Source organism: Rhodamnia argentea, chromosome 3 (genome assembly GCF_020921035.1).
Source record: "Rhodamnia argentea isolate NSW1041297 chromosome 3, ASM2092103v1, whole genome shotgun sequence".
Taxonomy (NCBI): domain Eukaryota; kingdom Viridiplantae; phylum Streptophyta; class Magnoliopsida; order Myrtales; family Myrtaceae; genus Rhodamnia; species Rhodamnia argentea.
In genome coordinates, this window is record NC_063152.1 from 9,679,391 (window position 1) to 9,749,452 (window position 70,062).

The window sequence follows — 70,062 nt, forward strand, 5'->3', positions numbered from 1 at the left end:
CTTTCTGCTTACATAACCAAGTACGTAAATGCCACGCTATGATTAAAAACACTAACTAGAGTTTTCTGCTTACACAACCAAGTACGTAAACGTTCCAGTACAATTAATTACACTAAAGTTTATGTCTTCCCGGAGAAAGCAACGGTAAAAGTCTTGGTATTATAAAATAATAATTAATAGACATATTTTATAAATGATGTGATAAGTAAAGTCAACCGTTTAACAAATTCGTGAAACATGTTTTTATCGAAGTTCAATCAGATTATATATATATATATATATATATATATATATATATATATATATATATATTCAAATTTCGATATGATCCGATGGGATTGAGTTAATGAGACGGATTCTGGTTAAAGAAAAGATAACGATGAGACCGAGAGGGATGATTTTGTCACATGAATTTTAAGTGGAGATCGTGAAAGATGCCACTTTTGCACGCATTATGCGATGATTCATATCTCAAGTGAATTCATATTGTTCACGTGGGTGATTGTTCATCAGATATAGATCCCACGACTTGGCAGGTCCACCCACACCTGACAACGTATTGTGGTCTCCCCTCTATATTTGTCTTATTTGTTTGTCGCATTTTTATCTAAATTTCTTAAGTCTCAAATTACATTCATTTTAATGATAAAATCCCTACTACACGGCTTCTGTAAACAAGTGATGGATGGAACTTAAACGAACGTAATTTAAAAGGTAAAAGACCTACCTAGGCGATCGAAAAGTTGTAGCACTAAACTAAGTGTCTTACAAAAAAGAATCTGAGATTATTAGCGTAGTTTCTTGATGATGACTGATTAGTTGTCTTCAGTATGTTAATCGTATGGAAGCTATGTTTTCTAATTTTGTGGGATTATCTGGCCAGTCTAAGTTCGGCTCAACGCATAATAAAATTTTTCTAGAAATGCAGCCAATTTCTACGTCTTTAATGCACGGGGAGAAATCAAGATATGGATTTTAATTCGGGGGGGAAATAGAATTCCTCAAAAAAATGAGTAGAATTGTATTGCCTAACTAAATTATTATTAAGATTTTATATCCATATTTATATAGTCACAAGTAGTTTCACAATCCTAGATCCACCACAAGATTGGGATATTTGCAAAAAAAAATTAAATTTTTTAAGAGTTTTTAATGATGCAACTTATGGTTTGTTTGGTGTTTATTATCCTATTACACATTTGTTTTTAATAAAGTGTGTTAATATTGCTATTTCTTTTTAAGAATATGAAAAAAAATGATCAATTAGCTCCAACTATTATAGCAATGTGAGGAAAATGGCTGCTTTATTATACCAAAGTTCTTCTTATTTATTTGGTTGTTTTTGTTTTTGATCCACGTATGAAATTAGATGGTTTAGATGATTATTTGAATAGTTATTATGAATGTCTACATTTGAATGAAACAGTAAATGTTAGAATTATACAAGCAGCGATTAAAGGCGCAATAGTAGAATTGTATAGTAATTTTGTAGTACATATGGTTTAAGTAATAATGGATATTCCCAACCTAGTGATGTACAAAGAGGGGAGTATAATAAAATTAGTAGATGGTATAAAATGCTGATAAGTAAGCAAAAAAGACAAAAGAGTTCTACAAGTAATATTTCTGAAATAAAGACATATTTAACCATTTCTTTTGAGTTTGGTGAATCCGAAGGCACATATTTTTCAATTTTAGTGTGGTGAAAGAGGTGTTCAACTCAATTCCCAACTCTCGCTCTCATTGCAAGACAGATTTTAGCAACTCCTCGTTCAACAATTGCAGCTGAACAAGCATTTAGTGTTGGAAGATTAATTTTGGATAACCGATATTTAAGACTACATCCAGATTCGATGGAGGCTCAAGCTTTTCACGATGATTGGACAAGGCTCAATTTTGATAACAAGAAATGGATTGCAACGCAGAAGCCGAATTCTTCAATGACGATGATGATGGAAGTACCACCACCACGACTACCGGAATGGGTAGCGACAATTGATGATGAGGTAAGTTGGGGTTATCAAAGGTAAAAAAAATACATAGGCTTTAATTTTTCTATCCCTAAAAAGATTTGTAGGCGCTTAATGATAATTCATTAAGTTCAAGCCCTTCCCCCTCCCTTTTTTCCCCTCGTATTTGATTACAATGTACAATTTGATAATAATTTATATTTGATAATTTTTTTATTTTTTATTTCATAATTTATTATTTAAAAATTAAATATAAAAATCGAAATCGAAATCGAAACCGAAACCAGCCCTTGAATTGGCTCGGAACCACCGGTTTTGAAGCTGGAACCGGATCGCACCTTAAGGGGCCAATTCCCGTTCAAGGGCGGCCACAAATCGGAACCGCCGGTTCCAAATCGAGCCACCTCTACATAAAATTGAATTAACACAATTGCAATAAATTTAGCACTTTATTAATAATTTTCCCTTAGTACAACTCTTCAATATATTTTATATTCTCGTGTCACGATCACATGGTATCACCTTTAGCTAAAAAACTGTTTTTGGATAGGAGTTGCACAGTTGTTTATCATTGTATGCTTATGCTCAAATGTGTTAAAGTGGGTAAATATAAAAGGGAGATTAGTCCATTGAAAGTCTTAAAACTTGTAACGAAAGTGCAGTTAAATTCTAAAACTTGTCATGAAATTGTAATTAAGCCACAAAATTTTCAAAAAGTGCAAACAAGTTCTTAAACTTGTCAAATTGGTCCAATCAAGTCCTTCTGTTGCTTGTATTTTTTTAAAATTTTGGGACTTGATCGCACTTTCTTGATAAGTTGTCTACTTAATTATACTTTTCGAAAGTTTTAAGACTCAATTACACTTTTTGACCATTTTTAGGACTTGATTGTACTAACCTGAAAATTTTCGGACTCGACTACACTTTCGCGATAAACTTTAGGACTTCAACTATATTTATTCCTATAAAAACTGAATGAATTCCTATTGGGCTAATTTCATACAAGACTCCAAGTCTCCCAAAGTGCCAACATATAATTTCATCGGGCCAGCCAACTAGTTTGGATCAAGGCCCATGTATTCGATCACCTTCATTCATTGGAAGATCCATAAGTTGTTAGCCCACGGAAATACCAAGCATGTCTTACATTTCGTCAACCATTCTTGTGTTTCTATGTACTAAAAAAAAATGTCTGAAATACTAAACAAAATCACCATCACTAAAAACTAATTACATACGAAAATCATTAAACTCAATTTTGTTCTATCGAGTAAAAAAGTAATGGATCTAGTCGTATAGGAGACGGAAATAACCGTCACCCAATCCAAGTCACGGTACGCTCGATGTGTTCGATTTTGTAATTTCTCTTACAGGACTTATAGTTACTCCCTAAACAAAAACAAAAGAATTGCTTCCTGGAATTCCAAATTTGCTCACAGAACACCTGTCACATAATTATCCACCAGTGAGTTTTTATTTTTATTTTTATTTTTATTTTTATTTTTATTTTTATTTTTATTTTCGGGTAATTTAAGCTATGAAATCACCTTATTCTTCCACCCAATGAGACCGGCTTATCAAAATCCATCAATGCAAATTGATTCATCTGGCGGCCCTACGCGTTTTGGTGGGAGGAGGGGAAAGATGAATGAACCGCGTATGCGCTCACTAGTCTTCGAGGCGTTAAATGACATCCAGATGCGTACCAGGGGCCGTACACTGACCTCTTTAAGAAGAGATCGTCACGAGATGGGTCGACCCGTCACCATGGGTCCGCCGGAGTGCCACGCTTCGGGCACGAGCTTGACCCGGAGTTTGATTTCCGGACGGAAGGCTCGAATGGCTATCCCCATCAAAAATCAGTCTCCTACCTTTTCTTGATTCAAAAGAAATTCTCGTTCGTTTCGAAATGGGATATACATCTCGAAACTTTATAGCGTGCAGCCACCGTGATGTGGTCATGAGACTAGGCGATGGTTGCAATGACAAGGTACGGTCAGTCGCTGGCTCGCGCTCTCTCTCTCTCTCCCTCTCTAAAGAAAATAAAAGGACCATTTTGAAAAGAAAAACATGAGGGTGCTTTTGAATTTCGAACAAGAACATATGGACCATCAAGGTCATCATTCCTCAAATCAAGTGAAGATCATTTTCGAAAGTAACAACCAATACTAGGTCGCACCATTTACCGGGCTAAGAACTCATCTAGTTTGGTGAAAATATAGCTAATGCTTTATCGGCTAAACTTCGGCGGAGATAGGTTGAGTGATTAAATAACTTGATTGGACCCGGTAGATTCTATATTCAAATTAATGCACATGGATCAGATAATTTGCGTACTTCTACAAAGGATAATCGAAACACAAGGGTTCAACCACTATACATTATGATAACAATAATAATAATAATGATAATAATAATAATAGTAGTGGTAATATTCGACCAAAAAAATAGTGGTAATAATAATAATAATCCCGATTAATGTCCTCATCTATTTCCGGGGTCTAAAACTTTTGACCACACGTACATAGAAAACGCCACGGTCAACGCAAAAGACTCCTTGAACATTTTGAATCATACCACACACGCGTTACTTTTTTCAGACAATCATTCACAATTTATGGACAAAAGTTGCCGCATTATCCACCTAACATTATGCAAAAAATTTCACCATTAACCGTTAATACAACCTTAAAAGTAAAACAAAAAGCCAAGCATTCCTACACTAATCTCGTCATGCAATTTGATGGGCCCCATTAAATCCACTCAAGAAATAGATCCCCATCGACGCTCCCATCATACCCCCCCAAATACCCCCACCACCCATAGCTATATCCCTCTGTGCTCCACTATATATCTTTTCCCTTCATCTTCAACCACCAAAAAAAAAAAAACCCTAAATTTTCTTCAATAGTCTTAGATAGTGCATCAAGAACCAAAGTCTCCTCACAAATTCAAAATAATAATAATAATAATAAATTGATAAAGATAATAAAGAAAAGCCGTGTGTTAATATGCTAGCACACCATTTATTGATAGTGACCATATTTTGCTAAACCTTCAAAGGCCAGAGTAGTAGCACCACAGATGAAACTGATCTCAGCCACGCTGCTTACATAACAAAACAGCATCCAAAATGATCGCGTACGTAACATATATTGTAGCATATATAGAGAGAGTCATACTAGGTAACCTCTCTCTTACACATTTCTTACCTCGCTCATTTTTAACAATAAGCGATACATTTGTTCTTGCAGTCCACCGTGCAGCCGCCGCCGCCGCCTCCGGAGCCATATCCCTTCCCAGAGTGGCTGTAGGAGGTGAAGCACTTGGCCGGGCACGTCAGCTTCTTCTTGTAGCACGGCCCCTTGTCCTTGCACACCACGGTGGGCCTGATCACGCCTCCCTTGGAGTACCCCCCGCCGGGCCCTCCGTAGCCAGCCCCGTACCCGCCGCCGACCCCGGTGCCCCACCCCTTCCCGAGCCCGGGAATGTCACCGAACCCGCTTCCAGGCCCGAAGAACCCGCCGGTCCCGTCGTCACTCCCGTCCCCCTTCCCCCTGGAGGACTTGCGATCCGATCCGGACGAGCCGGGCCGGGCCGAGGCGAGGGAGATGGTTGAGATGAGTAGCAAGGAGATGGCTAGGAGGGGGAGAGCGGCGGCGGCGGCGGTGGTGGTGGTGGTTTTGTTCTTCATGGTTGTGAGAGTTTTTTAGGAGTGTGGGATTGGTGTGGAATTCGATGAGAGGAAGTAGTGATTCGCTTTGAGGGACTCTTTAAGTGGGGGCAAATGGTGGAGGATGGAGGAGAAAAAGGAGAAGAGCATTAATGGTGGCTGAGTGTTAGAAGACAGTTGAGGGGACCGGCATTGACGAAAGGGTAGGTTGAGCACACTTATTAACTTCATTTACTTACGTTACATGCACAAGCGGTATACACCGTGCAAATTAATTATACAGTTAATTGATTTTAGATATTTGTCTTATTTAACTTTATTATATATGGGTGTGCTGTTTTCCAGGAGATATTTATTTTATGAACTTAGAGACTCCGTCTATTTTACGAAAAATAAATGATCTGGAAACGTTTTCCTAAAAATGATCGGTTGTATTATAAAAATGAATAAACGAAAGATATTTTTATCGTTCATGAAAATGTTTAGGTTCTAGTTTACGACGACGGTGGTAAAATGATGTGATTCACGATGTAATATAATGGTGGTCATGATCATTTGTATGTGTACGATCCTTGTTAAAATGTATGTAAACTTATATGTGTACATTTCTCACTCCTAGAACATAGTCGACAAATCTATAATGACGTTAAAAATAATAGCAGGTTATGATCATGAAATAAGTCCTAAACCTTTTTTTTTTTAAGTAAAGTTTATTTAAATTATATATCTTGTGTATAGGATTTAATCGGTCATAAATCTTTCGTTTGTAGCAAAAAAGTCTTAAATTCGTTTCGAAAAGAGTGCAATCAAGTCCGTTCACCGAAAATTGTCTATCTAATCTACATCGTAGGCCCTGAAGGGGCGCCGCAAATGATGAATGGAAGAAATGTCGATTGGAAGGACACGTAAGCTTCTATTTTAAAATGTATTTTAAACAAAAAAAAAAAGGTCAGACTTGATTGAATCCCTGTACACACTTAGGCCCTTTTGGTGCAACTTTCCTCTTCTTTTTTTCAACACATGACTCTTTACCAAAAAGGAGGAACCTTAATTGAATGGCTTAACTTATATATTTATCCGTAGGAAGAGGTTCCTCATTTTTTAGAAGTCGGAACCTATCCCGCATGTATTATCCATGTCACATGTGTCGGGATCGTTTCCGGGGTCATTGCGGCTTTCACCTATATTCTTAATAGAATTATTATAGTGAATTATCGTCTTTAATGACTATCATTCACTGCTACAATTCACTAATCATAACTTATATTTAGACGTAAGAATAAATCTAAAATAGTAACAAAATAAAAGTCTCGGTTTAGACTAGTGGTTTCGGATGACATATTTATCATCGGACGTTATGGAATAGCGTAGGATTGCACGAAAAGATATCCTAAGAAAAATACAAAAAAATGTGTTATAGGTTACATTACGGGTTCCGGATTTTGCAAATTTTAGAAATTAAAACCTACCCCGCATATTTTGTAATCCGAAATCGGATAGATTTTTCTCCTATCCGATTTCGGGTTCTACCCCGAAACCATGTTAGCCCCTAATCATAGTAGCATCGTGTCAAATTTTGTTCTACTGTGAGCACGATTCTTAACATACTCCGGAAATCCAAACACAACACAATTATTTAATGGATTACATGACAAATTACATTTAACATGTTTAAGACATAATCTCCTACATACACGTGCAACTGTTTGACTAGACGTATCCCGACTAGGCATAGCTCGATAGTTGCATTAAGTATTTTGCCGCCCCTACTTGCGTTTCTTCTTAGGGCGCGTTCGTTTCACTACAAAATTTCACGTAAAGAAAATTGTTTTTTCATGAAGATCATTTTCAAGGATCATGATTAGTTTTCATCTGTTTTGTAGTTCTAAGAAAGTAATTTCATTCTTGTTGGAAGACTGAACTTGTTATTTTCAATTCATAGAAAAAAATTCTATAAATCGATTAATTTTCCGTCATCTAAAAATCTCGAAAAGTTGGAAAATATTTTTTCGAAAACGATTTTCCTGTTCTACCCTTAATAACTCTTCTCCATTCAAGACATATCACCTGAAATCGAAGTGCATTTGACACCTACCTCAGAAGTATCTTGCTTCCTTGTCACGTACATGGGACCTTCAATTGATCATGACAAAATAGTTACGCATATTTGGAGAGTCCTTGTTAACGCGCAAGGACATCCGTTATACATACCGATAAGAAATTGTGCAATTTTCAAATTGATGATCACACGTAGTAAAACAAAACACAAAAAAAGGAAATATGTACTCCATTTATTTAGCAAAAATGAATGATTTTAAAATTATTTTTCCTAAAACTAATCTCTTGTATTGCTTAAACTAATTAGTTAATGAAAAATATTTGAAACTATCGTCAATGATTTATGTCCAAATATCATCGTGGACGATGATAACATTTTTCGTTTATCCATTTCCGTAAGAGACATAAGAGATCATTTATCAAAATTTTCGTGGATGACGAAATTTTTTTTCGTTCATTCAATTTTGTAAGAGATAAAAGAGATCGTTTATCTTCTAAATCATTCGTTTTCCGCAAAATAGATAGAGCATAAAAATCCATAAGTTTTTTTTTTCTTGATTCCATTGATTAATATAAGGGCACAGCAGGCAGGATATTCTTTAGCAGTTTTTATTGTTCAGTGAAAAAATCATTATCAATCTAAAATTATGGTTTACTTAAGTTAATCATAGGTAATGCGCTCATACCCTAGAGCTTAGACAAGCAAAAATATAAACTATTATGAATTCAACTATTATATTAGGTTACGCCTGGGTCACGAAAAATGAATGACTTGACAAATATGTTCTTAAAAAAAATTATTTTATTTCTCTTGAAATAATTAATTAATGAAAGATGTTTTCATCATCATTAACAACTTATATCTAAGTATTTTTCGTTTATTTATTTTTGTTAGCAATATCGATGATTATTTAAAAAAGAATTTAAATTACTTATTTTTTCGCGAAACAAATGTAACTTCAAAGGTCAACCGTCTGCATCCAATAATCGAAGTGGGTCTCTTCAATTCACATTCGGGAGCAATAAAGGCTTTCATTTGACTTAGGAGATGGTCGTTGAGAGCTGGGGTTGGACGGCCCAGTTGATTAATGAAAGCCCTATCCAACGTGTCTGAAACATTAATTGCATCAAATTAATTTTTGCACGTTTCCATCACCAACAGGCAACAGGTGTTTATCAAGTTATGCTCGTTGATTTGAGTTTTTCCTTTGTTCAAACTTCAAACAGGACAAATTGGACAAATTATTGACTGCTTCGAAAGTACACTCTCGTCCGCTCATCTTGGGTTATAGATTCATATGGAGCTTGCTTCATTTGTGACATGGAGAAAGTTCAAGCTAAGGTGCGCGTGCGAGGGTGTTCGGCGAAAAAAAATCTCGACATTAAGGACGAGATGTAATGCGGAGCGGTTAATATGTCTTAATTTGCTCATACTTTATTGGTGACGGCTCCCTTTTAACGATCTCACCGGTTGCTCCCAACAATTTATTTCATAAGCATCAAATGATTTCCCAACCTTCTTCATATTTTATGTGTCATAACCGAAACCGATGTGAACAATTGCTCTTAATATCATATATTATGAAAATTACATAAATCATTGACATGAATGCCGAATATTTTGTGTGTCGTAACCGAAACTGATGTGAACAATTTTTATGTATTTTTTTTTTATTCCGAGTTTTACTTATTTTTTCCTTTTTCTTTTTTTTTTCACTGATATGGACAAGCGAGAGGGCCCCCCGGCCCTGGCTTGTGGCCAACAAGGGGAATTGGAAAAATGAAATACAAAAAAGTCATTAAAAATCTAAAACCAAATTAGCACAACTTTGACCAAAAAAAAATTAACACAATTGAAGATTTGATCGAATTAACTTCCGTACAATAAAATTAATTTTCTGACCGTAAATTATCTTTTCCATATTTGTAAACCAAACACACGAAATTCACAAAACCATTTCCCGGAAACATTTTACATCGAAACAAACACACTAGTAAGTGGTTTATAAGTTCCGATAAAAAAAGAAATGGTTTATAAGTTGCAATTTTGAATGGTTGGTTTGTGCAGCGCCGGTTTAAACCAGTACACCAGTAAAGCCTACTTGTGGGGAACTCTCTCGCACTGTAATAACAACTTCAATCTCAATGTATGGTTTGCAAAACAACAAAGCTCTACCTTACTCTGATTACAGCATGTAATTTCAGTAATGATTTCTCGAGTCAAGCGAAAATGCACAATCTTGCTTTCTACAAAGCATCACGAACCACAAAGGGCAATCCACAGAAACAAGTATGAACACGAGTGAAACCAGCCGACTCATCGTGCTTTCGGGGTTCTGCCTTACAATGCCGCTCTCATAGCACCTCTCGCAGCATCGCGCTTCATCTCATTGGCTTTACCGCTTCCCCGGAAGTACATATATACTTGCTGCAACCGAAGGGTCAATGAAAAATTTGAGCGACTTTGATGAAAGCTTTAAATGAAGTCCAGCACGTGGCAACAGATGCATTTAATAGGTTTTATGGCACAGAGAAAGGAGAAAGAAAGGACCTGAATAACCCAGATGCTAAGCACCGTCTCCAAACAGAACAGGCCGAAGCCGATGAAATAGAAGATCTGCAAAAGGATGGAAGTGCATTAGTCCGGTATAACTTCATTGGCAGCTTAATATCGTTAATCTAAGCGAAAAGGTAGGCAGACATTCATAGTGCTCCGAGACAAATTCGTATATGAAATAAATGGGAGACCTTACCGCAACTATGGCAGCTTGGTTTGTAAGATCAATTGCTGCCAATATGCCCCTGTTAGAAAATGCAAGGTCAGCAATTCGCCAGAAAGCATATAGTTGTGCACTCACTAGTTTTACCCCATAAGCCTAGTATGATGAACGCTTATTAAAGTATAAGCAAATTAGTAATTTAGCCAAAAATCTTCCCAAAAAAGGGAAATAAAGCTAAGAAACAGGTTAAAAAAGTGACTCTATTCCCAGACCGAGCCAACGTTCGAAAAATATTTTGCTGTGGCCTAAGACCTTAACAGCATCCACAGTTTACCAAGTGAAAACTAAAATCATCACAATGAAGTTGGGAAATGAATCATAGATCATAGTGGCTGGCTTACGCGAGAGATTTTCCTTTGAATATTATTGGGGGAGCAACAGCAGCAAGGACGCAAAATCCTATATGGAACTGCAGGTGCAAGGACAAAAAAATTTGATCAGAGCAAGAAATATTGTAAAATAACAAACTGCGTTGCGAGTCTGGCTAACTTACCAAGTAAAACAGGAAAAACCAGCCAAACTTTATAGCACTATCAGTCCTGCAAAGAATTATGCAAATAACATGTCACATAAAGAAACATGAATTAGTCAAACGAACTTCACATGACTATTCCCATCAATGACTGAACCAACTGGTTCAAGGATAAGCAATTGGCCAACTTGACAATTGAACACGGGAGTGATTATCAGCACAAAATAGTCAAACCTCACATTCTATTATCTGAGATCATTGCAAAGAAAGGGAGAAATAACAGAATTTACTATATTTGGGCGAAAATGGGGCATAAAATAAACCTATCTAGGAGCAGCGGAATGAAATACCTAAATGCACGGTAAAGTGGGCGATACCACAGAAAGTAACCACCTGGAACTCCCGAGATGAAGTAGATGATTGCAAGGAACCAGATTTTAACACCTAAGAAAAGAGCCAAGAACTCGGATAAGGGGAAATCTCACAAATTGACTGCCCCAACATGTGCATGAAGCAGAATAAACTATCGTCACTGCAAACTAACCTTGCCCCTTAATCCAAGCTGTTGTCACGGCTATTATGTTCCAAAACAGACATAGCACTATTCCTGCATAGTATAAATTTGAATTATTTTGGTGCACGTACTGAAGCATACTTGTGTTTAACTAAACTATCAGAAAAGATAACTACAAGAATCACTCAAGTGGTTTTCAAACACATGTAACAACTTAATATCTTAAAGAAGCAAGAGACAATCAGGCAATGCAGAAATGGTCTCATTAACCCTATAAGTTTGGGTTACTAGTTAAGGAACAGACACCTGAGCAAGGATCATAACACCAAACAAGTATAATTCCCATGAAAAAAACCAAATGCAAAAACTACCATAATGATCCATATGATTACTTTGATATTTCAAAGGCTCGAGATTTACCTGGAAGTCAAATTTCAAACTCTAGAAAAAGAACAAAGTAAAAAGTAGAATGTTAAACCTATGGCTTGGAGATATTTACTGTTAAATTTACAAGTCATTGTGAATAACAAAACAAAAGTCAAATCACCAAAAGAAACTAAAGCCAAAAACTTCAACCATAATGAAAAGCTTCAGCTACGCCAAACAGCCAGTTAAAATGGTACAGATGGCAGCTCATAAAACAACGTGCAAAACTTGATTAATTAGGGTTTTGACAATGACATCCCACATCCACAAGGATACTGGATTCACTGTTAGCCTGTTCTTATGTCAAAAGTTGCTGAGAAAAAACTAGTGTGCACAGTGCACACACAACACTCGGCCGTCCCCTGCCTTCTCTTTCAGATCCCACATCCACAAGGATACTGGATTCTGTGTTAACCTCTTCTTGTGTCAAAATTTGCTAACTAGTAAAACCACCCTTCCACCCCCCACCCCTCCTTTTCTTTCTCCTTTCACATCCGCTGAGCCCACAAAGAAGTTGTTCACTAGGTAACCTTAGCTTTGGCAGTGCTTCATGCACACTCTTTTTAATCCTAACATGCACCACAAGATGGAAGGGAAATAGACTCACTATGGCAAATAACAAACTTTCGTTGACTCCAGCTGGTAATCGAACAGATGATAGACAAGATCCAATCATAAAACTCGGCAACAAAAAGGCAACGATATCTTATATATGATCATTTTCCAAAAACTTAGTATTTCACAGTCCAAAAGTGCAGGACAAGCCTACTAGCAGTCAAATGTTATAGAAAATATCTTGTCATCTCAAGAGGAGAATTTAATCAACTTTCACATGCCTAGATATGTTGTGAATGCAACATATTGTAGCCTCTGAAGATGAATCGGAATTTCATTTGCAATGTCGTGGTGGATGATGGGGAGAAACGGGGGCCAATTCTTCTCCTCAAGAACAATACCAGCTGCAAAGAGAATGCAATTCACATAACCATGTCAGATGAAGAAAATAGCTCAAATGACATTATTCATTGCTTAGAGCAAATGAGGTGAGCAACATCTTGAATATCATACAGAATATGCCAACGGTTTTATCTGAACGTGATAAGATACCCCTTGATAACCCACAGGCCATCAGATGGAGAAACAACTAACAATTTTCCAAAGGAAATAGTAACACACGTGTGAGTTACAGTGAGAACTAAATATACAAATTCCCCAAAGAAATAGAACCAGTGCTCCATAACTCAATTACCTCGAGCTGCAGCTTCTTCTCTCCGTCGAACTTCCTGCAAGCACCAGAAGCAAAAGAAACACCACATCAAGAGGGTCACTACACCAGTGAGTACAACGCCTGTTATGTATGAACTAAGAGTCTAAGATTTCCAAACCCATGGTACACACTCTTCTTCTGAAGCAGAAAATTCATGAGACAACTATCACTAGTCACCGTTTTATTGCAAGTTAGCAGTGGATCCTCTCATTTTTCTCTCATTGTTTTATCTTACAAGTTGATCCTATATCTTCTGTAGATGGCAATCCAAAGAAAGAAGTGTTCATGCTGGAAACTAGAAGTGCAATAACCTGTTCCCTTCTCTTCAGTTCAGCCTCCTTAGCTTGAAGCTCCTTCTCCTTCCTTTTCAAATCCTATATTGAGGATTAATGACCGATAAGATGCCCAGAAAATAACTTCGAAATAAAGAAAGAACAAATAAAAACGCACATTTAAATTATATGACCAACCTGATAACCTGATCCTGCTGTGTCAAGAGGAATATCAATTGTTGCACCACGATCATAAAAGTCGGCAGGTTCTGGGGGAAGTGGCGAAAGCCTTGAGTTCGAAGCTGGTGGTACACCCCCAGTACTCTGGCAAAAGACCCATAATGTGAGGAACAGATAAAAGAAAAGGACAAGCATGCAGCTAGAGCAAGATATTGCACCCCAGCACCGTGATACAAACCCAGAGAGAGTAAATAAAATCCAGTAGTCGCTTCTGGGTAAAGATGTGCGCGATGCATGACAGAACAAATGCCAGAACAATCATCAGAAAATGGATGAGATAATCCCAGCAAGCGGAATCCCAAACTCCATGAACAATGACCAGATTTTATATTCAAAAATCAAATACATAAAGGAACTAGCTGAAGCTATTATCACCCACCGAACGTCAAGTATCCACTTGGAAAAGATCATCTTGTAAAATTGAACGAAAAAATCCTGAACTACCCAATTGAGCTACAAATCGCAGAGAGCATAATACAGTAAAGATCATTTCTTTTTTCGACCAAAAAAAAAAAATACCTTAAAGACAAAAAAGTTAGCATTTACCGTGTAAAACGCACCCCCACCATAGTTTGAGGAAGCTTTGGTCCTGACAGCTGGGTCCTGATAGTCAAAGTCAATTAAGAACAATCTGATGCAACAAGTAGCACAAACAAAAGAAAAATTGAAAGAATTCTTATGCAGATCTAATCAATCAACTAATCACAACAAAAATTCAAGTATGAATCCTTCCAACTATCCAGAGCAACTCCATATCCCCTTAATTCAACTCGAAAAAGTTAGGTCCGCCAGCAAACTGAGATCAGAAACCTCAATTCTCACTCATCCGTGCCCATATCAGTCCTCAACTACCAAATTGCATAACAAACGATGCTCCAAAATCCGAAACGGCAACTGGGACGCACTCGAATCGCAGGAAGATCCGCGGAGGAGGAACTTACAGAGAAAGGGTTGACTTCTTCTTCGTCGAAGGGGTTCTTATCGTACCGACCGGCCATCGTACCAAGATGCTTCGTCTCAGCTCTGCAACCACAGCGACAGAGAGAGACAGAAAAAGATAAGTATGAAGAACCGCCGATGGAATCGAAGGACGAAACAGGGGAAGGAGAGAGAAAATTGCTTACCGGAGAAGGAATTCAAATGCTCCGAACTGTGAAAAGCTCGAGCCTTTCCTCGAAAGTTAAACGCTTCTAGAGAGAGAGAGGGGGCTGTTGAATTTCTAGAGATAGAGGACTCGTCTTCGGTCAGCTCGCAGACAATCTACATACGCTTTGAAAATGTTAGAGAGAGAGAGAGAGAGAGAGAGAGAGAGAAGGCATTTTTCCTTCCTACATGATAGCTTTGTGTCGTTTGTGTGTGAAAGACAAATGTGTCCTAACTTTTTTTTCCTATTTTTTTTAGAAAATTCCTAGTTATGTAATAAGAAGTTGATAAATTAAAATTTGTCACATTAGTTTACTAATCAACGTCATGCATCCACTATAGTGTATAGCTGGTATTGATCCAAACATAATTACAAAAAAATTACAAAATTTTTGACGTACAATTCATGCTCACTCAAGAAATTAGAAAAATTATACAAGTGAAATTTTAGAAAGTTAACGAGCATAATGTAGATCAGCACGCCTATGAAGTGTGTACTTCTGGTGTCATTATATTCAAATCAATACTATCTAATGTTTGCTCTAGAATCGGGAAAATTATATGATCACATTGTCAAAAAGCGAACAAGCAAAATGTACGTCTTAAATTAGAATATAATTATTATTTCAATACAACCACTATAAATGACACGTATTTATGAGAGATCTAGCCCTAATTTGGCACATCCTTAGTCTTTTTTTTATTACACAATTTGATTTTAGCAAAACTCTAATTGACTTGTTGACACGTTAATGAGCCCCAAGCATTGCATGGACCAATCAACTATGCCCAATTCATCGTTTAATGAGGAAACAACATTAGTTCAGGTGATTATCTTAGTAGGACCTGCATATTTCTCGTGTAATTTACAAGTGAGTGCATATATCCCAAAATTTCAATTGGCATATCAAGAAACAATTTTCTGAAAATACGGTCATACCAAGGAAGGGAGATTTCTCTCCTACATGGGCCCGTTTTATATACAAGAGCAATAGACTCCACAGATGCGTTCTTCATTTCAAAAGTGTCGGTACCTGCACTCCCCGCACCCCTAATTGCCAATCATATCTTTTTTTTTTCTTCCTTGATGACGGGAAATACCCTCTATTTGTTTTATATCCGAGGGATCCGAGGTCCGACAAGGCCTCATATGAAGCATTTTAAGGACTTATTTAGGTCCCAAGAGATTGGAAATGTGTCTGCCATTAGAATGTTACTTCGTTGGAGCTTGCTTAAAAAAAGAAAAAAGAGAGAGAGACCTCATGAACTGTCCATCAATCTCACCTAACACATAAGAGAGGGAGAGCTAATCCATAGGTAATTAATTATCCTATATATGTTTATGTAATTAATTTTCTCCTTAGTACCTACTTTTTCAGAGTGGTCAATTTTTTTTTTTTTTTGGGCTTTGTGATGTATGTTCTCTTGGAGTTGTTTCCTATGGGCCCCACTTCTAGACGCAATTGTAGAAATTAATTATCATTTTTATAAAAAATGAAAATAAAAAAAAAATTGTCATGATAATGAAAAAATAAAATTTTGCTTGTGGGGAAGGAACGGAACGGAACGACGCCCTTCGCTTTTGACCTGTCTTTCGGAAAGTTCAACAGGGTCGCAAATCATTTTTTAAAATCTGATTTTTGGGGGAGGATGTTTGTTGACCACCGGAACTTTCGATGTCCTCTTAGGTTTTCACTATTGGGGCACGCGGCTCTTTGCTCTTTTTTCACTACAGGTATCTCAACTTTTAGGTCGATAAAATCCAGGGGAGTTACCAAAAGAAAAAGAAAAAGTTCTAAATTTGTCTCATACTGATCTTTTTATTTGGCAATGATTTGCCAACATAGCCTTTTTCGGCCAAAATTAACCGGAAATCGGCGACGTGGACCCAATTGTCCTAAATGGCATAACCGACGCCGATAATTGAGATTTTTGCATTTTTAAAATATTTTTTTATTTTTTCTTCTTCTTTTTTCCATTGTGACTGAAATTAATTTGGGATAAAAATGATGTTGATGTTTTTCATTGTGATTGAAACTCACCTAAGCCCTCATTAGCCCCGAGAGTGCAAGTCCCTACCAAATGCGGGCGAGAGCCGCCTCCCAAGCGGCTGGCAAGACCGTGATGGCCTATCCCTCACGAGGTGGCCGCGAGATTGCCAACCACATTGAAAAAGAAAAAGAAAGGTAAAAATCATATATATATATATATATATATATATATATGCAGGTATAAATTTTAAAAAAAATTGAAAAAATTGTCCATATCAGCACTAATCTTTGCCTCGTAGGACTTTTGATGTCCACATTAGCGATTTTCAGCCCAAATTAGCCGAAAAGATTTTTGATGTCCACATTAGCGATTTTCAGCCCAAATTAGCCAAAAAAATTTTCAAACCAAATTAGCCAAAAAAAATTTCAAAAGATTTATGACTAAATTGGCATTCACAAAATAAAATAAAAAATTTATTATTCATACAATAAGTTTATGACTTTGGTGGTAATTTTCTCCATCTCTACATATGCACGGATCATTACGCCTACTCTATTTAAATGAGGTTCTAACCAAGAACGGTAGCCACGATCCTGAATCTGTTTTGAATGAGTGGACACTTTGATTCGAACGCGGAATCCACCACATCTAGATCGAGTGTTTATCCACTTAGCCAACTTCATATCTATTACCCTAGCCAGACTCCACGACGGATATAAACATCAATTAAAGGCAAGCCATCCATGCCAAAATCAGAGGATTGATAAAGAATCGCTTCCAGCTCGATTTTAGGGAAATAGGATCGAGTCGATAACGCAAATGCCTAGACGCTCTTGTCGGCTTAGCCAATCCCGTGTCGGCTCGCCCGTAAGCTCATGTGGTTTTAGCTCACTACATGTTTCTTTCTCGGATTGTAGTAGTTTGTCCTAGTAGCATCGTTGACATTGTTGGGATACCATAGGAAAACCCCGACCAACTGTAAATTTTTTTCCGAATATTTTTGTGAAAAGCTATTGTTATTTACAACAAAAATCAAGGAGGTCAAACAATGCGAGGTCACCGTATATGACAACAGACAGCTAAGTTTGCGCTCCGTACTTTTGTCCGGATAGAAATCGAAAGGCAGCAGTAGACCCATTTCAAATCAATAGAACCCATCTCTCTCCAAGAGACTTCTTCTCCATTCCTCGTTTTTTTTTTTTTTTTAAATTTCAAAATTTGAACAAGCTGAGACAATTAGCTTGTTCAAATTGGAAAGACGTTAGTCAAGCTCAAAGGCAATAAGAATTGTGTATGATATATAGTCCACCATACGTCTTTGAATTTGACGTTTTATTTTAATATCATCGCCAATAATCTCTAAATTCTTGCTCGGTATTCAACTCCATTCCCCAAACTTTGTTCTGGTTGAACTTTTTGAATTGGGTTCGACATCATACTTTCATTTACTAGACTAACAAAAATTGTTGATGTGACAAATAAAACATCATTAATCATTAAGTGTCCGAATTTGCGTTTGGCGTGACCAATCAGATGGCCTAGATGCTTCCACGTTGTCCATGGAAGGGGCATATATCACAAAACGAGTCGTATTCTTTTTACCCTTTTTTTCTCCCCGTCTTTCTTCTTCTCCTCCCTAGGCCCGTCGCCATGTAGCCGAGCTCCACCACCTGCCGCCACTTGTCTAGAACACCACCGAGTTTGAGCTGAAAGAAAGAGAGATGACAGGAGAGTATAGGCCTGAGATCGAGCACAAGTCGTGATGGCGGCAATCCACAAGTTGGCATGGCGGTGATGCCGGCAATCCACAAGTTGGCATGGCGCTTCACCGACTAAATGATTACATCAAGCAAAATTTAAAAAAAAAAAATCAGTGAAAAACCTGATAAAAACCGGAATATTACCCATTCTCATAAGGAATGTCCAAGAACAGCTTGTGCAGAACCATTCAATCCCAACCCCAACAAGCATAACAATATTATCCACGCCCACCCACTCGATGAGCAGAACTAATTCGCCCCTTCAGCTTCTTTGGAAGTACCCTTTCTCACTCACAAAACTGGAGTTTTTTCAGACTCGGCCATTCATAATTTAATCACCGACGGTGAGGTGTGCTCCGATGCTCGGGGCACTCTCGACTTTACCAAACTGTGAGTAGCTTAACTCGGGAATAATATCACTGTAACCCGTCAGAGAACAATTGAGGCCTAAACAATGTTAAAGTGGGGAAGTTCTGCATAGCCATTTGATATTTGATCATGCAGAACTAGAGAGTGCTCTCTAATCACAACTCCAGTTGCTTCAATGATCATATGGTATACCCAAGAATATTGGGACGTTCTTACACCAGGGGGACTATGCTGGGCTTGAGAGAGATGTGACGGGCAAAATTTTCACATGGCCAAGGGCCAAAACCGAGCAAGTTGACAAATAATGAATTTAATTGCCAACATCAAATGGCATGCTACATGAACTAAAGTTACAAGTATGTATGAGAGCAGAATTGCGTGAGGATAGCTTGCGCCAAGACGAACCTAACATCCTCAAGCTGCTCCCCGGAGCCATTGGGTTTGAGCATTCATTGGCGATGCCGCCTATGCTTTCTCCGCTTTTCATCTCTTATAAACGTGTCTTTAGGAAATGGGTCAATCCAATCCTTGTCCATCTCTATGGCTTTATTCCACCGCTCTTTAAAGACTTGAAGCTCCCATGTCGATTGTCTCCGAATCTGCTCAGAGACACGGGCAAAGTCCAAATAAGAGTCCAGTGTATTTCTTTCTCCCCTCCCAACTAGAGGCACTTAAAGCATTGCAAGGCTTCTTTTCTTTTTCTTTTTCTTTTTTTTCAATACACCCAAATGGGAATAGCCCTGAAGAAGCAAAGGAACGGGTCTCACCTCTGCTCGCATGTCAACTGATGAAGGGCTGTGTCTCTGCAAGACAAGCAACCAGTAAACTCATCAGACTCGTCACAGAGTGATGAAAATAGCTACTGTCGTGATGTCTATAGCAAAATGAAGTTGTAGATACATGAATATTTACCTTTGTTAACTCTTCTGAATTTGAACCCTGAGCATTGTAAAACGAAGCACATACTTAGCACAAGAAAACAACAATTGAAAGATTATAGAGTAAGTGAACTCAACCGGAAAAAGGCAAGAAGGAAGAAAACCAACCTTTTTCCCAGGAGAACCACCTCCACCTAAAGTTTGTATACCCTTGTGAAATATATACTCGCTATCAATGACTCCTACCTTCTTCGTACGGTCTCCCTGTTCCATAAATTATGACAGTGCCGAAACTTATACACGATATTGCAGATCCACCGAAATGGAGCCAATAAAGTCACTCCACTTCCCTATAATTGAACTTAAATACAACAGATCACACACCAGCAATATTGACATCACGACGAAAGGGAAATATGGGAGGACATATTAGAGCCTGTATACCTTCACAACCCAATCCAACAGGGTTATAGTAGCTGATTCTGCTACAATACAGGTTGCTCCAAACATATTGTCGAGATTAAATCAAGAGGCAAAAAAATTTTATGCCCAAGGTTCAAAAGAAGAATTCGAAAGAAACTGCATGAAAGAAATTTAATTTCTAATAACAAGAAATTCTTTCTGACAATGATATGTTTGTAAGCCCCCAACCGATCCGACTCTACCCTTTAATCATGTCACTACATCTTGACTCGGTGGCTGATAAGAACTTAATTTTCGAAAGGAAACATTTTTACGTTGCACATTGACATTCTCAACCGTCGTGACCCCAGGGCAAAAGTGGGAAAAATGCACGAAAATGATGGAAACCTCCAGAAGCAGCCAAATTTTTTATCATGAAATTTCAGCAAAGATAATATGCCTGATAAATAAGAAATTAGTGCTTTAGTTCACTATTTATATTCAAATTCAGGAAGAGTACCCTAATCAGCTCTTCCACCAATATCTCAAGACCCCCAACTAAGTTATCAACTTTTGCATTAATGATTGAAGAAACAAAAAATAGAGTATCACCTGTGCACAATACCCGAGTTTAATATCCATTCCCCATCCGTGGATTAGATCATTCTGGAAGAGAGTAATCAAAGAGTCATTAATGTTCTAGTAGCATGTGAAAGAAACAGTCCAACAAAGACCTTAAAGTTTTAGCTTTCTAGACCAATGAAGACTCTTAGGAGTTCAAAGGATAATGTTACTGTATTACCTATGCATCAAATTGTTCAAGATCAAAGGCACAGATATGATCATTTTCTGACACATTCATAACAAAAGAAAAGCTAAAGAAACAGAACTAAGCTAGTTTGTGGAAGAGTGATTCACTGTTACTGGAAAAAAGGCATCAATAAAAAGGGAAGGAACGGTAAAGCATTTTCATTGCAGTAACCTAATGGATCTTGAATGAGAACAGTTAAGAGAACATTGAATTTATGGTATAATGCCAGTCTAATTAAACAGAAACGCCAAGGATCCAGTTCACTTTCTCTTTATCGATTATCAAGGAATGGAGGGGCCAATCGACCACCTAGAGATTGAAGGCTTACATACCTAGCTTGTGATGACAACCAAAGGTGCATAAAAGAAACTCAAATATTACCGTAAATGAACAGACTGCATTAGCAATGACATTTTGGGACCAAAAAATGCTTATTGTACATGAAAAGCTGCTTGCAGATTTGGAAAAAGGATCTGAGCGTAGGACTTTGTTGAATGCCTTGTTCAAGGATGAATATTTGCGGATGAAAAATTAAGCTCCATAATCAAGTGAAAGCTCTACTTCTTCTACTGTTATGTCGGTGGGAAATTTCAAAAGGAGAAACTACGATTGAAACATTCACATGCATAAATAAGTAAATATGACTTGTGCTAATGAAGAAGGCGAGAAACATAATAATACCTGCAAAAGATGCCAAGTACAGAACCAAGCAGATCTTGAAAAAACTGGAGCCATTCCCTCTACAAATCTACAGTGAGCCAAAGAATGTGTATTACTGTCAAATTCCCAACAAATAATATCTTAAGACATTGACAATGTGAGCCAAACAAGTGTTCTGACCATCTCTTATTCACGTATAACCAACAAATTATGACATTGACAAAGTGACATTGTTCTACAAAGGCTCCTACAAGAACCCTTGTTCCACCAACACTTGTTTTACTACTGTGCAACAGAATTAGGCCTATGACATTATCCATAAAATCTTGAAGTGAAAGGAAAAGAACAAGGTAAAATAGAATTAACTATCATCCCATGTGACACTTACCCAGTGCAGGGCGGCCCCCAACTGGTATTTGTGCACTTTGTGCTGCCTCTCACATCATATACCCTCCTGCATCATGCATTTGACATTAGTACCTCTAAAACTTCATGCCATAGTAGAATAAGGACCTTACATAATTACATCCCATTCACCTATGAACCTTCTTTGTTCTTGAACGAATTGTTATCCTGTGATGTATATCTGTCGAGTTTGGGTGCAGAGCAGGCTGAGATATTTCCAAGCCTTCTGATTTCACTATTTTCAGGTATCTGGGAGCAGCCCAAAAAAAAGAAAACAATAAAAAATCACAGAACATTGGGAGTATGAGCTAACAAAACAGAGGGAAAAAGCCATATTGGAACTAGAGAACCTTGAGAAACAGACGAGAAAGGGGAGAGAAAATTGCATTGTCTTTTCGTGGAACCCACAGAAAACAAGAAAGGTTTCGGGGTTCTAACAAACTAAACATTCCAAAAGACTATACAACAACAATGGCACTCTTACAAAGTAAAATAAAGTGCCAAGAAGTTTGCGTGGGAAAAAAAAAAACGAGAATGGCATGTTGAGAGCAAACAGATAGGAAATAGCATATGGATAAAAATTGCAGGGAGGTGATGTTAAATTATGCTCTATTACCTCCGTGGATGGAAGTTTTCCACACCTAAATCTTCATCCCAAAGAAATATATAATCATATACCGAGACAACGCTGGGATGTAGAAAACGCTTTGCAAACCACCTGCAATGGAAAGTTCGATTGGAATGTGAGTTTGAGACATGAAGTTTTGCCTGAGCACTGGCAGAGCATATGTTGCTTAAGAATCACACAAGAAAACTTCTAGAGCCACTCATACGTGCAAAGAAAAGACGAGACAATGGACAACATCATCATCTCAAACAACATGCAGCTAGCCAAGAACAATAAAGGAATCACAGCTCAGACAAATTAAAGGCAGTTGTTCTCTCTTGAATCTTTCAAAACTATTTCCAGAAAAAAGACTTATGCCAAATGAGTTATAAACTTATAGCCCAATGGCAAGATAAGCTAGCTATAAGACTCTGCAGCTAAATTAACCAAGTTCACTTAGTTTCTGAACCTATGGACATTGCTTAAATTACACACTACACCAGCTTTCCCTTCACAAAGTGCACCAGTTCCTGAGTTTTCAAACTCAACTCACAGAGCATATTCCTAATAAGCAATCACAAACCCAAAGCGCTGAAGGTCACACCCACCATTTCGTTTGGTTTCGAGCAACTACATGAATGGCATTGCTACTCCAGTCAAGATCTCCCCAATCATCAACTTTGCCATCATAATGGAATAGCATTACTGTGAAATTGTCTGGAAGAAACTGAACTCAAGAAAATTAGGTAGTGAATCTCACTTCAACCATAGCCAATCTTAAATAATAAGCTTAGAAGTATTACCTTTTGGACAATATCATTGACATTATGCTTTTGCTTGATCCCAACAGGCATTGCCAGTAAGTTACGATAGCTGGGAATATCAACCTCATTGCCCGAGACATCAACCTAAAATTTTTTGAAGGCCCCAATTCATGTTCAGGGACATGCAATGCAATTGATGGTAAACCCGAATGCACCCCTAGTATCTCAGTATCTCTACACATGTCATATCAGCTTTAATGGAAGCATTCTATTCACCAAGTCTGACCTTTGACCTTGAACTACTTGTGGACCACAATGGTCTCAACTCCAAATCTGATCTTGCTTGTATGATGCCGCGTGGAAGACTGCCTAGTCTCCGGGAAAGACCCTGAGATTCCTGAAGGAAACAAAAAGGGACAACAAAAGAGCCTCATCAAAAGCATCATAAAAAGTCGTCATCCAGCCCTTAAAAGCATCATGAACTTCAGCAGCAGCACTAATTCAATTCCAAAGGTACAAAAGGGAATAATGTCGGGTAGAACTTGTACCTTTAGCGTGTCAAAAGGGTGTAAATTGATTTCCATCTGATAAAACAAAGGACGCAAAATAAAAGGATTACCTCACTAAAAGATGCATTGAATAAATCATAACTTCAACTTCACAGGTAAAAGTTGGAAGGTCTAGGGATGATACAGCAACAAGGGGCAAATTTCACTGAATTTTTTCTAGACATTACATGCTAGTATTTTCTATTACTTTATGTTATCCCTCAAACCATATCGGTGCTGTAGCCTAACTATTAGGCAGACTTAAAGATCCCTAAAAGCCAAAGGAATACAGATTGAAGTCCCTTGTTGCCCTGCTAATTTTCATAGCTTCTATTTTATAACAATCAAATACTTAAATAGTGAACTCACCTCTGTCTGACGGTACTGATACTTTGTCGTTCTATATACAATAAACAACATCCCTAGACAGATGATTCCCATAAACGGTAGCTGTTTCATCTTGAACGCGCATTTTCCCTACAGCAAACCACGTTAAGAACTTTGAGAATGACAATCAAACTTAAAAACGTGGAAAACCATTCAAAGTGTGAACAGGGAATAAAGATCAAACTCGCCCCATCAAAGGATGCACTCTTTTTCCTCAAGAGAAGTCTCCATGATTTGAATGGCTTCATAGACAGCAGATGCTTCTACTTTCTCTCATAACAAATAGTCCACTAAGGCAAAACAGACAGAGTCCAATCAGAAATCATTCCAAACAAGTTATCACCAAACTAGTGTTCTCGAAGGGACTAATTAACAAATTTGTCACATTTTCCCTCTGAAAAATAATCAGTTGAGAAATACTGATAGGAAAGCTAGAAATTTGCCAAAGTTTACAAGTGACAGTAAAAGAAATAAATCATGACCCAACAAAGATTTCTCCAACCCACTAATACAACTTCCAACGAATTTGGGTATAGCATGATATATTTGTCTGTGAAAGCACAAAAAGCCCAGTGCAACTCACATGCTTGAACGGTTACAGGTAAAGAAGATGTCTCAATGCCAAAAAGGAGAAAAAAAAAAAAAAAGAAAGTTGCTCTGACAACTGGAGAGCAAAAAAAATGCCAGACATGACTGAAATAATATATGGGCCAATCGAACATATGCCTCAGATTTGCAAATCCAAAACGCCACACGGCATCACAGGACATGCCAATCTGGTACCGAAATTAAGAATCTTCCCAATATCTAATTACGAACCACCCCCACTAAAAAAGCAAAATTTTTAAAGACGACCAAGCGAACATTGCGACTAATTGACTCGATTCCTTGCTACACGAGGAATAAAAACAGGAACGCGCAGCAAGTTCCTTGCACTTCGATTGAAGATCTGATCATTGCGCACAAACACTAATGGAGACAACACTCACAGAACCCAGAACAAATCACAAAAACTTAAGGACGGCCAAACACAGTACACAAAAAAAAAAAAACTTCACAACGCTCCGCATGCAAGTACCGCGCCAAATTCTTTTCATTTTCTCCTTCTTCCAAGAGCCCGAAGAACGTCGGATCTCAAAGAAATCTCTAAATCAACCGAGACTTCCGAAACGCGAAAAACAGACGAACCTAAAACAAACTCTCGGGACCCGAAAGCATCCGCCCCCGAAATCCCGTGTCGTTTCCTACTCTCTCTTTTTATTGTTTTTGTTTTTTCTCTCTCAAGTTCATTTGATGAAGCTCGACCCATCGGGAGAGCTCAGGAAATCAAATCACCAACCTGTCGGAGGCCCGGGAAACGCACGCGCCGATCACCAGGGGGCCGAAGCGCTCGCAGCTGAACGGGTGGTGGGGGGAAGGCGCCAATCAGTCTCTCGGCGCGAGGGTCAGGATCGAATCCACCCGGGGGACTCGACGAAGGGCAACAGCCAAGGAACGCGAGCGATATAGCGAGCGAGCGAAAGAAACGAGAGAGAGAGAGAGAAAGAGGAAAGACGAGAGAGAGAATCGGGAACGCCCAGTTTTTAAGGGTCGAAGGGAAGACTGAGACAAAAAGGCAGAGAAGGAGAAGGAGGAAAGAAAAAAAAAAAAAAAAGCTGCATGCGTAGGCGATTTCGAAAATGGTAAAATTCGCCGACGAGGAACAACAGGAGTCTCTCTCTCTCTCTCTCTCTCGTGTCGTCTGCTCGGAGGTTGTCCTTGTCCCTGTCGATGGTTAACCCCAAGTTCCCAACAGCTGTTAGAATTCGCATTTTTCTAATATTAAGTTTTTATTTTATTTTATTTTTTTTTTCTTCTTTTTCTAAGAGGAAGCCACCTTAAAATTAGGTGAATTAACACGACTCAAAAGTATTTTGGTCGGGCGATACCAGCCTAGAAAATAAAATTAATTCAAAGTTTTAGAAACGAAAAAAAAATAAAAAAGAATTGAGTTTGCATGATGCCGTGCGCGTATGACATCATTTTCGCTTTAAAAATCAACTTATGGCTAGAAGTTCATTTTCCTATTTCCGGAGAGAAGTAATTTGTTTTTTTACTTATTCAAGTGGCTCCAAAACTACTTTTAAAGAAAAAAAAAATGCTCCAAAAGTAGAAAAATGAAACCGTGTAACCGAAGGAATTTCTGCTCCAGAAACACTTGTAAAGCAGAAATTCTGCCCCGTAAATGTTGTCATGCGCGCCCGGTTATACCCCCATAATTACATTCGTTTTTTTTTCCTCCCGCCATATGAATTTCATTTAGATTATTTCCTGATAGTTTAATTTTTTTTCTTAAAAAAGACGATTCAAACAATGGATAGAAGAGAAGAACCGAAATAAAATACGAAACGATATACCGTTATTTAAATTTTTAGTAGGATTATGACATGCCAACGAAAAAATTAGCAATATTATCCTCTCTAGGAAAAATTTCGAATAACTTTTTTGGCCAATTGACTTTATCTCCATTTGAAATTATTGAATCGTGAAGTTCCAGAAACCCAAAATATGGTATCGATATGAGGATTTTGTTACCATAGGAAAAGACTAACGAAATTTAAATGTAGAAAATACAAAGGGATGATGGGGCCCGCCATCCATCTCTTTTGAGTTTGGCTGTCCACTGCTTTTAAATAAGCAATTAAAAAAAATGAAATACTGGCATAATATTGATAATCTTTATGGCAACTTTAGATTAGCACCCAACCAAATGAGAAACGAATCGAATCCTACCATCCTAATTCTTCTAGATATTCCACAAAATCAACAAAAGGAAAATCCAATTGACCCACGAAAAGTCTAAGTGAAATAAAAATGTATAAAAAAAACGAATCTTTGGATCTCATTTTCTCTAACCGATAAGAAAAATATCACTAGAAACCCTAAATTATGCTCATTGTGACATTAACACCCAAATTTTTATGTATCGCCGGAACCCTACATCTATACTGGTGTGACAAAAATACCCTCCAACATAACAAAAACCATAAAAACGTTACTACTTTTTTCATATCATTGATAGCCAAACTTGTATTGGAGGCTTCTGTGACACATAGAAAAAAAAAAGGATAGGGTATCCGTGTCACAATGGCATAGTTTAAGATTTTTCGAGATACAAAAAGAAAATTTGCGGTATTATTGTCGAAATGGCACGGTTTAGGATTCTCAGTGGCATTAACCCCGACAAAATAACAACAAATAAGCATCCATTAATATCAAATGACCCATGCAATTAACCCTCTCTTTTTCTTGGTTTGAGAAAAGTGATCCGAGATACGCTTATAAATAAAAAGATAAGAAGGGGCGATAAGTTCTAGTAATTTTTTTTTTTAAGGAGAAAAAATCCGGCCAATGTCTCTGTGCCACGTACCTCCGTCAACCTAAATAATCTATTTTTTTTTTCAATAATAATTTAAGGGCAATAACGAGGATTAATCGGGCGACCTAATCAAGACAATATTTGGCGCCAAAACCCGGGAATCATCGGGAGGAGTTAGTGAGCTGCCGTTGCTGCCACGGAGTCTGATTAAACTAATTCTTAACTAATTAATTAATTATTTACTAAGGTTATTCTCTAGTAAAGTGGGCAGCAACCTGTTTTATTTAATATAATGTCTACAATTTCGAGATGACCCGCCTTGGATTTCGTGTGGAACGGGTCGATGATTAGCCTTACCTTCTCTCTATTGTTTATTAATAAGTAGAACATGTTGTGGTGATGATTGTACCCATTTTACCTTTGCCGGATTAGTTTTGGGTCTAATCCCATTAAAATTCCGGTGATTGTAATTTTACCCAGATTTAATCTTGATATTACAAAATATCTCACATTGGTACTCACGTCACGGATCTATCGGGCATCCCTAACCTTCGATCTAGAAATGTACGTGACAAACGGTTCGAATGATCGACGTGTCACGTGAATTCGAGGTGAGACCTACACGACAGTCTTCTAGGGAAGTCGGATATGAAAAAATGAAATGAGATTACGGAAGTTGATAGTTTTGCCCTCAAAGCACCCTCGCGTTTCCAAAATACGCTGTCTCGATTTTGGCTCGAAACTTGAGTAGATTTGTCAAGGGGTCTATTGATTTGGTATTTCTTTTCAACGTGGAAATTAGTCTGACGTAAATGTGGTGGGAGTGTATCGGTTTAAAGATTTTTGCGGTACCAAAAATTAAATTGAGATAAATTTGTGACTTAAGTATATCAATTTGAGATTTTTTATGATATAAACCCGACAAAATATTAGATTCATTGGACAAGATAAATTCTCATCTCTTGAAATAACTCAAATTCATTATGAGTTGGGGTCTTTTCAGGTGTTTTAATTTTTAGAAATGCCAAATAAGATAGAAAATACCCACCGATCGGTGGCCGAGTTAGTTTGAGTTCAGTTCCTTTCACGAGAAATCTTGGGTTCAAAACTCCTCGACGCCGATGTCTTAAGTGGGGGGTCGTGGTGGTGGGCTCCTGCGCTAGCCCCTCCCGAGGACTAGTCGTGCTCCACCGCTGTGTTGAGCCAAGCTCGCCGGCCGCGCGGAACCTCGGTCATAAAAAAAAAAAAAAATTATTCATCATAAAAAATTTCATTCTTTCTTGCCCGAATTAATTAGCACGCCACCCATTTGAGCGCGATGCTCACGGAAGTCAAGTGACGTCCGGCCCGCGACACGTGGCGTTGTTCCATTTACTCAACTCACCTTTCGTATTTATGATGAGATTATCAAGACACCTATAAAGTGGACTATTCTCCCAATTATTTTGAATTTGGACATTTGTCTGTCCCCCAACTCGTATAACGAAGGGGAAGATGACATCACATGACGTCACGCATCTAATTACGACAAAATAAATGTCCCTTGGGCTATTTAGAGGGTGTGGACCAAAACCCTAGAGGTGGTTGGATCAAAAGACAGAGTCCAAATTATCGAATTTGGACTCATTGTATCCCATCTAGAATTACGAATCAAAAGACAGAGTCCAAATTAGGCAGCCCCATAAAAAAATTTCATTGATTAGGTCGGTCAAACTAGATGATCAAAGTTGACTATTTTTTTTCCTATCAAATTTCAAGAACAAGCTATCGATCCCCGTATTCAAGCATCTAGAAAAAGTAGATAAGTGATGGAGACGCCTTAGCGTTAGCCCCACTGTTGTTTTCGATCCTTAGGTTGCTCCTTGGAAGATCTTCTTTAGGCCTACGGTTCTTTCTTTTTGTTGGGTCAATTTTGTGGAATCCCTTTCCTTGTTGGGTTCTGCTAAATTTGTTCATCGCCAAAAGCTTGAAGGAAACCCTTTGATGGAATCGCTTTCCTTATAGGGTTTCGCTGAATTTCTTCGCGCGGATAATTGTCGTGTTCATGTCGTGAACAATTTCGATGAAACGCGTCGACCGACGATTGGTTGCATAGATGATTACGTGATATGCTCATGAGGAAATTAAAGTAACCACGCTTTGTAAGCGGATATTGACGGAGATCATAGTGGCTAGAATCCCTTTCCTTCTAGGGTTTCGCCAAATTTCTTCGCTCGAATAATTGTCATGTTTTGCATGTCGTGAATAATTTCGAGAAAACATGTCAAGCGATGGTGATTGATTTGGTAGACGATTACGTGATTCACGAGGAAATTAAAATAACCACGCTTTGTAAGTGGATAGTGACAGAGATCATAGTGAAAGCTTAACCATTAACAACGTTGTCTCTATGGAAAGATGTCATACTGATATTTCAAGGGCACTTGGCATGTTTTCCATGATTGGAAGGAAACTTTGCTCCTCCTATCTAAAATTTGATGTGTGTGTGTCTATATATATACAAGCAAACTCATGATGGAAATATCAAGCCGCCATCGTCGCCGTCCCCTTTCTGTCTCTTTTCATTGCCTCGGAGGCGATGATAATTAGAGTGGTGTTGCGACAGTGGGCCCCCCAACAATAGCTATCAGAGCCGATGGTAGAATGATAGGCTCCCAATTTGTTCCGATATTTGGTAAATATCTCAATGAAGGAATTTGGCGACCGACGCGGTTTCCAGAAGGTTGGCTTTGTGATGTAGCGATGCGGTCCCAACGACAGATTCGTGGTTTGGTATGAAGAAAGAGACTCGATATGAAGTTGGGGTGTTGATAGAAATTCAGGTTGAGATATCTTGATGTAGAAGGATATATGAATTAAAGAGGAATGAACATAATACTGTGCTCACACGTCAAGGAGAGATGGTCGGGATGCACGTGTGAATTGTGTTAGAAAATTTCACTTCGAATAATTGATATGATATGAAACGACTAATACATCCTACTTTGCTCATAACTCATTAACTTACGCTATTGAGTGAATGTGTGTCATATTGAAGATGTTAATGGGCTCGGACTTGAACTTTTCCTTAGCAATCTTTTCCAGTGAAACGATTAATATATCTTACTTGACTCATAACTCATTGACTTATGCTAATGAGTGAAGGTGGGTTATACCGAAGATATTAACGGGCTCGGACTTGAGTTTTCTCTTAGCGATCTTTTCGGGTAAAGATATCGACCTTATGTTGCGCGCTGTCAACAAGCACGATTACACTCGTCGTCGATAAGAATCCAAAGTAGGCAATGACAATTAAAGTGGCATTGCAATCAGCGGGCACAGACGGTTGGGGAGCAGCAGTGACGGCGGCTACACGGCGGAGGATGGGGCTGCTTGGGAAGGCAGAAAAACAAAGAAAGGAGAAGAATGGGACAGAGAAAGAACACAAAGAAAACGAAAAGCAGTTAAAATCCTACATGTCGATGTGCCTCTTCCCCAAAATTAGGTAACATAAAATGTACATTTGTTTCAAATTAAATCCATTGATCTCAAAGATCAATAAGAGAATCAACCTTCCACTTTAAAATCCCTTCTTACAAGTTTCATCACAAAGATAGATTGGCATGGTCATATTTATTTTTTAGTTGAGAGATATCATTCGATTGGCATGGTCATATTGACTTGAGGATGATTTGACCTAAAGAGATGGTTCTATCATGAAGAAAGGCGTAATATTTATAGGAGGAACGAGTAATCGATATTCTAAATTTTAAGAAATCATTGGTACTTGTGATGCACACATATTGACTAGTCCATCTATGAAGATTAGTCGAGTGATCACCATCAAAATACCAATCGCTGCGCGATGAAGAATAAGTAAAGGCGCAGAAATGTATAAATTATTGAGCACGAAAAATCTTTTGACATTGGTGAAAAAGCTAATGGAGAAAGCTTTTCCAAGTCCAATCCATGTGGTTTTGATTAGGAAAATTTGTCAAAAAAATCCTAAACCTTTTGCATTTTTACCGATTCAGTCCTAAATCTTTTGAAAGTTTGCCAATTCAGTTATAAATTTGCATTTATGCCATTTCAGTTCTTTCAATCAATTATTGTCGAAAATCGCTGAGATAGCACACCGGTTTTAACATGGCGACACGAGATTTGACGTGGCTAATTTTATTAATATTTTAGTATTTTTTATATTTTTATTAATTTTTTTTCCTTTTCTCCGGCTTTGTTTTTAGGTGGTCCGCAAGGATCATTGGGCACTTGTCGGCCGTTGGGCAAGCCGCCGACGAAGGCAAAGCGACGCCTTTGCACCGGGTAGCGAGGGCCGTGGCCGTGATGGCCTGGGCGAGGCAGCGTTGCCTAGATCTCGTCGAGGCCGGCCTCATCGGCGACCGCATTGGCCTTGCCCGGATCTAGGCAGGCTAGGCAAGGGTCCGACGACCCTCTTCAACCCCCGATAAACAAAGCCAGATAAAAAGAAAAAATTGATAAAAAAAATTAAAATATTATTAAAAATGGCCGCGTCAACGCTGGGTCGTGTCACTTCAACATCGGTCGTGCCATGTTTGTAATTTTTAGCCAAAATTGATCGAAATGACTGAATTAGTATAAATGCAAAAGGTTGATGACTGAATTAGAAAACTTAAAAGGGTTAAAACCGAATTGGCGAAAGTACAAAAGGTTTAGAAATTTTTTGACAATTTTCCCCTTTTGATTAATATGGAATAATCACATATGTCAAGACGATGGAAACTATTAAAATCGTGCTTCCCAAATCAAATGAACTATCAGACCCAAAAAAAAAAAAAAAGATCAAATGAACTACACTTGCGGTCCTTAAATAGCAATTTAAACCCGGATCTTGTTAACAAGTATCTCGAAATACCAATTAAGGCCACTGAAAATAGAAACGATGTGCAAGTCACATTTCGAAGAAAGTCGAGTGACAACCACATTTCAAATAGAAATATTTATGTTTCAAAGCAAGATTAATAGGGTTTAATAAGCGTCATAAGGACGCTCTTTTAATAATTTCAAAAATAGTAATGGGCATATTCGGTCAAAGCAAAATTACAACCTCATGCTCCAAACACGCTCTCCATAAATAAAAAAAAAAGAATTATGCTATACCTCCTGGGAATTAGCAAAGGATTTTAGCAAGGAAATTTATAAAAAGAATAATTATTCTACACCTTTCCGCAATAAATGTCAGTATAATATGGTAGCTTGAATCGGTAACCAAAGTTGGTCACAAATCACAATTTCGTGAGGCACTAAGATTAGATTAATGATAGATATTAAATATCTGATCATCTGGCAACTTGTCAGTACCAAACTCCACCTGTGAACATTCATACTTCAAACACGTGGCTGCATCGGCTGGTTTTGCCGCCACCTAAGTTGCCGTCCTTGAGTATATTTCAGTTTTTTTTTTTGTTATATTTTATATATTCCAGTTTGCCCACATAATAAAAGATATACTTAACTGGTGAAAATAATCTTTTAGACAACCTTGAGAGATTAACTAGACTATTACATTTTTCATTAATCTCCTAAATTGATAACTAATTACCCACTTTCGATCATATACATAAATATGATAAATTAAAGCATGCATCGCCAATGAAAAGAAAACTTAAACGATAATCTTATCGATCATGAACTCGAGGATTTTAATACCTACTTTTATACATAAATCAAATCGATGATGGATAATGCTGCTTGTGAAAGGTAATTACCAGCGATTTGTTCTATAATTATTTAAAATACTGTGCTTAGTGCCCCAAAAGTAAGATAAGTAGGAATTGACCCTACCGATGAAAAATGTGGAAAATGTCCACCTTGTATAGGTTGTGCTAAACGTGTTGTTTATTTATTTAGGTAATGGCAAGTGGGGTACGTCGAACCTATCTTCACTTCTCTATTATTGTAATCTAGTGCTGACTGCTGAGAAAAGAAAAGCTATCAACTAGGGATGTTCTTCTTGAGTCTGCCCTCAATAATTTTTCTATTTGGTTTAGCTGGGGAAGGTTATGGAGTAGTTTAGGAGCTGTTCAACTTTTGCCAAGATGATTGACTTCAATTTAACTGATCTCTTGAAATTTCCGCACTCAATGGATTCTCAGAATCTTTCCTTTGGTGGATATTAAGAACGCATCAATTTTTCGTTTTTCATAAAATATGTCGAGAGCAAATCGAAGAACGAATCGATCAAAGGTTGAACCGACGTCCAGTGATGTGCTCTTTTCTGTGAATTGAGATTTGATTTCTCACACCACCAAGTGTGGACAATCTGGCTATCGAATTGGGTTTTGGCGTACCTTTCAAGTAAGCAAAGCATTGCAAGAAGTTTATAAACGCTCGGCAAGTCAATATTTTGTAAAGCTCTGAGTTATCTTCTTGCTTCGTATTTGTCAATGTCATTGGGTCGAACGAGAATCGACGGACTCCACACGATGCTTGACCTAATCATGCGCAACTTAATGACTTTCCAAGGGTGCCGTCTTTGATCTTTGTTTAATGGGGTCACGATGCTTTAGGTACAAGTTTTATGAGGAGTTGGTTGTTGGGTCTATTCTATAACACTAGGGTTAACACTCGCCTCATTGTCGTGTCATAGCAGGATTATCATTGTTCCAATCTCAATTTCCCGGGGGGGAAATCAAAATCAAAATTAAAAAAAGGAAAACCAACGGAGGAGATTGAGATTGATCGTGTGAATTAAATTATTATAATGATATCTCTCTTTGTTTGGTGAAAAATGAGTGCCTTAAGAAGGAGATTGAAAATGATAAATCAATGATTAGTGATCCAAAGCTTTTATTAGACTTTGATTGGCACGTAGACGTGAAAAACATGTCATTGTCTACCAATCACATTTCAAAGTTGGATATCTCCAAGCGACGTCCCCATCTTATTGCATTATCAATCAATGTGTAAAGGGTTTGCAAGCTGCTTCTTCTTCTTCTTTTTTCTATCAAATGAAGGATTTATGATAGGGAAGCCGATAACAATGGTCTGTAAGCTTTGACCCAATATATAATATCATCCTTAGACTTTTTAATTTGTTTAATGCAGTCCTTCAGCTATTTTTAAATGTTCAATTTAGTCCTTTTGTTTGATCGAACAAGGGAAAGACTTTAACCTAAGTGGTTTTCCTTTTTCTATTTTGCAATAGCTTACAGGCTTTTGTGATTGGAAAATGATACTAATAGTATATGAACTTTACCTTAATATGTAATAGAATCTTTGAACTTTTAATTCGTTTAATATGGTCAATTAACTCTTCCTAAATGTTCAATGCAATTCTCATGTTTTTATTTTTCAGTAAATAGGCGAGAACTGCAGCCCAAGTTGTCTTTTCTCATTTAGATATGCCGCATCAGATTAGGGGCTTGTAGTGATTTCCTCCCTTGTTTGATTAAAAAAAAAATTTACATTGAACACTTAGGAATAGTTAGAGGACCACATTGGAAATATTAAAAGCCTAAAGATAACATTCCACGTTTATTAAAACTTCATGGACTATTAGCATCATGTTCTTTTGTTTAATTTGCTTAAAACGCTAAAGTAAATAACAAGTTGTGGTTGCATCTTTAGCAGGTGACCATGATGCTCAGCCGATTCTCGTGGGTTGTTAAATGAAATGAAGCGTTTGGTGCCGAAAAGTGTTATTGGTCCCTTAGAAAAATTGACATTGAAGCGACCTCCCGTTTCTTTCTTTAATGATTTTTTTTTCCTTTTATAAAATATACCATGTATCTTAAAATCGTCCGAAATATCTTCATTGATTGATATTCCTGATCGATTATAATTTATGTCATAGTAGATTGTAACTTTAAATAGTTATCTTATAGACCCTATAAATAACTCGCGTGCCGTTTATCATTATACGTACATTACGCAACTCTCTTTTCCAAAATATCCTTATATCCATCTATAACGGGAATTTCCTTGTTTTTGTTACTGCGATTTCAAGAATTCGGTAGGAGTATTTTGGCCGTGAAGAACACCCGATATAAGGCTAACGAAATTACACACCATTACGAGCGATTTCGTTTTATCTTCGATCCGAATTTCGTGGTCATAACTTCATGATATTAAGTGAAAACTTCTCGTTGTAAAAAGTATCTTTCCATTGTCATTTCCTTCGTTTTCCTTCTTGTAAATTTTTTTTTCCCGTTTCTCGTAATTAACTTTTGTAATTCGTTGAAACTCATGGAATGAACTTTCTACGGTTCGATCAAAAAAAAAAAAAAATTCTACTGGGCTTAGCCCAAATGGAAAAATTCTGTCCACAAGCTGAAAATGATGTTGTTAATGTTTTACAAGCAGCCCAAGTGTTGATGGGCTTAAGAAGCGTATCCCGATTTTCTTTCATTAGTTTTTTACTTTTTTGGGTCGAATTTCTTTCATTAGTTTTTTTTGGTCGGAATTTCTTTCATTAGTTCAACACTCTTCTTTTGCTCTTTTCCTTTTTATTCTAGTTTGCGGTAGATGTAAAAAAGAAGGTTATGTGGCATCCTTGTTATGTTTTATCGGCCTATATTTCTCCAACACGGTTATATTTTGTTCTGTCAATTGATTTTTCTCTGTTAGTATAGCAACTCGCATCATCCGAGCGGATTTTTAGAAATTCTTAATCGAAAAAAAAAAGTTGAATTTTAGTGTGACATGCACGAATCGAGAGGGTCTAGTCTCACATCACCTATCGGCGTGGGATGCGGTTCTCCTGTCCCGAATATGTCCCCTTCCATGCGTGCAACTCCACAGCCTAAACACTTAACTTTTTTGGGACGAAAAATGGAACATCTACTCAAAACGACATGGTGGTGAAATAGAGTCCTCGCATGTAAAAGAATTCTTTGACTGATGTGAGTCGAAATTCTTATGGCCCGTACAACCAAATTATATAAATGCTTTTTGGCAGTTTATAAATTATTAAATATTTGTATCTTTCATAAACTCTTATTCCCTTTTTTTTTACCAACTCATAAACTTACTTTACCAAATTTTCAAGAGGAGCTTATCAACTTTTTTCGATTAAGTTACTAACTATTTTTGGGTTACCAACTTTCTTATGATTTATTTACCAACATTTTTTAGGTGTCTTTTTTAAATTATTAAATTTTTGTTATTATTTACTAACTTTTACATATTTTTTACAAAGGCCTTAAACTAATAAGTTCATATATGGACTTGCCAACTTTAAACTGATCCCATCAAGTTATCAACTAGTTTCGATTTAACTCTTGTTCAAATTGGTTAAAACCATTTATTTGTTTCTTCCCGAACTTACCTACTTTTCCATTAAAATACCAACTTTTAATTTCCTTTCTTATCAACATGTTGAACTTACCAACTCTTCTAAGAAATTGCCAACCTTAATTAGAGCGATCACCAATTTTTTTCTAAAATGAGAGTTGATAATTGAATATTGAGTGATAATTTATTGGGATGAAGCTTGTCGAATCACGCCAATTTAGCTTAGTGATAGTATTTGTATATGTATGGAGTTGTTAACCAAGTCAAGTAAAATTTTTTTAACTCAATAGAAAAAGTCTGCAAATCAAAAAAGAAAAAAATAATTGAATATTGTTAAGTAACTCAAATGAGAGTTGATTACCAAAATAAGTTGGTAATTTAAGAATTATTGGTAAGCGTCTTTTTTGGTCGGAAAAATTATTGGTAATTATTTCTAGGGTTAATACCACAAAAAACACCAAACTAGTACATATAATGACATGGTACACCAAATTTACCTCAAACAATTTTTTTGATCATGTAAAATTTCAAATTGATACACCTTTCATAAATTTACCGCAAACTATTTTTTTTACCACAAAAAATCCCAAACTAGTACAACCGTAACAAAATTACCTCAAACCGATATACTTGTGACAAATTTACCTTTGTTAGTTTCCATTAAATTGATTTAATATTACGAAAATTTCAAATTCATAAACATGTGATAAACAAAGGATAAAAACTTCAAATGGATACACTCGTCAACTGTCATGTGTCATATAACTTAGCAATTTGACGTTAAAATTTAATGGAAGCTAAAGAAGGGTAAATTTGTCACGGGTGTATCGGTTTGAGGTAAATTTATCACAAGTGTACCAATTTAAGATTTTCGATGGTAAAAAAAAATAGTTTGGGGTAAATTTGTTAAAAATGTACTTGGTTTGAAATTTTTGTGGTATTAATCTTTTTTTTAACCTTAATTATTGGTAAGTTAACCAAGCGTTTTTTCAAACCAACATTTATCAAAATGACATAAATAGAGTTTGCTTTTCCAAGGAAGACTTACATGAATGTACATCAACAGCAACGTTAAAGCCTATTGTTCCAATTGGATTAGGAACCCAAAATAACAGGAGACGAAAGAAGCATAATACATGTACTACAAAAAGACCCTGAACCTACAAATATTTGCATCTAAGTCCATCATACTAAAGAAGAAACTATTTTACATGTACTTGTTCACCTTGTCCTGACTCTCTTTCTTCCCCTATTAGACCTCACAGCTCTCGGGGCATCACTTGTATTTTTACGTTTTCGCCGCCAATTCGTGATCGAACTTCTCTTGCCAATAGCCGAAGACTCCGCCGATGGCGAGGAGTCGGAGTTGCCTGCACTCTTGCTTCCTATTGATGCTGTCCAAACCGTGTTATTGGCATTCGAAGCCCTCGGGGGCAATTTGTGCGCCCCGCGACGAACGGTGCTTCGAGGCCTGACCGGAGTTTCGGTGTGGACGAAATTGGATCCTTTGTAGTGTTGCCTCAGCTTTTGGGTGACAATGTCTCTCAGGAGTAACGCAGACTTGTGCTCCCTTGTCCTTCTGGAGTAGAAGACCAATGAGTTGTTCGCGAGGAGCAAAAGATCTCGGAATACTTCAGTGGAAGACGTTACGGTGAGGCCCGTTATTCTTGATCTTATGGTGTGAAAATCCATGTGTTGGCGGATCAATCTCTTGTATCTTCCTCTCTTCTGTGACAGATGAATTCAATAGGACATGTCTCAGTCAGACGCATGTTTTTATTGTTCTTACTGCATTGCATGACTAGTCCTAGAGTTCCTAGAGATGACATGGGTATCAGAGAAATCATAGAGGAGTTTCATATACAGTCACAGTAAAAGCGCTATGTAAACTCGATAGGATGACGAGAATTCAGAAGTAGGATTCAAATTGATTGAAGTAGGATTTGTGGGTGAACATCGATAAGAGCTGGCTTCGAATTATGCATCGAATGTGAACTTTACCTGGCAATTAAGTCGGCGATAGAATATGTTGGCGCTCTTGTGCTCCACGACAGAATCGTAGATCCTCATCAGATCGTTGACGGTCTCCTTCCTCCGACCTCTACGACTCTGAGAATCCGTCGAAACATCGGCCGGGCCCATGAATTGGCTTTCTCCTACACTCCCTTCTTTGATTTGCACGACACAATTCTTCCTTTTTCTCAGGCCTCTCTTCTTCTTAAGGAAGCCACCTTGACCTCTGCATAGCTCCTGAAGCTTCATATCGATCTTGCGATCCTTGTCTCGCTTAGACGACTTGGGAATACCAGGCTTAGTCTTCTTCTCGTCAGCTGAAAGTGAAAGCTGAACGCGACCATCTGATGAGGAGTTAGCAGAGACTTCTTGAGTGAGGCTATCTGAGAGCGCACCTTCCAGTGTCTGCCTTCGATATGATTTAGCTCCATATGAGTTCTGAACTGGTACAACCGATACTGTCCGGCTGGAGTCATAATCGACATTGGAATAAGGTCCGCTCTCTGCCTTGAGATATTCGATCTTCAATTCCAGAGTCCTGACAGAGAAAAGCATGAGTCCATAAATAAAGAACAACGGAATGAGAGACACATAATATTCCCTCAGTCGAACTCGCCATACATCGATTCAAAGGCGAGTATCGATGTCCAAAAAACTTAGATGGTTGAAACAACAGGCTTCTTGCGAAAACAAAGCAGGCCAAGTTTAATTCATACATTGACGTAACCCTCTACCTCAATCTAGAGCTCAACATATTTCGGTAATAGCGGTTCTTACACATTCCATGTCCTTAATTTCCCTTCAAAAGCAATGGATGCACAACAAGATAAACCAAAAAGATCAGATAGCTGACCCAATGGAGCTTTCAGATTGCTCTAAGGCTCGCCTCAACTCCGCGATTCGTTGTTCTCGTAATTCTTCGAACCAAGCTCTAAAACAGAAACATGAAAAGCATGAGTCCACAACCAAAGAGCAACCATAATGGAGATGCCATTGTAGGTTCTTATATAACCCTAGCTACTGTCCGCCCCTTAAGGTTGCAGAAACAAGGGTACGTCGCGATGTCCTTCGAGAAAGGAAAGAGCTCTACTTACGTGCGCCCCGAGAATCGCCGTTGCAGGTCCTCATACTTGGCTTTGCAAACCTGCATTGTAGCGTCGGATTTTCATTTTAACATATCGGTAGCAATCTCATCGATAGCTCTTGCAGAAGATGGTGAACTTCTTTTTGCACCAGTAGAAGGATGGGTAATGCACCTATGGGCCACTGAATCTGCACCTTTATCTATGTTTTATGATGCGTCTCGCCTACTGTTTGGATAAGCTAAAGAAATCCCGGGTGTACGTATTTGCTCTTGTAATTCTTATAACGTTACTCATTAAGATTTGTTGGAATCAACGAGTTTGATTTAATGCCCCATTTGTTTTGCCAAAAATGATTGATTTAGAAAATACTTTCTTTAAAATAATTGCTTGTATCGTTTATAAAGATGAATAAATGAAAATATTTTTATCGTCCACGAAAATATTTAGACATTAATTATTGTCAATATTTTTTTTTTCCATCGACTAATTATTTTTAGCGATTCAAACTATCATTTTTAGGAAAATATTTTTCACATCATTCATTTTCTGCTAAACGAACCGAGTACAAGCTTTTGTGCATTTGCTACAACTCTTGTTTTTTGTGATTTCCTAAACTTTCATTGTGTTATAGCCGTTAACCCCCTAAATTTGTTCCATTGGTATGTGCATTACACGTGACTTTTAAGGGGCAACAGTTCATTTTTATCTCATTTTGAAAGGATAAATAAATAAATTAAAACACCAATAATTGATAAGGCAAAAATCGAAAAATAATATTAGATGAAAAGAATAACGAATTTATCCACTTTAATGGACGAAAGAAGAAATTTAAGAAAAAGAAAAAGAAAAAGAAAAGCAAATTAAGTAATTAAAAAAAGGATCAATAACAAAAAGTCCAAATGAAAATAATTAGTTACTCATTATGTACTTTTAAATGGTTAATTAATGTGAAGAATGATTTGTTAATAATGCATACAAAATAACATAGAGAGAAATGATGTTCTCATCCCAACAAAAAAATTAATGAAATCTAAGGTGATTTTTTAAATAATTTTATTGATTGAACATTTTTTTACATTAATCAACCATTGAAAAATGCTAAATGAATATCCAATTTTAGAATTTGAAGTTTTTGTTATCGAGGTCTTTTCCCTTTTAATTATTTAATTACATTTATTTTTGCTAAAATATCTTCTTCTTCTTTTTTTGGTCATTGCTAAAATATCTTATTTAGGTTTAACATTCTATTCATATTTTTTTTTGTTATGTTTCAGTATTGTTCTTAATATTTTTCTCTATTACTAATGTTTCAGTTAACTTATTTTCTCCATTTGTTATTGTTTTTATATTTTTCACGCAATTAAGGTAAAATGAAAATTTTCTTCCAAAATATAAGATAATCATACACCTTTACTCCTAAAAAGTTATGTGAATTGTACATCATATTAGAGATAACAATTTGAGGGTTAACTGTTGCAACAAAATGAATGTCTAGGGCGATAATATGCAGCAAATTTAGGGGCAAACACATTATTACCACCGAAATTGAGAGAGTTTTGTCTAATATCCTAGTGAAATAATTAGCCCAACATGCTTGTCAAAAGTGAAGACCGGCAAGTCTCGAAAAGCGTGCATCGACGCGTCAAATTTAAATTGCCAAAGATTAAAAAATCTAGATTTGTTGAATAAGTATGAAAAAAAAGAAAGAAATAAATTAGTGAAAGAGTAATGTCACGTGCCCCAAATTTTTATTAAGAAAATCATGCTAATTTAACGAAGATTCGGTCAACAAAAATGAAAAGGGAAATACAACCCAAACAGGAAAAGACCAAACATGGAATATAGCATTTCCTTTTTAAATGGTTTCTTCTTTATCTTCCTTATTGGTGTACACAAGCTAAAATGACACGGCAATTACAATCTATGAGGAAACTAAGCAGAGAGAATTCCCAGGGAACATGAGTTGGTAAACCCTAGAAGTAAAAATATCACATATAACATATGTTATTGTAGGAGCTAAGGGAAAAAGAAATAGTTTGACCTTAGGGGTGATTTCACACGGCCAAACGATTCGGGCTCGCAGCTCCGATGCGACCCGGTCCCAATCTCCGGTCCCGTGCCGGAGCACGGCGCCTCCGAGCAAAAGTTCATCCCACGTGCTCCACCTCCCTATCTCCATCATCTTCGACCCCAATGCGCATGTGCTGTGATAGAATATCCTCCACTTCTGTTCTCCAATCTCATTTGCCCCGGCCGTGGTCGGTGCCGAAACAACAAAGCCCGCCTATTTCATTCAAGTCGGCAATCGAATGAATACATATGATCATTATGCAAAGATCATTCAAGACCGCTCCGACTCAACCCGCCTAATTAAAAACCTCGAGCCTCAGAAGATGAAGAAAGGTTTGACAAAGCTTACAAGCCAAACTGTCTTTTTTTTTTTCTTTTTGAAACAGGAAAGCAGGTTTCCGGAGAGAGAGAGAGAGAGAGAGAGAGAGAGAGATCAAGGTTATATGAGCTATGTGATTTTGGGTTTTGATATGAAGGTTATGTGAGCTCTGTGATTTTGGTTTTTTTCTTAAAAACCTTTTTCTGGTTTTTCCTTTCTTGGAGGATAAGTTATTGGTGTTCTATGGCTAAAGGTTGTTAATTTCAGTTTTCTATTTTGGGAATCCGTCAACAGAATGACAAGAAAGAATTAGAGGAGATTTGTTTTATAGATGATAAATAAAGAGATTTTTTATTTTTTGTGGGAATTTTGCTACTCTGGAATGGATGGCCTACATTGTCAGCTTCTACATAAATACAGAAAGCCGATATCACTCTCGAAATTCAAGTTAATCATGCATGTATAGCATTCATTCTGTGCAGTTTTCCAGGTGTTTTCAGGTTTGTAATGCGAATAGTTTCCGCAAATCTGCAACGAAAACGCATTCCCAGGTTGATTGCAGCAACTCAACTGGATCTCGGTTTGAACTCTCTTTTAACATTTATGAAAAAAATAAGTGAAATCTTTCACATAGCATTGTGATCTTCAAATGGTACAGAACTTTTGGTACTATTCATTTGGGGATGTGACCAAGTTTGTCATCCTCAGGTTCACGTAGGGTGCAGTAATTGAACATTGAACAGTCAATTTTATCTAAGAGAATGGTTTAGTCAACAAGGAGGTACGTGGTCCAGCTTGTGTGCACCGGTAGAAGGGGTTTAATCTTCAGGTTCCAGCAGCGAGCACCAACCCGTGTCTTCGAATTTGTTGCCTCCGATGACAGGGCGGTCCTCTAGACTCTCATCGACACTGAAAATTTCCGAAAGTTACATTCCAGAATGCAAAGTGAAATAGCAACATCAACCTCACCATGTACCTCCGCTGTGCTCATTCTCAGATGCACCACTTTTTACGCTCATTCTCACTGGAAACTATTTCCTAATAAGCTAGAGACACTCAAATCCTTGTGGCTCACCACCTTCTTTCAACTCACATTTGCAGGAATCCTTTAGCAATGGACCCAATGTGTCCAGGATAAAAGTGATTCTTATAATGAGTTGGTAAGCTAAGACGATCTGATCTTTTATAAGATACAATTGCACCTTCATTTTAAAGTGTAATTCTAACAACCGAGATGCACAGAAGACAAGCTCTTTCAGTTATGATGAACGAAGAGGATTTTCACTATACGTGCGAAGTGCGCAGATAGAAGATACAAAAGATACACCATAATACAGAATCAAAGAATTGAGAGACCCTACTCTTTCAGAATATCATGGAGTCATTCCCCAAGCAAGACCTATTGAGTCTTCAAGCTTAATCTCCATGCACGTAGTGCTCGGGTATTTGCCTCATGAGAAACCAAGCAAAATTGATCGACTGAAGTGGCAAAATCAGTAGTCCTAAAGCCAAACTCCAAGTCAAGGATGGACAGCATCATATACACGAGTATTCTGTTAGGAGTCATCCAAACTGGTCTTCACAGGTAAGCAGCAACGGGATGCAGATGGTATGGTCCATTAGCATTGTTGAAGGACTAAATTCAATTCTTGAGCACTTTTTGCAATTAAACCACCTCTCCTGCAATAGAAGCAACAGAGATGTTTACATCCTAACTCCAAGTGGGAATCAATGAATGAGCAAAGGGCATTTTCCAGTTTCAATCATAAAGGATCGAAAAAGGAGAACAAAAGCAAATCAAATTTATCTGTCGCCATTCTGTTTTCACCTCACAATACCAGGTTCATATTGATCATGTGGGTGCGTCAGAACTAAAACTTGCTCATTTAACTTATCATTTCAAAGTTGACAAATCTCTCAATAACCCATTTTCACATATCTGGACATGGTGTTGTGTTGACATTGCCAAACTAAGATCCCATCATCATAACAGAGGGTTAATCATATAATCTTAACCAACACTCCTCATGATTTTATCAACCAGATTCCAAAGACAAGACATCATGCAATACATCAGAAACAAAAGATGGTCCTGATATTTATGAAACAGTGGTCACGCATTTTCCAAGGGATGAAACAAACTTCATCAACTCCCAACAGGCCTACCTCACAAGTAAAGGGAGAACTTTTTGGATCTTTTGCAGCTCTGTAAAACACTGGGTGCAGCACTCTAGCCTGAGATCAAGTATTCAAATTTGTCAGTACCCAGCACTCAAATGATCCTACCAGAACACAGCCAAATGAGTGATATAAAGTGCCCAAGTCCAACGAAGAAAACCTTTGCTCAGCATGTAGATCAACACCAACAGTTGGAGGTGCAGAAACTGTGGAGTGAACTACTGAACCAAAAACTGCTACAAGCTTTAGTAGCATCTCGAGAGACACACATGTGTGCCTGTAAAATTTGGAAAAAAGTCAAATCAGTTAGAGGAATGAATACCACCAAGTCCAGAGACTCGCTATCACTGAAAAATGTACATAATCTATATCAAGTATCTCAGTGACACTGCTGATTGAAAGGCCATCAACCCATAAAAAGAGAACTTTCAGCGCCAGACTTGCAACATATAAGAACAAATCAAGAGTTCAGTGCATCAAGACGCCTTCAGTAAGTAAACCAGTTAGAGTACCAAAAGTTAAATACACATGAGAATGACGAATTGTGTTAAAGTTCTAAAACTACAATAACTAATGCTCCAGAATCATGTCATTACTCCTTTATAGATACTATGAGCATGCATAACTCCCATTGTACAGTTCCAGCAATTAGATGGCAAAAACACCATTTCAAACAGATAACTACGTCTAGCAGCATAACTAAGCTGAGCAGCACATATATAACCACACTACCTTTCTACTTTGCTATCCAGTAAACCCACAAGCACGGGAAGCAAGCAAGAAAATAAACCTAAGTTCAGCATCTCCATTTTTTCCATAAGAATGCTGATTACATCTGCTTGCACCTGCACCAGTAGCACGATCACGTGTCTCAGAAAAATAAAGGAAATTATCATATAGCAAGGATCCTAGGACAAACATGCATATGATGATACCCACAGAATGATCTGGCAACCTCCTCAAGGCATTGATAGCACCTTTTATATCTTTCCTTTCAAAGAAATGCCGGACTACCTGGAAATACATGAAAAAATTGTCAAGGCAACTACCAAGTAGAAGTGCAAATAACAAAGTAACAAATAGTCAGTCAAAGATGCCCTTTTCTATGACTTCTGAACTGTCCATTCAGTGATTTGATTTACGCATTAGAATTTAGAAGCATAAGGTTATCACTCTTTGCTGCAACTGCTATACCTTCCACTAATATTATGTCTCCTAGGTTATTAGCAATGGTGCTAACATAATTGCAACCCTTACTAGCAGACCTAACCCTACCCAACAAGTCGTATGATAGTGGTGGGAAATAAAAACTGGTAATCAGATGAATAGCTACAGCTTAAGGAAGCCAACATACAAAATGAAAGTATATAGTGACAGGCAATATAAATTACTCGACTATGTAAATATTCAAAACAGCTAAATTACCTGTAGTTTTGTCAAGCGAGAACGGAGAGTACTTAAGAGAACTTCATGATTTCCCAGTAGAACTTCAGTGACATCCTCGTGGTTAACCGAGTCTGACTCCCTTCCCATAAAATGATGTTCCCCACTCTGTAAGTTGAAAAACATGATACAAAACCCACTATCATCAGCTAGGTGCTAACCACTTAAACTGTTTCAAAAGGGTTAGAGTTATACCGTTGTTGTTGGCGGTATAGGTTGAGGAGCCACATTATTTAGCGGGTTCTCTATGTAGTTAGATAATTGTCTCCTTTCAACCCTCTCGACCGAAACAATTGATGCTTCATCTGTCGATAATCCTCTTTGACGAACCATTACAGTGTTTGTATCATCAGTATTTCTAAATTTGTCTCTTCTGCGAACACTGCGAACAAGAGTGGAGGGTGCTCTATCGTCCCCTGGTGAAGCACGAGAAGAGAAACTAGTTGCCTTATCTTCACTCGCGTTCAATCCACCTTTGATTTCCACATCCTCAATCGGCAAAGCAGAAGTTTTGCTTGCTTCATCTGTTGGTAGTTTTCTTTGAGGAGCCATTACAGGGGATCGACCTTCAGTACTTTTGTATCTGTCTCCCCTGCGGAAGTTGCGAATAAGAGTAGAGCGTTTGCTATCCTCCTCTGATACTGTCTCAGAAGACAAACTACTTGCCTTATCTTCACTGACATTCAATCCATGATGAATTTTCAAATCCTCAACCGGCAATGGAGGAGTTTTACTTGATTCATCAGCTGATAATTCACTTTGAGGAGCCATTACAGTTGACTGATCTGCAGTACCATTAAATCCATCTTTTCTTAAGTCGTGAACAAGAGTAACAGGTGTTCTATCCTCAGTGGCTACGATACGAGAAGACATACTTGTTGCCTTTTGTTCGAGGATGTTTAATCTGTCACTCTTTTCCACGTTTTCTGCCAGAGAGGGAGGGGTTTTATCCAATGCAGACATTCCAGGAGGTGTATTGATTGATTGATCTTCAATACTGTTCATTTTATCTCTTTTTTCAAACTTCTCAACTAAAGTGCGTGTTCGGCCTGGCACAACTGCAACTGTCAAAACAAAGTTTGAGGGAAAATGGTCAGTTTTATTCAATAGTTACTAGGAGTTAAACCAAATGGGCAAGCAGCAGCTAACCTCCATTGACAAACTTGACAGAGTTGATTCCTTCTTTGAAACTGACAGGTTGGTCACCTTGAACACAATAACAAATCTATGTCAGCAGATTTTCAGATCTAGTTCACAAAATGGCATCTGAGTCTCACACAAAACTATGCACTATGACACAAATACTTTCAAAAGAAGCAACTGCTGTATCTTTAACAATAAAAATTATGCATAGACTAATTTCTAGATATGCTTTCATACTTCTATGCCCCATGTTAAAATCAGTGGATGTAAGAACTGCATTAGAAATGACATGAACAACCATGGTCTCAGAGCAATAGTTACCAGCATTGTAAAATCATAATTTTGTTAAACTGCAGAAACTGTCAAAGCAATGATTTGCTTAAAATTCTTCAGAGAAAATGAAGAGGACTCATAAGTATGGGAAACAATATGGTGACAATTTCCCGTTAGTCACTCATCGTAACAAGTACTGCAAAAAATATTATTAGGCCGAGTTGTGGAGACGACCCAATAATGAACCATCAATATTCAAGAGATATTGCTTACACTTTTCTGTTTTAGGTGTCTGCAGTGGTGGCACTTTTTCAGTTTCCTCAGAGACATTCTTGATACTCGAATGATTGTCTTCACAGCCATCTCTTGCTCCATCTTCAGGTGCAAGTTTCTTCGAAAATGAATCTACAAGACTTTCAGAACCACTTTTTCCACTGCTAAGCACTCCAGTTTCAGCACATGCTGATAACCTGTCGACATCATATTTGGTACTCGACAGCCTCCTTGAATGAGCAGGCTTGAGCAACATGCCCGGCTTAGTCCTTGAAAAAGTAATAGATTCTCTTCGAGATGAGTCTTTTCCATCAGGACTGTCCCTACTAACAGCTTTAGGTGCGGTATAAGTTTTAGTAGGAACCTGCGCACTTAAGTTATCTGATGTTTCTGTTACCAAGCCCTGCCTCTGTAGTGTCAAATTAGGGGTGTCCTCAGAATCCAGCGATTGAATCTCTTTCACAGAGTTATTGGTACCAACAAGCTGTGAAGAAACAGGATTTCCACTAGCAGCTGCACAAAGAAGATGGAGTAACACATCAATAACAAGATAAAATACCTTAAAATGTAAACCAGTGTTCAGTAATAATACATGCACTACACGATTATGCTAAAAGAAGCTCCACCTGTAAAGGTGGGGGAAGTAATATGCCTTATACGCGTATCATATTAACAGTACTCTTAAATGATCTGGGACCTAAATCAGCTTGGATCTCATCAAAGAGCCATCAATGAAGTGGGACACTAAACACCCTAACAGAGTTGGTGCTTTGTGCAGGAAGAAGAGTTGAAATCGTGGGCCAAAAATGATGCCACTGAAAGCCAGCAAATTTCTGTCTTCCAGGAAGAGGATGGGCAGGATTCAAGTCTCTGGCATAGAGAAATTCTCTGGAAGAAGTGTCCAGAAAAAAAATTGGAGCATCAATGACTGAAGACGCAGCTTCAAAAAGTCAGACCCTCAGAGCTTTGTATATTATTGAGGAACAGACGTGCAAAAAACCAAATTCAAGGACTACTTATCCTTTACACAAGTCAGAGTCAGTTTCATATTCAAGGTCAAACTTCTTTTGTGAACTCCAATGACTAGAAAGTAACTTGCTCAGGAAAACCTTGTATACATTCAATGCAAAGATTTATGGCTGACAATAGAATAGAACAACAGGAAGAATAAGATAGTCTTCCACTTTTCACAAGGTACTTGACGGTGAACCCAATCACACTCGAAACGCTTGTGTTAGAGGCTCAAAATCTACTTATGATCATGCAGCTACAGTCTTTCTCCTGACCCTCATCAGATCAGCACCGTATATCTACATTCCATTCAGTAGTATGGGCCATTAAATGTCCACTACTTTGCACAGGACCATGTGCCAACATATTTGATATATGAATTTGATAGTATCATAAATGTACACAAAAACAACTTACTATCCACATATATATTCTTTATCTCTTTGGTGTCATAGTCCGGAGAGGCGCAGCGTCCGATTGAAGTCGATCTTACGGTGGTCCCTACTTTAGCTGAGGAACGACTTTCTTGGTGTTCAATTTCATTATCCCCAAAATCCTTCTGCTGAGGCTTTAAATTAGCTCCATAAGGCTCAATAAGCTGAAAAGAGGATGTACCATCATCAGAGAAAAATTCATCTGAACTAATGAACTTGTACAAATAGGAAAAATCCATCTTTACAAAAAAAAAAAAGGTGGAATTCTAGTGTAAGAAAGATGAAGGTAACTAGTGACTACTGATGCATCCGCTACCCAAACACCAACAGAATTTTGGTAGTATGAGCAACCCAAGAATTTTCCGTCATGAATACAAATATCAGCAAGCGCTGACCATCCCATGTCAACAGCATCATGGCAGATTACAGGCTCCCAGGAGTAAACCTACAATTACCAAGCAAGATGTCACATGCCAGCATCTCCAACATGTAAAAAAGTTCATAATTAGGACATTTCAAACCTTTAAGCTATCCTCCAAACCACAGAATAAGGTCCTCCCATCAGGATGGAAGGTGATTGCACGTACTCCTGTGGCCTGAAACAAACAGTTAAAATTCACTCATGAAGCAAGGGAAACCCAAGGATGTTCAGGAACCTATGATCATTATAAAAGATGAGAGATTCCAGAGGGTTCAGTCTAAATACAAGCATATCAATTATGAGAAAAAATTCCAGGTAAGTTTTCACATATATGACAAAGGACAATTCACAACTTATTATTACGAAATATTCTGACTGGAAAGCAGGGAGTAGAAAAATCCTAAATACCTAAATAAAAAAGAAATTGCTAATTCCAAGAAACCAAGCCGTTATATACCTCAGGTCTGGAAGATCCAATTAGTTCAAATGTTTCCAAGTCCCAGAATTTAACAGTTCTATCTGCCGAACCTGGACAAGGAATCTGTATTAGATTACCAGAAATCAGAAGTATGAACAAATCCAAAAGAGTATTTACACTGTCACAAACTAGTAAGAAGGGAGAAACAAGGAGCATGAAAATGAGACAGACTGGATTTCACAAATAAGAAGGACACTAGTGAAAAGTGAAAAAGGATTGGAGAATCATAACAGTTCGTTGGATTGACCTATGCAACTAAAGGTTTACTCATCCAAAGGTCAAATGCAGATGGTATTCAAGTCCCCTAAGGGCACTCTTTACATAATCCAAAGTATTGTACTCTACTTTTCCCACCATCATGTTAACCAAATTATGCTTAATTAATGTCATAACCAAAAGTAACGTTTTATTGCCCTTAATGCAATCAACAAATCTCAGAGCGTAATTAAATCAGAGAATTACCTGTAGCAAGGAGGAACTCCAGGGGATGGAAATCCATAGATCGGATATGATTTTCATGGAACTTAAAATCATGCAAAAGCTTTCCAGCAGTTAGATCCCACACCTGTATGAACAGTAAAATGCTTTACTCAACAAAGGAACAGAACAATCTTGCCAAAGGCCGCGCTGCACAGGGTAACCAAATTACCTTCACAACATTATCATATCCCCCTGAAACAACCCAGCGACCATCAGGAGTGAATCTGATGGTGCTAATGCCTCGAGTATGACCCTTGTATGTGTGTATACATCCTTTTTTTCTGATATCCCAGATCTTTAGGTTTGTGTCGGCAGAACCAGATGCAAAGAATTCTCCAAAGGGATGGAATTCCATAGCGGTGCAATTGGATCTGTGTCCAGTAAGACCACGAACCACTACACTTCAAGAGTAATTAAAAGTGAATTGATATTTACTAACAAACAAAAATGACTCAGCCATACATGCAATGGACTCTCCCTTGTGATCAAGTGGGTGCATATCTAGGTTTCTTATTCAAACAAGTGATAATTCAAATGCTCGACTATCCAAGAAATTTATCAACTTACTCTTTGCCTCTTCCAAGTCCCACAGCTTAATGACACCAGAAGAAGCTCCAGCAAGCACCAACACTTCTGCAGAATCAAAGGCTACGGATTCTACAGGATTTGTATGACCACAAAGGCTCTGCATTGTTGAGCATAAAAACATTATTAATCACTCTTACAAGCAGATGTTGCCAACACTAATTCGGTCTCTTCCAAATTTTAGGTCATCGAATTAATTTCAAATTTTCACAACAATTCGCGTGAACAACAGTTACACAGAAGGACATGACTGCACTTAAGAGTTAGCATCAGCGCTAATTCTGCCTAAGGACATTCGTTTACAAGTAACCATAGAACTAGTTACCTAAGAAGTAGCCTTCCAAATTCGCAATCCAAAGAACTCATTGAGCAGCACTTCAATTACAAGAAAAAGGAAAGGCAAGATAAAACGCTAACTAGACTAACCATTAAGGAATTCGGTTTGCCAACGGCCCATAGATTGACTTTGTAGTCATCTCCACCAGTAAGAAAAAGCCGGCACGCCTTCTTTCCGATACTGAGACAGTTGACATTCGACGGATGGGCTACAAATTCCTCTGCACAAAAGCTGAGTCAAAGGAAACAAATCCGCCCAACAAGTGACACATCCTTTTATCCACCACACAAAAACCGAAAATCTGCATAGGAAAAGCATACTAATAATCACGACTATCACCAAGGCCATCAGATTTAGAAACAAGCGACTCCTCATTTTTCCTAACGAGGGCTATAGCAACCAAGAACTACCCTTAACACAAATCTCCCAGCATTGATGAATCTTCTTAGTTATATCTTTCCTTCTTTCCGTCCATCCCCTGGTCAATAGAACTATAAACACATCCAACCTATCAAAAGAATTCCAAACACATCCTAACCTCCATGAATTTTCAGACTGCAAAAAAGAAAAAAGCTATCGTTCTATTTTCTGACCCTAAAGAGAGACTTAGTTCATCAGCCACTTTGAAATCAAATCTCAACCTTTCCGAGAAATTACAAAAGCGCATCGAACTACGGCGACTTGCCCATCAAATAAAATCCGCGTAGATCTCCAGAACCAAAACTCTAAACACTGTAGCACCCGCGAAGCAACACTAGACATCAAACGACAACCTCAAAGCTCGAACAAGAAGAACGGAACCCGCAAAACAGAGGAGCAATCCAAAACAGCGCAAGAAGGATACGCAGCTTGTAACCCCGCTTGGACATCTTCCGCCCAGGAGCTAGACCCAGAACCCGAAAAAGATTCAGTCGACGCCTCGGGTAACTGGCGAAGCAGCTGGAGCTCAGATCTTTCAGCCCAACACAAGCTCGAATTGGAACGCGGAACACAAAAGCCGCGCTCTTTCGAACAACGCGGAAGATCGGGTTCCCACCCAAGATTCGGAGGGACGAAGAACACAAGAATCACGAAAAGAAAAAAAAAATCGCCGAGATTTCAACAGTGAGAGAGGCTGAAAGGTTGGCGAAGAACGAAAGGCAATTTCTTGATTCTGCTTTCCGAGGAAGGAAAGAGTCCCACCCACAGTCGCTGTGTTGCTTCAAGCTCCTTCAGACCATGATTGAGCCAGTTTCCCCCCGTTGCGGGCGAAATGACCGGAATGCCCCCCCTGGGACCTTTTCTGGTATTCCCCGAGTCACCAACATTTTTTTGAATTTTCTAATTAAATTTAATTAGGAGGAAATGTTGGGTGACGTGGCTCGTAAATCTAGTGGGCTTTGGATTTTCTCTGCTCTTTCTTTTTTTGTTTGTCTGGTCTTTTTGTTAGACTTGTGCACGTCGGTCGGTGGAAGGAGTTTTCTTTCCAAATATATTTATTTCCATATTTGTTCGGAAAAATACAATATTATCTTGAGACATCAAGTAGATTTTTTTTTTTTTAAAGATATACAACAACACTTTTGAGTCGTTCGGAATCTAATTCTCGATCAATGGGCATGCGGCTTTGCTGATAAAAAGATTGGAGGGTGCGGACGCTAGCATCGTAAGTGCGGGATTCGATTCTTGAAAAGCTAAAGATAAGACAAACAAAAAAAAAAGTAATCTAATTTCCTCATTTTCTTTTTGATAAAATCTCGATTTCCGTCCTTCCTTTCACCTTTTTTTTTTCTTCTAATCAAGTACATGAAATTGTAATTTATCTAATTCGCATAAATTCTTAGTTCAGCAAAAAGGAGGCTGGAACGGTGGTGCAAACAAGTTAGCCCTTGACATGAAAAAAAGAAGAAAAAAAGCTTTTGTAAAGGGACATTGATTTCATAATTGGCAATTTTCTTTTAAACTAGATGAATTTGGAGCTCGTGAAAATTCTACTAATTTTGCAGAGGAAGAAAAAAACACGAGCTAAAATATTATTAGTGGTTGGCTCAAACATGAAATCGATTGCACGCAGCGATATGGAAAATTGAATCTATGTCATGTAATTAATTCGCCCTTAACCACCTAGTCAACCCGACGAGTTTATAAGCAAGAGAGATCCGCTCAAATTGCTCTTCATATCTTGTGGTACTGTCCATGGCAGTTACTGAATTAATTATTAGAAAAAAAGCCACCAAAAATCATAAACTATGCTCGTTGTGACACATTTACCCCAAACTTTTTTTTATGACACAAAAAACCCTAAACTTGTACCCATGTAACACATTTATCCCAAATTTATGCCCGTGCGACACATTTATCTCAAAATTTTTGTTGTGACACTAAAAACCAAAAACTTGTAAGATTTTTGATGTCCCAAAAAAAAAAATTTGGGATAAATATATCACATGGGTATAAGTGTAGAGTTTTCGACGTCATAAGAAAAAGTTTGGGATAAATATGTCGTATGAGTAAAAGTTTGAGGTTTTTGGTGTCACAAAAAAAAATTAGAGTAAATGTGTCATAGTTGTTATAGTTTAGGGTTTTTGGTAACTTTTTTCCTCATTATTATAATTTGGACTTGCCACAAAAAAAAAAAAAACCCCACAAAATTAATGATATTTTTCTTTTCTGAATTACGTAAGTTGAGTTGCTTCGTGATTCCATTAATAGCCGAGCCTCTTTCTCTTTCACTGGAAAGTGACCGGTGAAAGGTCGAGTTACCTAACAAATAACTGCCGTTAATATGTCTTTTCTCTTCTTCAAATACCGAAAAATATATTAATAAATTGATTAAATAAATAAAGATGCCTTATGATTAAAAAAAAAACAAGAGGGTCGTTCTCCCTTCTCATCGAATCTTTAGGTATAACCACCTGACGGGTCCATTATTTGACTGACCAATTAGATTTTGATGGCTTCGTTTGGCCCAAAAACTTGTCAAATTAGAAACGTACAAAAACTCAAAAAAGAACGCGTTCTTAACGACTCCGGAACGTGCATGACAACACCTCTGAAGTAGCATTTCTGCTCCAAAAGTACTTTTAAAGTAGAAATCCGTTTGGCAACGTAATTTCTAAAGCAAAAATTAGCTTGGTTACAACTTCATTTTTTTTTACTTTTGGACATTTTTTTTTTTTGCTCCAGAAGTGTTTCTAAAGCATAAATCCGTTTGATAACGCAACTTTTAGAGTAAAAATCTATTTAGTTACACAACTTCATTTTTCTACTTCTAGAGCATGTTTTTACTCTAGAAATAGTTTTGGAGTAACTTATAGAAGTAAAAAGAATTTACTTCTTTCAAGAAGTAGAAAAGTCAACTTCTAATCGGAAATTGATTTCTAGAGCAAAAGTGTTGTCATGCGCGCTCGAAAATGCGTTCTTTTTGTGATCTAATGTCTGCAAGAATAAATTCCATGAAGATGGTTAGGGTGCAAATTCTATGCTTAATTTCCTTAATCCCCCTATTTTGTGAAGACCCGTATATAATCACCCTTCTTCTCTAGCTTTCGAGAAAAGTTGGGCAAAAATAAAATTTGGACGCGAAATTCGCCATACATAAACCTTTTTCATCCTCTTGATAAGAGATATGGAATGCCCTTTTAGCAGGTCGGATGGGTAGAAAATGGAATGACCTTAGTATCTTATATTACATTGTCATGAATGATTTTTTTTTCCCTTTTTGGTTATAGTTTTATGAAAGGTAAACGAGTTATCATGCCACAATGACTAACAAAATAAGGGTATTGATAGATCAAATAAAATATGAATTCGAGAGCGAGACTCAACACAAGACGAGTGTAAGCATAATCATTGACCGCGATATTAGGGGCATGTCGCAAGTTTATTTTAGGTGAGCATTTGCTTCAATCAACAATTACTTCGGATGGGTGGTAAGATGTCGAATTGTCCCCGTCAGATTCGAGATGTTTTAGAGAGTTTTGGCTTAGTGAGCTCGGACAGCAGGTTACCGGGCATAGCCCGACCTATTTGCTAACCCTTTCTAGTGGACTTGGCGTCCGTGTCTCATGACACAGTAGCCCATGATTGGCTTGTCCCTTTGTCAGTTCCCTACACCAGGAATTGCCCCTTGCTATAGACTCCCCCATTATTTCACTCATTTGGAAGACCTTTCGAATTCTCTCACTGTCTGGATTTTCAGTATTCATATTGACCTCGGCATCGAACCGCTGAGAAAACATCAACAATGGATGTTCCGGTTCTAAAATATATACTCCGCCGTGTTTTACCCTTATAATGGTAGGTTTGATTCATCAACGCATTTGTGAATCGACTATCTATGATATATCTCAACATTCAAAATGACCAAATTGCACCTAAAATGAAGAGGGAATATGTTTACAGTGGCGCGTGAAGCTCCAGTCCCACCCATATAAGTTAATTCGCAAGCTTTCGGGGAATATATCATGACAAACGATAATTTTTTTTTGCGGATTTTAAGATTAGGGAATTTCATTTTCCTTACTTCAATCGTTCAAAAATTGTCTACAGCCGTAAATGATTTTTCGTTAACAAGTCATTTTCAGCTAACCAAACCTGTGAAAATCCAAAAAAATCAATTCACATCGTCGATGGCCGATGGTGGGGGCGAGCTTCGCAAGGAAGAAGAAAAAAAAAGAAAAAGAAAAAAAGGAAAAGAGTATAAAAAATAAATAAATAATTTGAAAAAATATTATAATATTATAAAAGTTGATCACGTCGGTACCGGCCGTGCAACGTCAACGATTTCCTATCAAAATTGATCGTAATGACCGAATTAGCACAAATGCAAAAGATTCACAATTGAATTGGCCAAAAAAAAAATTATGGTTAAATTGACACAATTGCAATAGATATAAGAGAAACTTTTTTGGCAAATTTCCCTCGAAATCAAGGGCACAAAAAAAATCTAATGGCTTGATTAACTTTAGGGAAAAGAAGAGGAAAGGAAAGGAAGGGTGCGTTTGGGACCACTTTAGGTAAATGCAAAGTCATTTTCCCAAGGATATTTGAGCGAAGGTGTATTTGGTGAAAGCTAATGGTGTTTGGATAACCCATTTTCATGTATATTTTGCAAAGCAACTTTGAAATAATAAAATAAAAAATAAATCGAAGGCAAGCATGGCGGGGGAAGCACGGAGGCAGCCAATTGTTGGCCAGAAGCGACCGCCGGCCACGCGAAGCCACAGAGCTTGTCGCAACTCCCGTCGAAGCTCGGCGAAGCCCGGACGATGAAGGTCAAAGAAGTTTTGCGAAGCCCGGGCGAAGAAGGTCGGAGAAGTTTCGTGAAACCCATCGCCGACATCGCGACCCCGGGCGAGGGCCATCGGGGTAGATCGACCTTGAGGGATGAGATGGCGGGGGTCACGCGACCTCGGGTGAGGCGATGCCGCGGATGCACGACGCCAAGTGAGGCGACGCCGGGGATGCGCGACGCCAAGTGAGGGACGCCGAGGTCGCAAATCTGCGGTCAAAGAACCAGATCTGGGTCGCTCGATCTCGATCTCGATCTCAACCTTAACTCACAGCAAATCGGACAAAGACAACGGCTCAGGCTAAGATAGCGGCTTGACGGCCACCGTGGCCCTCGATCTCAACCCAAGTTTTGGGCGTTGGGAAGAAGATGACCTCGCCTTGAATGAGAACCAGTGAGCGGAAGAACACGCTTGGGCATTGGGAAGAAGACGAATGATTTTTTAGGGCAAAAGTGGAACAAATAATTATCTGTGGGGGTAATTTGGGAAAAAAAAAATCAATACTTACCTTGAAACCAGCCTTCCGAAAATGCTCAAAGTCCAAGGCAGGTCTCCACCTGCTTTGGGCTTTCAGCTTTGGCTAATGGTAGCATTTTCCCAAAGTGGCCCAAAAAAAAGTTACCAAACACCTAAACTTTTTCCCAAAGGACTTTAGAGGTCTAAAGTCCCTTGGGAAAGCTATTCCCAAACGCACCCGAAATACTCGAAGAGACTTGAGAAGGAGCCAAAGATGTCATTATAGAATTAGAAGTGTCCCACGCAAAAATGACAAGAGACCCGACACGGGGTGATGTGTTTTACTTTATTTCCTCTCGCTCATGTTCTCAAAGGGACAACAATGATCTTCTGTTTTCCCATTGGCCCGTCTCCATCCACAACACGTGCAAAGCAACATGGCCTTCCTTTGCTCTCTGCTTAAGACAGGCTTTGATCTTTCCTGTCTCCACCTTCGTCTGTCTTTTCAAAATCCGTTGTCTGCTCTCTGATTTAACGTTTTGTTGTTCTTTTTTTTTTTTTTTTCCCATTTCCCACCTTGGAAATATGTACATTGTTGATGGAATGATGCCTAATGATGTGCTATAATTAACATAACAATCATGTGTGGCCAAACTCAATCATTACATCGCAGAAAACACAAACATCAGGAGAGGCAATCTGAACAATGAAGAAAAAAAGTGGGTTGGGAAAATCAAACAGCAAGAGATGTTGTCTCACCACAAAAATTGTTGTAAATGAACAAAGAACTGATTAAACTGATCATGGGACAATCCTATGTCCAACATGCCAAAAGAGAAGTCCATCTGCTGCACAAGAAAAGAATCGTAGAACCAAACAATTACAACTTGTCATCAACTGCACAATATATCTATCTCTTAAGTTTTTTAGCAAAGCCACCCATTACATCGGTACAAGTTTCGACCCCAACATGAACGTCCGCTTCATCGGTTGAACGAGTCAGACGATAAGTTACCATTGCCGATATCACACTGTGATTAAAATTAAAGTATTCTGGGCTTTATCCTCTCCAAGGCCATTGCAATAGACATTATTAAGTTACCTAATAAACTTCAATATCAGCGCGATTTTGAACTTCGCTTCACATCATCCGCAATAGGTCCTGCACAACTTCAGACATAGGTGGCCTGAATTCTGGCTCTCTCTGCAGAAACAATGGGTCTGTGTTTACCAAGCAGCCGCCAAAAAAGAATATATATATATACACACACACGTGCTCTATTTTGAAAGGATTAGCAAATTCGTTACCCTCGAAAAATTGAAGGCCAGTACAAGCATATATACGTGGAAAATCTATAAAAATAAATAAATTTGAGGCTACTATACCTGGACGCATCGAGAGATTATATCGGCAAAGCGCGACAATGATTTGGTGGGATAGAAACCGCTAAGCGAAGGATCCACCATCTTTGACAGCGCATCAATGTCGTGAAGCTGGGGTATTGCCCATCGAACCAGAAATTGCTCCCCTCTGGGTCGTGACCTAAAGGTTTCATTTTACAAGAGAAAATTTCATGTGAAAACAAACAATGAAGGTCAAAGACAAGCACCACATTTCAAATCTAAAATCATCAGAACAGTATAGAAAGCATGAAAAAAGAAGAGAAGAATAGGCTTTTCTTCTGGGTAATTGTGTACCTGTCAAGTGACTTCCTACCAGTGAGAAGCTCCAACATTACAACTCCAAAGCTGTACACATCACTTTGCCAGGAACAGGTACCCAACTCAGATTCTGGGGCAGTGTAACCGTTAGGATTGAGGTGCTCGGAAAGCTGAGATAGAAGCAGTCGATGTTAGAAAAACTCAACCAAAACCCGAATTAGCATCTAAAATAAGGTAGATATAGACATGTAGTCATGTCGTCCATAGAAGTTTCGTTGACTTGAATAATCAGTTGGACCTTCAGTAAACTTCTTCATGGAAACAATATCTCCAATTTTTTTTTTTTTTTACGAGAATATCTCCAAAAAGTTGAGACAGCAACTTTACTCAGCAAAGATCAATCAACAAAGAAACGAAAACTGGGAAAAAGAAAAAGAAAAAGCTAATAGTTTGCAGTTAAAAGAAATTTTTACCAAATCACCCAGAAGATCAACCCTGCTTCAATTTATCCTACTCAGTATCTCCGGGCCTAAAAACCTATCCAACAATCTTAATTTTCCCCAGCATTTCAACTACGGCTATTCTCAATGGAGACTCCTAATACATCATATAATGGAATGGAAACGTAGTGCAATTAACTTAGATGAAAGTGGGACAAGATCATGATTCGAGTCGACAAGGTACATTTTGTGAAGCGTGTTACCTGACTTCCAGAGCCAGATGATATTAGAGAAGCCAGACCACAATCTGAGACTCGTGCTTCGAGCTTATCATCTAGAAGGATGTTGGTAGAGTTAAAGTTCCTGTATACAACAGGAGGCTGACAGACCTCATGCAGATACCTTTCCACCAAATAAGGAGATACCATGAGTTTACAGACTTAATGACTAAAATTGGGACGTGAAAACCACCTAGGGCATTAAAAGCTTAAGACACGAGCAAGGAGGTTAATAAACAAATAGCCGTAACAAGCATTACTTTTATTGCGCTGTCCTTTTCCATCGCAAGCTTGCATTGGCAATAGATAAACAAAATTAGCTATGCTACTTACTGCAAGGCTCTTGCAGCTCCAATGGCAACACGAATCCGCGCAGCCCATGAAAGTTTTCCATGAACCTCATCATCCACATGCAATGCATCAGACAGCGTCCCATTTCGGCAATACTGATAAATAAGTAGCCGTTGAGCATGCTCAGCACAGTAGCCCACAAGCTCCACAATATTGCTATGCCGAAGCTTATAGATTCTCGACACCAGATCACCAAATTTATCATTGCTCTGCTGCCCAGAAACTGTGGCCTTTAGCTTCTTGACGGCTAGTAGCTGAAATAATCATGGACAATAGGAAACCAGATGGAGTTGGCAAGGAACATGTTGCATTTAATAGGAGAGACGAAAAAGAGTTCTATTTTTTAACAAAACAGACTTGAAAGCTGCCCTCTAGTAGAACCTAAAAACTGTGATCAAGTTCAAATGATATTTTACCCTTCCATCAGGTAGCACGGCCTTGTAGACACTTCCAAGTGTGCCTTCTCCAACAAAGTTTTCAGGAGAAAAGCTGTTTGTGAACTCCTGGAGAGATGCTATGCTGTAAAATGGGACCGAAGGTGAAGAGACTGCTCTCTCAGAAGGCCGTTTTCGCACAGTTGGCTGAGCAGAAACAGCAGGATTTACAATAACTTTCTCATCCGGAATGGGTGGTGCGAGAAGAGAAGCCACAGGCTGCATGGGCAAACTGGCGTCTCCTACTTGGTCTTTCTTCTGCCTCGAGCTCAATGTTTTGGTCACATCCATTTGTCTGTTACTTGAACTGGCTCTTCCATGGCCTTCTCCCATCTTGCCTAAAGGTTCAGGAACAGCTCTTCGTGGAACATCTGATGAAATAAAAACCATCTTTTAAGCTAAACACGAATGTAACAATCTTTTAAGCTAAACACGAATGTAACAATCAATTTAATAGTAAAAAATAGGTAATCACGGACTGACATCTCTCCAAATTTATGTTTGGCTGTCGTGAAGAATCTTTGCTTTTGGTAGCCCCTTGACCATTTGCGTATACACCCATTTCATGTCTCTTGACCGTCTCATTCATTTGCTTCCTTTTGCTGCATCTCCACAAGCATAGGCAAAGCGATGCAATCGCAACGACCACCAGAACCCCTACACCAGCTATCAAAATGACATTTCTAACCTTCAACCCTCCCTCTGAATGAGCAGAATGGGGTGCCACTGCAGAAGATCCATTTCCCTGCTTCGAAGGCACGCCATGAGAAGGTGGCCCACCTATGAATGGAGCAGGTGCAGAGGTTGGCTCTGGTGCTGGTGATGCTGATGGTGATGGAATTACACTTGTATTAAAAGGATTTCCACCTTTTCTGCATGACCAACGATATGGTGACAATATAGAAGTACAAAACCAAGTGTAGACTAAAAATTGGAAATTGGATCACAATCCCTGCTAATCACCAGGGTGGGAACATAGCAGCGCTATTAATCACCAAAAAGAAGCATGAGAAGACTTCTTAATTACACAAGGTAAAGAGTTCATCCTAGTCATTTCTGAAACAACAGTGGCTTTGGAATCAGGCATCATGATTACTTGGTCCATTAAGCAACTCCACTAGATTTGACTATGCATATATGGACACACGCAAGAGATGCCACAGGATAAGACAGCAGTATACTTGAAGACATGAATGTTGAAGAAATTGATAAATTTATTGTTAATTAGAAATCACAAGATTACAAACAAAATTTTAAGGGGAAATCATCCATACATTGAGGATGTACCATCAACGATCGTTAAAAATGCATTACACAAAAATCATATAAGTGCATTACAAAAAAATCATTTGAACTTCTTCTTAATTACACTACTCTATCTGTTTTGATGAATGGAGACAAAGGAAGTTTAATTCAATTTTCCATCATCTTGAGCTTCAGTGACATGAATATACATTCTATTGGATGAGAGGAAGGAAGATGAATTTTTCTACAACCCAGGTAAGACCATAACAATTTCCTTCACTATCCTTCGTTTGTAGTGAAAACGGCAAGAAGCTTTTGTTGAGGGAAAGAATAAAGAAGGAATACAGATAGAAGATGAAATAGTAAAGAGCACAAAATATAGGATTATTGATAGTTTAATCTTTCAAATGCGACAAACAAAAATAGGAATACAAATTGAAGATTGAAGAATAGGAAACTAGAAATTTAAAATTACCAATTAAAACACTAAAGAGTTTGGGATTCAGAAGGACACTTACAAATCCTTGATACAAGAAATGGAAAAGAAATGAGGGGAGTGTTTATTGTAGGGTTTAATTCTTTCCTAAGGAAGAATTCACGGAGAAAGAAAAGAAACATACGAAGGCTCATTGTATGTTCATTATCTTAAACTTGAAGGATGTTTCCTTTTCTCCCATTCTAGGGACTACTTGAGATGGCGTTGTCAATCTATTTGTCACCCTATTTTTCAATTTTGTATCTTTAAATTTACTGCCCTCAGATCCTACATGTATCTAGTACCATATATTAGAGATGCCATAGGACCCAAGGGTACAATATTTTGAAGAAAGATTATTAAAAAAGTTTAATAAATAAATGGATAACCAAACATCACAAACTACAACAGGAATTCACCACAATATCGTAATTTGGAACATCAATGATGAAGAGTAACTTGAAAGTGAGTGCAAAACAAGCCCAAGATTAACATACAAGCAGCAAGTGTCAAATTCACCTCCAAGCACCATTCAGAGAAAACTTACTTGAAAATTGGAATAGTCAGCAACTTTGGAGGAATAGGCCCGGAGAATAAGTTATTCTCTATATCCCTACACATAAACATATTATTAGTCTTCAACTTATGAACGCAGCATATATTTTCAAGTTAAGAGAAGTTTCTCAAGAGCTAGAATCTGCAGAAAAAGTGGAAGTAGGATCAAACAAATAGAAGCGTACAAATCAACTAGGGGAAGATCCTCTAGAACATTCAGAGTCCCAATGAGTTTATTATTCTGCAAGTGCCTGTAAGAAGAAGATCATCTGAGCTATTAGAAATATTAAAAGTTCAATGGAGATTATCTTTTTGCATAATGATATGTACCCACAATGTGGTAACAGCTGACAGGTTTCCCATTGATGGAGGTAAATGACCAGTGAGGTTGTTGCTTGACAAATCTCTGCAATAGAGAGTGAGATCAGACTGAAATATAAGAAGAAGAAAAAGAGGAGAAAAACGATAAAACTAGAAATGGTTGGTTACAGATGCGCCAAACTGGTAAGCTCTTTGAACAAGTCTGGAATTTCTCCACGGAAAAGGTTATTGCCCAACAACCTAAGGAAATAAACAGTTTATGTCAGATGACGAGGAAACAAAAAATACAAAAAACGATGGAAAGGGAGGCCCAAATGAAGTGTCCCTTTGATAATAATAACTATTCTCAAATGAAAGCTTCCGATGTTAGGAAAACAGAGAAACTTAATTAGCAAAGTTCGAACATACATTGAAAGAACAGTACGTGGCAAATGGGATGGAACACTCCCTCCAATCCGATTGTTGCTGAAATCACTGCTTAACAATAATTAGAAGGATCAAAAGGTTTGGCAGGAATGCATGTCCATGACTCAGTTTCCCACATATAGAAGTACGTATCTTCATTCACTCATTTAACATGATGCATGCAAGTTTTTGCTAATTCCTTCTTCTATGCCCATCATCTATAAGATTTCTAAAAAATCACGAGTTGATTATTGACCCCTTACTTCTGATGTTGCATTGAACAGAGCAGATAAGAATTTTCAGCTCCCCCAGGATCCTCATGTCACAAACTTCAGACATAAGAGGTGCAAACCAGATTAAGGCCCATTGATACAATCTAAGCAGACATGCAGCAGGGTTGTATAGATCTCATCAAACAAGGATTGTTATGATGTCAATCAAATATTGGAATGGAAAAACATTCACTCACATGGACAAGAGTGATGCAAAGTCCAAACTGAGGCCCAATTCTCCACCCAAATTGGCTCCACTCAGATTTCTGTCTGACTCAAAATGACTTAGCATACTGAATCAATACACTTGTAAAAGGGAATGAGAGAAATAGACTTACAGTCCCGTTATGTTTGAGATGACACACTCCACACCTTGCCAACCGTCGCTGCAAGGATCGCCTCCAACAAGTAGCCATCCACGTAGGGGCGGGTAGCCCAGTGAAACATACAAGCTATTGATTGCCGCCACTGAAAAGCAGAAAGGAGCTTACATAAGGTACATAATTCAGATTTCACAGTTCACATGTTAAACAAACAACTGATAATTTACAGAGAAACCGACTACAAAAGATGCAACTCCGAAATGCATCTCCCCCAGGGCTTGCTTCGGAAGAATTGTTCATTAAAACAACAATTTTTACCTAAGAGTGGACAACAAGCAAGGATAGAGAAAAGACAGCTCGCAAAGAGAACCCAAGAAATTACACATGTAAAATGGAATAAAAATGTTGAGCATTAACCAAGTAAAGCTGCTACAAATCCCCTTCAAGAGTTGTTTCTCTCCTCTCGCACGAACTAAACAAACACGAAAACAGTGCAACACACACACGCACGCGCGCACGCGCGCACACACACAATCTTAAAACCCAGATCGTGCAATGTAAACTCCCATCAGTAATGATTAACCCACCATCGCGAGGATCAGTGAGGCCAGAGCAAACCGACGCCGTGCAAACGAAGAACACCAGCACGAACAGCCGGGAAACCATCTTCAATTTCGCAAAACCCACGACACTCCCGACAGGCTACGCTTCAAAAATCCCAATTTTTTCCTTCCCTTCCCTTTTGTTCTCTTCTGCGCACTTCACTCTCACGGGAAACAAACAAGAAGCGGCCTCAATGGCCAAAACAACGACACCCAAAAGCCCAAAAAGAAAAGAACACTTCAGCTTGCTCGCCAACTGGGATTTTAGAAAATGAGGAGTGTATCAGAAGAATGAAGCAGAGAACCAGAAGAAGAAACGTCAGAAGCAGAGACCGAGGACGATCTCTCTCACAAGTTTCGGTGAAGTAGAGTAGGGTAAAGCGAAAGCACGAGCACAAGACAGAGACCAATAAAGCCGGCGAAGGAAGATACGTATTGTACAGAGCCTTCCTGACAAAAACGCGAAACTATCAAAATGGGAAAGCGAATCGAAAGGAATAATGTTCCAAATCTTCGTCCCTTGAATGCGATTACAAAGGGCAAGACTGAAGGGGCGTGAACCGTGGTGAGTCTCACTGAAAAAGCAGGTTCTTGACGATGTTGGGTTCGTTCTTTCTTTAGCTCGAGAGTCGAAGTCTCCCCGTAAAGTTCCGATTTTTTTCCCCGTTTACGTTGTCATGTTCTGCGCTGCAGCTGTGTAAGAGAATATCAAGCAAATGTTTTTTCGTTTCTGGGTCTTCTTTCCTTAATGGTTTTTCGAATTCGATTGAGGAAAAAAAGGGAGCGCTTTTGCGAACGGCACAGTGGGATTAGTGGCACTGGGACACCACCTAGGATGCGCCCCACATCTTGCTGGGTCTCCGTCATATGGCCCATCTGGATATACACGACCGGGAATTTTTTCTTCTCTTCTTTTTTTTTTTTTTTTCGGTGGAGTGAATTTGAAGCTTTTTGGTTGATGGCTTCAGATGTCCGGTGCCGGCAATCGATTGATCTCGACGGTACGGCAACTGCCCCGTCTCGACCTCACGGGATGACTCGAAAAGAATTATGAATAGGATTTGATCTCGACATCTCTCGCGTTCTCTAGTGAAATTTTCAAGATGCCGAATTGACCGCAAAAATCTATCAAAGATTTGTTAATTCGACCCTTATGGGTGAATAAGAACGTGAATAATAATCACTCTTTTTTCTATTTTATATGCCAAAAAAGATTTGGAACAGAAATTCGTTTGATGACGCAATTTCATTTTCCTATTTTTGGAATAATATGTTTAGAATAGAAATAAGAAGTTAAAATTTTCAATTTCTTTAAGTCCGAAACAGAAATGAGAAATAAGAATTCTTCTCATTACTTTCTTTCTTTCTCTAGCATACCGGCCACCGGTCCGCCATTTGCCGATCGCCGATCCATTGGCTTACCCTCTACCAATCCTCGGCAATCCTAGCAATTATGCTATTATGAAACGAATTTACGCTATGGGAACAGAAATTTTGTTCTCGTTATTAAATGCGTTTATTTGCTCAAAAATTCGTCCGGAAACTAGAAATAGAAAAATCTATTTCTAGCTGGAAATTGATTTCAAAAATAAAATAGTTATCATTCACGCCTTAAGACTAAGCACATAGAAATTAATGCTACGTAATTCCGGTGGTTGAATAATATTGTTTGGAGTGGTTTTTACTTTTGACCTTTTCCTAAATTTCGTGGCGAGCGTACCTTGAGTATTATTGATAGGTAAATTTAGCATGTAATTCTATCATAATTTGTGAATATGCATAATATGTTAAATTTCAACGAAAGTGCTAAAAGGGGTTGATTTTGACTTTTTAGGAGTACAGAGAACAAATAAGCATGGCTTGAGTCTCGAAACTAGAAAAAGCACACGAAACTTTAGAAAATTCTACGATAATCCCAGTTCAGATGAGTTCAAGAAATTATCACGTGAAATCCACGCGATCTGGACCAAAAAGCCTTTAAATCATAGATAAATTCATGAATATTGCAACAGTAGAATTAGGATCTCTTGGGATGCAACGCAGCTGGCGATACTGTTTTGATCCTACCCATGTGATTGCGAGTTCGAGCCCTTCAACTTCCCGTGCTCTCAAACTTGTCCGGAGCTAGGGTTGGAGGCCCTCTCGACACTCCCGTAATGAATTTGCTGTTATAATATGTCTTGAGTTTAAGCTCGTGAACAAAAATCAAACACGAGATTTATTAAAGGAAAGTTGGATATTCATTTTTGGATAATATATGTTTGAGGACGTCTGAGTGCAAGAATAGGAAATTTGTATTCCTTTTCTATGTTGGAGTCCAAGTCTAAGGAATCTGACTTTGTGTCGGAAAGAGAAGCGAACTCGTACAGATCGAAGTTGGAGAATAAACCATCTTTCCTAATGGGTGTTGGTCTAAGGCTTGAAATAGGAAAGTCCAACTGGACTTGAATAGGGACCAGAATTCGATCAGCTTCGGCACATATAAATGTACTCTTTTGTGGACAAGTTGGGTCGGGTTGTTGATCAATACGTGCAGATTACTTTGAAGGGCCGTCGTCGAGTGCTTGGCAAGGGTCTTCTCCGTAGATTTTGTTAGTAGAATTACATCAATTATTCAAGTATCGAAGTCGATTAAATCTTATGAGTTTAAGATTTATTTTAATTTCTTTACGAAATTAAGAGATTATTTCGCGAGAAATTGGGAGCTAAATACCCTGTGTTATTGGATATAATTTGGATTTGGGAAAAACCGAGAGTGTTTGAGCGACTTGAGTGTGGTTTGTAATATTCGTGTATCGTTTGTTCTATAGTGGAATGCGTTCTTGCTCTCTTCGTGGACGTAGATTTCTACGATCGAATCACGTGTATCTAGTATTCGATTTATTTTCTTGTTCTATTTATTTATTATTCGATCATTTGTTCCGCGCAATATTTACTCATCGTAACCAGAGTAAATAAGAATGGACGAGTTCCCTCTTGGGATGAGTTTAAATTTCCAGGACTCTTCATCACACATCACACACAATCGTCTCTCACAAGTTAACTAGTGGTTAAAAGATCGATATCACGCTCTTCGAATTTTGAACCCATGTGGTACCCAAAGTGCGCCATGAAGTCTGTACATATTTAGAAGGTACACAAGCCATAATATCTAAATCGTTGCAAATTACTAGAAGGTGAGCAATGTCACTTGCTAGTAATCCTTAATTCTAAAATAATTTACCTTTGGTTAAATAATTATACAAATGGAGGTAGGTTGGAGGAAGTAATCATGATGGGTGAATCTCATTTCTTGTAGGCTTTTACAAATATTGTGACAAACGACCAAATGTATTTTTCAATGGAAGACTAACGTGGAAAACCTACGTATTTATATCCTATGCTCCTTATAGAAAACGTCATTGTGGAAAATCTTCAGACAACTAGCTTTTTATTATTGGGTAGAGATAACTTTTCTTTTCTTTTTCATTTTTTGGATTATAATTAGCTGTCGCTAGCTAGACGCCGCTTGTTTATTGGTACTCTCCATCGACCCTCCCCCAAGTAGGCCATGCGACCCCTCGCCGGCTCTCGCCCATGGCCTGAGACCTCTGCTAGCAATTGCCGAGGCCCAGTGGTTGGTGGAAACAAATAGAAAGAAAAAAAATAAAAAAGCGAAAAAGAAAAGGAAAATAAGGAAAAAAAAACTTTAAATTGTCTACGTTAGTAGTGGTCGTGCCACGCAGAACACTAGCATTTCGGGTCAGCGATTTTCAATCAAAATTAACCAAATGATTATATTGGCAAATTTTCAATTTTTTAAGGTGCGAGATCTCAGTAATATTACCATTAATTCAAATCCTAAGGTAACCTTATAAATACAAAGAAAATTAAATGGCATTATGTGAAGATTAAAAGCGTAATGATAGCATCTGCTATGCAATCATATCACCAAAATCACAAAGATAATATTACCAAATCAATCTCAATCTTGCCGTAGATTTGATCTCGCGTCACTCGTAGCGAACTCAGCATGTTCTCCAATTGAACACTCAAAAACTGGCCTCTCCATGAAAAGACAAGAGCCATTCAACTCATGTCAATTAAATGCATCAAATTCATAACTTGGCCAAACACGAAGATTTGTATATAAACACACTAATAATGGACAAGCTTGATTACAAATTTCGATCCCGGCCTCAAGGTTAGGTCGGACCGATGATCACCTTTAACCCACACACGATAACCCTCTTCGCGTGAGTGTGTAAAGGTTCATGAGAATGGTTCTAATTATTCGAACTCGGGTCCTATGGAAGGCAAACGAGCATTAAATCGCTGTGCTAGTTGCTCTCTCTAGTAATCTCTAATAAATATTATCACATTGTTATTGATGAGATCAGAAATGCGAAATTTTCCAAATTAGATGCACTTCCCTCACATGTAGGGTGAACTTTGGTCTCGGGTTTAGGAGTCGGGATATCCCGATTAGAGATGCGATATGAAATATTGTGGGATCACTGTCAGTTTTTCAAAAAGCTTACATCATTAGATTAAGACATAATTTCAGTATTTAAATACTCTAACAAGGGAAATAACACTCGTACTCAAAAAATCGGGTAGTAAGTGGTCGGAGCGGTATGTAAATCTTGACAAAGAGCATTTCTATTTGGAGCCATATAAGATTTGCTCTCATTTTCGATCGACTTGTCGGTCACTTGCCGCCGTCGTGTGATGTGACCATCGCGTGATATGCAAAACAAAGGGGAAGAGACGAGAAAGAGGTCGCGGTCTTCGGTTTCCGTCGCGTAATTTGTAAGGTTTGAGTTTTTGTCTCTAGGTGATTATGTAAAATGGAAAGCAAATACTTGTATTTTTTAGTAGGGTCAGGTGTTGTCCAATGTCCATGGTCATGGACGACAAGAAACTATGCCATGATCTTTTCTTGAACAACAAGCCCGCGTCCCGCCTTACACGAGGAGCGTAGAACGATTACTTATGTTGCTTATAAAAATACATGAACGAAAAACACGTCTACCGTCTACAAGAATATATACACATAAATTGTCGTTGACAATAGAAATATTTTCTATTGATCAATGATTTCAAGCGATACAAGGGATTGGTTTTAGAAAAATCTGAATCACTCAATTTTCGCGAAACGAATGGATCATTTTCCTGATATTAATAGTAAAAAAAGGTCATGCTCTAGTTTTAGAGAAATTATTATACGGTAATATAGAGTAAATTGTTCCACTTCAAAAATTGAAGTAAATTTAAACATTTAACAACCTGATAACACGTTTGATATAGTAAAAATTATATTTCACAACACTTGTCGTAGAATTATTTTCGTTAAATGAAACTCCTCTTAAAAATATTACCAATTGAATTTGAGTACTTCAATGTCTTGAAAGCAAATAAAATTCGTTATGATTTCAAT

The 70,062-nt window shown here is 38.1% G+C and overlaps 6 protein-coding genes across 12 annotated transcripts; all 6 read right to left on the bottom strand.

The window, feature by feature from the left end:
- Positions 1-4,974: 4,974 nt before the first annotated feature.
- Positions 4,975-5,782, bottom strand: LOC115750393 (glycine-rich cell wall structural protein 2-like). Its single transcript, XM_030687709.2, has one exon. It carries the CDS (start codon positions 5,662-5,664, stop codon positions 5,194-5,196), a length of 471 nt encoding a protein of 156 aa, XP_030543569.1. The 5' UTR covers positions 5,665-5,782; the 3' UTR covers positions 4,975-5,193.
- A 4,077-nt stretch (positions 5,783-9,859) lies between these two features.
- LOC115750412 (secretory carrier-associated membrane protein 3) lies at positions 9,860-14,976 on the bottom strand. Of its 2 annotated transcripts, none has more exons than XM_048276500.1 (14): positions 14,797-14,976; positions 14,614-14,695; positions 14,204-14,275; positions 13,631-13,759; positions 13,472-13,534; positions 13,143-13,176; positions 12,730-12,852; positions 11,498-11,560; positions 11,304-11,397; positions 10,975-11,020; positions 10,823-10,890; positions 10,455-10,503; positions 10,253-10,318; positions 9,860-10,129 (listed from the first exon to the last, which is right to left on the bottom strand). In XM_048276500.1, exons 2-14 carry the CDS (start codon positions 14,668-14,670, stop codon positions 10,043-10,045), a joined length of 951 nt encoding a protein of 316 aa, XP_048132457.1. In that variant the 5' UTR covers positions 14,671-14,695; positions 14,797-14,976; the 3' UTR covers positions 9,860-10,042. The 2 variants fall into 2 exon arrangements, with proteins under 2 accessions (XP_048132457.1, XP_030543603.1); XM_030687743.2 differs by having other exon boundaries at positions 13,631-13,756; positions 14,219-14,275; positions 14,797-14,975.
- A 4,105-nt stretch (positions 14,977-19,081) lies between these two features.
- LOC115750400 lies at positions 19,082-26,022 on the bottom strand. Its single transcript, XM_030687720.2, has 16 exons — positions 25,738-26,022; positions 24,587-24,688; positions 24,381-24,488; positions 24,012-24,047; positions 23,750-23,860; positions 23,503-23,607; positions 23,308-23,426; positions 22,709-22,810; positions 22,225-22,341; positions 22,076-22,141; positions 21,709-21,775; positions 20,829-20,882; positions 19,983-20,078; positions 19,849-19,875; positions 19,704-19,739; positions 19,082-19,535 (listed from the first exon to the last, which is right to left on the bottom strand). Exons 2-16 carry the CDS (start codon positions 24,644-24,646, stop codon positions 19,386-19,388), a joined length of 1,254 nt encoding a protein of 417 aa, XP_030543580.1. The 5' UTR covers positions 24,647-24,688; positions 25,738-26,022; the 3' UTR covers positions 19,082-19,385.
- Positions 26,023-38,008: 11,986 nt separating this feature from the next.
- On the bottom strand, positions 38,009-42,958 carry LOC115750416. The gene is made up of 5 exons (XM_030687752.2): positions 42,148-42,958; positions 40,116-40,165; positions 39,875-39,952; positions 39,010-39,559; positions 38,009-38,736 (listed from the first exon to the last, which is right to left on the bottom strand). The coding sequence occupies exons 1-5, from the start codon at positions 42,286-42,288 to the stop codon at positions 38,230-38,232; spliced, it is 1,326 nt and encodes a 441-aa protein (XP_030543612.2). The 5' UTR covers positions 42,289-42,958; the 3' UTR covers positions 38,009-38,229.
- Positions 42,959-43,681: 723 nt separating this feature from the next.
- LOC115750413 (katanin p80 WD40 repeat-containing subunit B1 homolog KTN80.4) lies at positions 43,682-52,760 on the bottom strand. Of its 4 annotated transcripts, XM_030687745.2 has the most exons (18): positions 52,396-52,760; positions 51,641-51,771; positions 51,197-51,314; positions 50,799-51,025; positions 50,612-50,714; positions 50,129-50,199; positions 49,772-49,846; positions 49,552-49,695; positions 49,234-49,414; positions 47,806-48,318; positions 47,266-47,322; positions 46,312-47,180; positions 46,099-46,224; positions 45,613-45,687; positions 45,406-45,518; positions 44,834-44,950; positions 44,662-44,730; positions 43,682-44,175 (listed from the first exon to the last, which is right to left on the bottom strand). In XM_030687745.2, the coding sequence occupies exons 1-18, from the start codon at positions 52,418-52,420 to the stop codon at positions 44,115-44,117; spliced, it is 3,075 nt and encodes a 1,024-aa protein (XP_030543605.1). In that variant the 5' UTR covers positions 52,421-52,760; the 3' UTR covers positions 43,682-44,114. The 4 variants fall into 4 exon arrangements, with proteins under 4 accessions (XP_030543605.1, XP_030543607.1, XP_030543606.1 ...); XM_030687747.2 differs by lacking the exon at positions 52,396-52,760 and having other exon boundaries at positions 50,799-51,000; positions 51,641-51,662; XM_030687746.1 differs by lacking the exons at positions 51,641-51,771; positions 52,396-52,760 and having other exon boundaries at positions 50,799-51,030.
- A 5,366-nt stretch (positions 52,761-58,126) lies between these two features.
- On the bottom strand, positions 58,127-65,376 carry LOC115750414 (protein STRUBBELIG-RECEPTOR FAMILY 3-like). Of its 3 annotated transcripts, XM_030687750.2 has the most exons (16): positions 64,790-65,376; positions 64,629-64,742; positions 64,057-64,186; positions 63,916-63,984; positions 63,450-63,515; positions 63,210-63,281; positions 63,055-63,126; positions 62,906-62,971; positions 62,713-62,778; positions 60,929-61,317; positions 60,428-60,816; positions 59,994-60,265; positions 59,646-59,784; positions 58,979-59,112; positions 58,667-58,823; positions 58,127-58,484 (listed from the first exon to the last, which is right to left on the bottom strand). In XM_030687750.2, the coding sequence occupies exons 2-16, from the start codon at positions 64,705-64,707 to the stop codon at positions 58,422-58,424; spliced, it is 2,163 nt and encodes a 720-aa protein (XP_030543610.1). In that variant the 5' UTR covers positions 64,708-64,742; positions 64,790-65,376; the 3' UTR covers positions 58,127-58,421. The 3 variants fall into 3 exon arrangements, with proteins under 3 accessions (XP_030543610.1, XP_048132421.1, XP_030543611.1); XM_048276464.1 differs by having other exon boundaries at positions 64,629-65,376; XM_030687751.2 differs by lacking the exons at positions 64,629-64,742; positions 64,790-65,376 and adding an exon at positions 64,277-64,491.
- Between the last annotated feature and the right edge of the window lie 4,686 nt (positions 65,377-70,062).

Bases quoted from the DNA above. Each gene is read 5' to 3' on its own strand.
- LOC115750393 (XM_030687709.2), bottom strand. From the start codon at position 5,664: ATGAAGAACAAAACCACCACCACCACCGCCGCCGCCGCCGCTCTCCCC.
- LOC115750412 (XM_048276500.1), bottom strand. From the start codon at position 14,670: ATGGCCGGTCGGTACGATAAGAACCCCTTCGACGAAGAAGAAGTCAAC. The intron at 13,177-13,471 runs GTTATTGCACTT...TGGTGCTTGCAG, and splicing joins AACTGAAGAGAAGGGAACAG to GAAGTTCGACGGAGAGAAGA. The intron at 12,853-13,142 runs GTAATTGAGTTA...TTCTCTTTGCAG, and splicing joins AGAAGAAGCTGCAGCTCGAG to CTGGTATTGTTCTTGAGGAG.
- LOC115750400 (XM_030687720.2), bottom strand. From the start codon at position 24,646: ATGAAGCCATTCAAATCATGGAGACTTCTCTTGAGGAAAAAGAGTGCA. The intron at 22,811-23,307 runs GTGGGTGTGACC...TTTCCATTGCAG, and splicing joins GCTCGAAACCAAACGAAATG to GTGGTTTGCAAAGCGTTTTC. The intron at 19,876-19,982 runs GTTGGTTTTCTT...TACAATGCTCAG, and splicing joins GTGGTTCTCCTGGGAAAAAG to GGTTCAAATTCAGAAGAGTT.
- LOC115750416 (XM_030687752.2), bottom strand. From the start codon at position 42,288: ATGATGGAGATAGGGAGGTGGAGCACGTGGGATGAACTTTTGCTCGGA. The intron at 40,166-42,147 runs GTCAAACTATTT...GCTACAATGCAG, and splicing joins CGTGTGAAATCACCCCTAAG to GTTTGCAAAGCCAAGTATGA. The intron at 38,737-39,009 runs GTAAAGTTCACA...CATCTGTCACAG, and splicing joins ATCGCCGACTTAATTGCCAG to AAGAGAGGAAGATACAAGAG.
- LOC115750413 (XM_030687745.2), bottom strand. From the start codon at position 52,420: ATGTCCAAGCGGGGTTACAAGCTGC. The intron at 51,772-52,395 runs GTATCCTTCTTG...GCTTTTGTGCAG, and splicing joins CAAGCGGGGTTACAAGCTGC to AGGAATTTGTAGCCCATCCG. The intron at 45,519-45,612 runs GTGGGTATCATC...CTACTGGTGCAG, and splicing joins GGAGGTTGCCAGATCATTCT to GTGCAAGCAGATGTAATCAG.
- LOC115750414 (XM_030687750.2), bottom strand. From the start codon at position 64,707: ATGGTTTCCCGGCTGTTCGTGCTGGTGTTCTTCGTTTGCACGGCGTCG. The intron at 59,785-59,993 runs GTAAGTAGCATA...TTTGGTGGAAAG, and splicing joins GGAGCTGCAAGAGCCTTGCA to GTATCTGCATGAGGTCTGTC. The intron at 59,113-59,645 runs GTAACACGCTTC...CTTCTATCTCAG, and splicing joins CATCTGGCTCTGGAAGTCAG to CTTTCCGAGCACCTCAATCC.